The sequence below is a fragment of the Petaurus breviceps genome, unplaced genomic scaffold (assembly GCF_028583685.1).
Source record: "Petaurus breviceps papuanus isolate PSGF00001 unplaced genomic scaffold, PetGlider_PUasm1.0 187, whole genome shotgun sequence".
NCBI classification, from domain to species: domain Eukaryota; kingdom Metazoa; phylum Chordata; class Mammalia; order Diprotodontia; family Petauridae; genus Petaurus; species Petaurus breviceps.
The window spans coordinates 15810-77130 of NW_027185799.1; the positions used below are offsets into that span (position 1 = coordinate 15810).

General features: G+C 42.7%; 3 protein-coding genes and 1 long non-coding RNA gene across 7 annotated transcripts in view; 3 read left to right on the top strand and 1 right to left on the bottom strand.

Annotated features, from left to right (window-relative positions):
* LOC138163073 (cathelicidin antimicrobial peptide-like) overlaps nt 1–2123 on the top strand; it is a 3554-nt gene extending 1431 nt beyond the window's left edge. The window contains exons 2-4 of the mRNA XM_069090557.1: nt 349–456; nt 712–783; nt 1908–2123. Of these exons, the coding sequence (XP_068946658.1) occupies nt 349–456; nt 712–783; nt 1908–2033 (306 nt within the window). The 3' untranslated portion in view covers nt 2034–2123. The remainder of the gene's footprint in view (nt 1–348; nt 457–711; nt 784–1907) is intronic.
* Nucleotides 2124–12787: 10664 nt separating this feature from the next.
* LOC138163139 (cathelicidin antimicrobial peptide-like) lies at nt 12788–17123 on the top strand. Of its 3 annotated transcripts, none has more exons than XM_069090579.1 (5): nt 12788–12980; nt 13665–13772; nt 15344–15451; nt 15706–15777; nt 16898–17123. In XM_069090579.1, exons 1-5 carry the CDS (start codon nt 12951–12953, stop codon nt 17021–17023), a joined length of 444 nt encoding a protein of 147 aa, XP_068946680.1. In that variant the 5' UTR covers nt 12788–12950; the 3' UTR covers nt 17024–17123. The 3 variants fall into 3 exon arrangements, with proteins under 3 accessions (XP_068946680.1, XP_068946679.1, XP_068946678.1); XM_069090578.1 differs by having other exon boundaries at nt 12790–12980; nt 13564–13772; XM_069090577.1 differs by lacking the exon at nt 12788–12980 and having other exon boundaries at nt 13476–13772.
* A 12326-nt stretch (nt 17124–29449) lies between these two features.
* On the top strand, nt 29450–59276 carry LOC138163140 (protegrin-2-like). 2 transcript variants are annotated; one of them, XM_069090580.1, is made up of 5 exons: nt 29450–29577; nt 55900–56316; nt 57074–57184; nt 57445–57516; nt 58778–59276. In XM_069090580.1, exons 2-5 carry the CDS (start codon nt 56128–56130, stop codon nt 58898–58900), a joined length of 495 nt encoding a protein of 164 aa, XP_068946681.1. In that variant the 5' UTR covers nt 29450–29577; nt 55900–56127; the 3' UTR covers nt 58901–59276. The 2 variants fall into 2 exon arrangements, with proteins under 2 accessions (XP_068946681.1, XP_068946682.1); XM_069090581.1 differs by lacking the exon at nt 29450–29577 and having other exon boundaries at nt 55801–56316.
* LOC138163142 (uncharacterized) lies at nt 29912–34355 on the bottom strand. Its single transcript, XR_011168804.1, has 4 exons — nt 33718–34355; nt 33514–33545; nt 33147–33210; nt 29912–30688 (listed from the first exon to the last, which is right to left on the bottom strand). It is a non-coding gene; the product is annotated as an uncharacterized lncRNA (long non-coding RNA).
* Nucleotides 59277–61321: the final 2045 nt, after the last annotated feature.

The following is a 61321-nucleotide window of genomic DNA, read 5'->3' on the forward strand; positions in this document are numbered from 1 at the left end:
TTTAAACTTGTATTGTTTTTTCTTTTCTGAGGGTTTTTATCTCCCCACTACCCTGTGGTGTTCCCTGAGGACAGGGAATGTGGGAGCTGAGCACAGGAGGACCCCAGATGTCATTTAGTAGACACTGAATGAATGACTGTTCTGGATGCCTCCAGTTCTGACACTGCTGCCAGTGTGAACTTGGGCAAGTCACTTAACTTTCTTAGTTCTTAATTTCCTCATCTACACATCACTGGGGTCAGACTACATGATGTCTAAGGTCCCTTCCAACACTAAATAGCTTGCCCCTGGCCCCAGAGGGCTCAGATGTGGCCTAGGTCTAAAAGGTTGTCCTGCCTTTGTCCCCAGAACAATGATCCTGCTACTCCTCGACCTCTGAGCTTCACTATCAGAGAGACTGTGTGCCCCAATACTGAAAATCGCAATCCAGAAGAATGTGACTTCAAGGAAAATGGGGTGAGTGTCCTGGGCTGGGGAGGGAGTCTGACTGAATGAGTCTCTTTCTGGGGATATTCCCACCTTGGGGCAGGGAGGGTGCTGAGCTCTGCTTTCCTGCTGCCCTGAGGAAAGTGACTTGTCCAAGATGAGAAGCAGAAAAATCCTTCCAGTGGGCTGCCCTGGGACAAAGCTTGAGCTTGCTGTCAGTCCTGGCAAGTCAGGGACAGAGGTTACAGACTAGCATTCCTGAACTCTCTCTGCAATCCTTCACAGCTGGTGAAAGAATGCAATGGAGCCATTGCCCTGGATTCTCCTAAGCCCTCTGATGATATTTCCTGTGATGAGGTAAGTGATGAATCCTCATTGGGTTCCTGGAGAAGAGCCCAAACTTCCAGACTCAATTAGGGATCCCTTGGAGGCTGCTGGGATTGATCTATAGCTAGAGGAGCTTGGGATCAACTTTGACCTTTCTGCCCTCTTTCCACCCTTAGCCTCAGCCTGGCCTCCCTTTTCTTCCTCCAGGTTCCAGGAGGTAATATAGGTCCAGTAGCAGGAGCATTTCTCTCCCCCATCCCCCATCCACCTCACCCAACTCCAGTTCTGGAGCTAGAGAGGTCTCCAACTTCAGAGTCTGAGGGAAAGAGGGGGAAGTAAAGAAGGCCAATGGGACAGGAAGGGCTTAGACCTCTGTTTCCAGAGAATCAACTAGAGGTTTTTGAACTTGAGAGAGCCCTGGAAATTATCTACTTCAACTCTTCCTCCCCCATTTTACAGAGAAGGAAACTGAGGTTCAGAAATGTGAAGTGACCGCCCCCCCAAAGTCATAGTGCTAACTAATGTCTGAACTGAAACAGGTGTTCTGACTCCAGCTATCTTGCTAACACCAAGAACTCTGCTCTGTCCCATGTGATGAGCTGGGGTAGCAGAACTAGAGTGGTGTGGACTAGGATTACCACCTCTGTCCCTGCCAGCCTCTCTGAGGAAGGGGCTCTGAGTTCAGATGTGGTCATGCCAGGGGCATGGCCAATGTGACCTGGTCCCAAGCTGTTCCTGGAAGGTAGGAGCTTTGAAGGGCTGGGCTGAGGATTTCTTGTTCTCTACATCTTCTGGGCACAGAAACAGGAGGAGGGTGTCCTAGGAATACTTTTTATCCTTTTCAAAATGAACATGAAGAAGCCCCTGAGGCTTTAGCTTTCTGAACTGGGGCAGTCCTGGCTTCAGAGCTGCAAGGCTGAAGATTTGGGGGTGAGTCCTGGGTCTGTCACCTGCCAGCTGGGTCAGGACCTGTCTCAGGTTTCCTCCTTTCTAATGGGGAGGTTGCAGCAGGAGACAGTGGAGGGCCCTCCAAGCTCTGACTATCATGAAGCTCTAAGTCACTCCATTCCTACAGTGGGCAGGTTTTTCTTCCCTCTTCAGCTTGACCCTCAGAGGCCCTGGACTAAGAAGTTCTGTTTATCTTCCCTCTGCAGCCTGAAAAGAACAAGAAACGTAGATTTGCCCGTGGTTTGCGGAAGAAATTGAAGAAACTGGGTAAAAGCATTAAGAAAAGACTCAAGAACTTTCAAATTGGATTTTCTGTCCCATTTGCTGGTTAGACTCCTTTGTGAGATTGAGTCTCAGTTTCTGTTTAAGGCCATGCACTCTACCTTGGTCTCCTTAGATGAATAAACTCTGGTTTTACTCTCTCTGCCTCCATGTTTTCTCACACTTCCACCTCTATTCTGTTCATTTCTGGCTGAACATTTAAGTACTTATGCACTCAGACTGCACAAAAAAGATGAACCTCCCCTCACTCCCCCTCCCACAATGTCTCCCCTGTAGGAGCTTATAATCTAGGAGGGGTGGGAGAGGGATCAGGAAAGGAAGCACACAATGTAACATGTGGCAGTGGGTGGGAACCAGGCAATGTCTAGACAAAGTGGTCTAGGAAATCTGTGAGAGAGATCACTTCATGGTTCGGCCTGTGGGGGGCAAGAGACCTGTGAAGGCTTCATGGAAGAAGTGTCTGAGCTGGTCCTTGGAGGAATGGAAGGCTTTCATGGGCAGAGAGGAGAAGGGATATATTCCAGGCACAGGGAACTCTTTGGGCAGCTCAGGATAAGGCTATGGAACAGCAAGAAATCTAGTTGGCCAGCAAAATCCTTAGAGCATTATGGGGTGTGGCTTGTAAGGTGGTACAGGAAGACTGGGACCAAGAGGGTCATAGATATGAGGCCTTCCCCATAAGTTTATAATTTATCCTATAGACAATAGGGTGTTCTTGAAGATTTCTTGTTTGTTTGAAGCAGGGAAGTGACAAGATCATATGTTTTCACTGGGAAAATAATTTCAATATGAAGTTGTATCTAGAATGGAGTAGAGAAGAAAGTGATTACATGCAGGGGGACCAGTCACGAGATTACTACAGTAGGTGAAAGGTGATGTGGCCTTGCTGTAGGCTGGTAGTTTTAGGAATGGAAAAGAGGGGTTGGATGGGAAAGGTGAATTGTACGGGATAGGAGGGAGAATTGGCTAGATTTGGCAAGTGACTGGATGAAGCTCATGGTGGAGAAGGCAGAGTGAAAGTTTTTTTTTGTTTGTTTGTTTATTTTGTTTTCTGGAGGGCAATTGGGGTTAAGTGACTTGCCCAAAGTCCCATGGCTAGTAAGTGTGTCAAGTGTCTGAGGCCAGATTTGAACTCAGGTCCTCCTGCTGCCAGGGTGGTGCTGTATTCACTGTGCCACCTAGCTACCCCAGGCAGAGTGAAAGTTGACTCCGTTACCCTGGGAATTAGCTGCCTACTTAGACCCAGTGCTCTTTAGAGAACTCAATCCAGTGATTTTTGTGAGCAAGCCATCTGTAGTGTATGTGGGGAGAGAAGAAAGGAAGACTTGTACCTCTGAATAGGAATGAATTTTACTAGGAAGAAGTGGAATCAGACCCAGATATCTTATCCCTGTCACCCAAACCAATATCACACTAAGACCCAAAGCCTTGCAGACTGTCAGAGATCAACACACAGGCTGGGGGGCAAACCACTCACTTGCTCTAATCTTTGCTCATCACCAGTTCTCTGAATTAGAAACTCCCTCTCCCTACTCTAGACTTAAAAATAGGCACAGTCAGCAGAACACACAAGTTTTCACACATTCCTTCACTCTCATTTCTGTAGAGTCAATTCAAATTCCACAGAGTCTCAAAATCTACTGCTTTTTTTGTAGTAGCATCAAGGGAATGAATGTCTGTGAATGTATGGCCAGTTGTAGCCTGGCAAAAGAACCCAGACAGAGCTGTAACTAAGATAGGGTGGTGGGGTTTTGTCCTGATGATGGACTTCCAGAGGCATGATTAATCTCTGTGGTGATCCTCCAGCTTGTCCCCCCTCCCTCATCTGGGCCCAGGCTGCCACCCATCCCCCCCAAGGTCTACTGTTCCTAGACCCTTCTCGCTGGGCTCATACTCTCAGGGTAGCCCTGTCCACAAGCTATCGCCATCCCCACCCCATTGCCACATCCTGCTAGGGATTTGTGATCTGGGTACCATCATCTATTCTTTCAGAACATGGGGCACAGCTGCACCTGGGATAGACTATTTTTCGATCTTAATTCCACCCACTCCCAACTGAATTTACCTTGGGCTTGAGATTCTTACTTTTCATTTAGATTTTGTCCCAGTCTCTTAGGCATAGTGATTTTGCCTTTCAATCAGGCAGTAGACAGATTCTATCACACTCATTCAAAATGACTGGAAAATATCCCTTCTTTCTGGAATTTCTTGCATGCTGTATTAACTTATGTGATTATTATATTTAAGAGAGTAGAAGCATCTCTGTGTTTTTCTTATTCTTGCTTCAGATTCCTTGATTTTGTCTTCTTTTCCAGCACCTAGAACAGTACTTTGCACATTGTTCTTATAGATTTGACTCAGTTCTCTGTATATTTTAGAAAAGAGACCTTTATCAGAGACACTGGTTGTAAAATTTCTTTCCCAATTTTCCACTTCCCTCCTAATCTTGGTTACATTGGCTTTATTTGTATAAAACTTTTCAATTTAATGTAATCAAAACTATCCATTTTGTCTTTTGTAACGCTCTCTAACTTTTGTTTGGTCATAAAATCTTCCCTTCTCCATAAATCTGACTGGTAAACTATTCCTTGCTTTCTCAGATACTTTGCACATTGTTGGTGCTTAATAAATATTTGTTGAATTGAATAACCACTTGTTAAAAATATTATGGGGGATCATGACCCTGAATTAATTGAGAGATTGAACCATATGGCCCCTAAAATCACTTCCAGTTCTGAAATTCTATAAATAATCTTGCTCTCTAGCCCACATGCAGCCTTCCTAGGCCATTGGAGCCAACACTATTCTCTCCATCTTCATCAATGGCCATTGCCCTACTTGTCTTTTATATTTGGTAAAAATAGCTCTTTGTGGCACTTTAAAGTTTACTAATCTCCTAGTTTGCATTATCTCAATTGGTCATCATAACAACCCTGTGCTAGAGTTATCTAGCACAGACAGTGTTATTCCGTTATAGACTCGAGGCACCCGAATCTCAGAATCAGCAAGGGATTTACCCAAAGTCAAACATCCAGTAAATACCAGAACCAAGACCTCAACTCTCATCTTCTCACTCTAGACCAACACTCATCGCATTATACTCATCTACCTTTGGTGCTGTTCACATGCCTGTGTGGCCAGAGAGAAATACTTCCAAAATAACTCTTACATGTGATACCTCAAAGTCCTTTGGAGAATTTCTAAGCCTGACCTTTCCCCCATAAAAGTTGAGAACTTTTTTAGATCAACTCAGACCATACTTCTTTTCTCCTCTGAAAATTCAGGTTTCTTTCACCCCCAGAAACTAACTTACTTCTCTGTCTGAAAGAAAATCTGTTAGCCTATAATCCTGAAACAGAGTATCAGAGCAAAGGCTGAGAGGGACCCTGAAAGATATCAAAGGGAAGAAAAGAAGGGGAGAAAAAAGGCAGAAAAGTTGAGAGGGGATATCCTGGCCCCAGTGTGACAGGGGGAGTCTGAGATCCTTCCAGTCTTATTTTCCTATCCTCCTTTTCCCATTTTCTGTTCTCTAGATAAACTGGACTGTTTACTACTCTCCCATTCCCCCTTTGCAACCCCCCTCCATGTATTTGCATAGGCTGTGCCCTATGCCTGCAATAGAACTTCTCTCCATCACACATTGACATCTATTGATATCCTTCCCCTCCTGCAAGATCCAATGGTCATGTTTTCACGGAGTTTTCTCTGATCCTTCCACCTAGAACTGATTCGTTCTTCCTCAAATCTTTGTATGCTCTCCTTGTGTATTCTATTTGTGTGAAAAATGTAGCTTATATAACCCTCTGATCAAAGATGATTTGTATTAGGCTTTCCTCATTGGTGGAGATTGCTTACTTAATACTCTCTGCCTGTGAAATGGGGAAGAGAGATCCTGATTTTCTGGCTTCCATCATTTAGAGAGAAAAAAAAATACGCTTCCCTATTCTCTCCAAGGACAGGGCCCTTTAGATAGAGAAAAAGACTGATGTTAACTAATGAGGTGATTTTTATGCAAATGGACAGAACTTTATACTTTTTTGTCTATATATACCACTCTACCTGGTTTGTAAAACCACCAAAAATATTCTCCTTTTGAACAAGTCCAACCATATCAGGGTCTATGAGGTTTTCTGGGAGTTCTAGAGTCTCTGTTATGGGGGCTTTCTGAACCCTTTTCGTGATGCTTATTCATCTTTTGTGTCCATCTGTCACCAAACTCACATGTGGTTCCAAAAAGCTGTAGCAAGGGCAGAGACCATACCCTAATAAAACTATCTGGGCAGCTGACTAAATCAAATCCATTGGTAGGTTAAGGGGAGTTCTACCCCAAGCATGTGAAGACTTCCCCCAGTGGGATGGGTCGATGAAACCAATTTGTTCTAAAGGCCATGAAGGTAGCTGAAGCCAGTGCTCTGGAACTCTTAGAGCTTGATCAGACAGATGCCAAGTTCATCCATTGCATCTCAGGCCATTACCAGTCATCTTGACTTTTGCCTTGCCATTTGATTAATCTAATGACTAATCTAAGAGGTACTAAGATATCAGTAACTCTCATTCAAAATAACTACAAAATGTATAAAATTTGGGGTATTCAACCTATGACCATATTCAGTACTTAGATATAATTGCAGAACACTTTTTAAAGAAATAAAAAAGGGGCAGGTAGGTGGCACAGTGAATAGAGCACCGGCCCTGGAGTCAGAAGGACCTGAGTTCAAATCCTACTTCAGACACTTGACACACACTTACTAGCCATGTGACCTTGGGCAAGTCACTTGACCCCAATTGCCCTGCCCTTTCCCCTCCAAAAAGCAAAAAAGAAATAAAAAACACCTTTAGTAGGTGGAAGAAGATACAGTGCTCATGGCTGGGACATGCCAATATAATAAAAATGACAATACTATCAAAGTTAATTTATAGTTTTAATGCTATACCAATCAGACAAAGAAAGGGATAATTAATAGAAGTTGCCATCTCTCTGAGTAGGCCATTCCATTTGGGAACAGCGCTACTCCTTAGCAAGTTTATCTTGATTATCAAACCTAAATTTGCTTCTTTGCAACTTCCACCCATTACTTCTTGAGTCAGGGACTGCTTTTTGCCTTATTTTGTATCCCCATCTCTTAGCTCAGTGCCTGGAACATACTAGGTACTTAAAAATGTGTACTCAGCTCCAAGAGAGTTGCAAAAGACTCATGGAAAATGCTACCCACATTCAGAGAAAAAACTGATGGGGTTCTTAATGCAGATTAAAATTTTTATTTTTACTTTATTTATTTTCATGATTTTTTTTCCTTGAAAAGTGTAATTTTTCTTTTGCAAACTGTTTCATTTTTCATAACATGACTAATATGGATATAAGTGTTACATGAATCCACATATATAAACCGTATCAAATAAATGTAGTTTGCATTCTGGGGCAGCTAGGTGGTGCAGTGGATAGGGAGCCAGGCCTGGAGTCAGGAGAACCTGATTTCAAATCAGGCCTCAGACACTTACTAGCTGTTTGACCTTGGGCAAGTCACTTAACCCTGTTTATCTCAGTTTCCTCACCTGTAAAATGAGCTAGAGAAGGAAAAAGCAAACCACCCCAGTATCTTTGCCAAGAATAGCCCAAATGGGGTGGTGAAGAGTCAGACAGTAATGAAATGACTAAACAACAAATCTGCATTCTAGCCAAACTGAATTACTTAGCCAGTTCCCCAAACTGAATTCTATCTTCCACCTCTTTGGCACTGCAAAGGCCACCCCCCCATTGCTGTAACGCCCTCTCTCTTCAGCTCTTACTCTCAGAGTCCTTATCTTCCTTCAAAACTCAATTGATCTACCACCTGTTCTGCAAGCCTTTCTCTGATCCCCTGTTAATGCTCCCATTTTCTCTTCAGAGCTCCTTGTGTTTCATGTTGGGAATGTCTGATTGAATACATTGTTGTTGTAACATTATCTGGTAACACTTTTGCCCTGGCCCTACTTTGAGGGTCAGATCTCTTAGGTTTCATCCCCTCCTGTTGTCTAGTACCCTGAACAGTCCCCCTTCTGCACCATCTTTTCTGGTCCCCCTAATTATTAGGGACTAGCACCCCAGTTCCATTTAACCACTCCACCTCCACTATAGCTGTTACACAGAGATATTTACTTCAAAGACATAGCAAAAAGAAACATGTAAGTGTTCCACTCAATACTTGGGTATCATAACCCCTAGATATATGCCCACCTCTGTTTTCGGAGAGGGAAATGAAGTACACAGTTGAACTTAATTCCTATGTAACATTAATCCCACCAAGTTCAAGTCTTAAGCATTGCTGGGATAGAGTTCCTAGATCACTGCTCCTTGGGGTTTCTCTGCTCATTTGGCAGCAATATCCAGCCTGGATTTCCTGATGCCCCTGTCTTGCCCAGTATTCAAGTTGGGGAGTTCATTCCTTACACCTAGAATAAAGGCAAAAGCCAAAGCCTTTGGACCATTTCTAGTGGCCACATGACCCAAGGGGAAATAGACAAGGAAATAGGGCAACAAAGAAAAAGTTCCAACTATGCTCAGTTTGGAAATTTTTAAAACCCAGAAAAGTTCCCACTAAATAGTCAATAGAGAAAGTCTTCTCCCCACCTGTTGCTAAGCCAATGTAAAATGTCCATAAGTAAGTCAATTCTCCTGTCTTTCAGAAGAGTCTTCCACATGGGAGATAATGCCATCTTAGATGGTCTCAGTGTGTGTCAAATCCCCATCAAATTGTGTCCCTACAGAGGATGCCAATTCAGGATCATTTTCCAGTTGGTTTCTGATGCTACAGAATGGTTTGACTGGGAGTATGACAAAAGATAAGGGGACCATGTGTAGAATTTAGGGAATAAAGAAATGGTAGTGAAGACCATACCACAGCAGTGCCTCGTCCCTTGAAGCTTGTGGACCTCAGATTAGGAGAAATAGGCAGTACTAGATGGGGGGTTAGCTTTCAGGTGGTCCCTGGAGGGTTGCAGGAGTGGATAACAATGTAGCACAGAAGGGGATGTTCAGAGGATGATGGACAGGCTGGGTGGAGTGCTGGGTGTTCTCTAGAGGAGCTCCCTGGAGGTCTTTAAGAAAAGGCTGGATGACCCTTGTAGGGAGTGATTTAAAAGGAATTCCTGTTCAGGTACTGATTGGATGAATTGAGCTCTGACCCCTTGCAATTCTGAGATCATATGATTACATGAATTCAATTTAAGAAACTTTTATGGAAAACAAATTCTGGGCAAACCACCTTGCTAGTCATTGTGGATAGAAAGCAAAGATGAAACAGTCGACAAACTATTCAGAAACTCCTTTGAGGAATCTATGCTTTCCTAAAACACTACAACATATGCAGAAATAAATATGGGTAATTGAGGAGCTCTTATTGACAACTACTGTTTGTGGTCTCTAGCTTAGTAGATAAAAAGTACTTCCACTACCTGTCTTGTCAATTGGATTAAACTGAGAAGACTCTAGACATGCATATTCACTCACTCTTCTTCCGTAATGAACATAGCTTTTATGAGTTTTCAAATGAAATGCTTATATATTTTATTTTTATATCATCTATATTTCACAATGCATCCCTTTATTTCCCCCCTTCCAGAGAGCCAACCTTTATAAAATAAAAATATAAAAGGGGAAAAAAAAACTTCAGCAAAACACCCATTATTGAAAAAAACAACAACCTGATATTATATGCAGCATGTCACAGCCATTGTCCTTCACCTCTGCAAAGAAGTGAGAGGGGAGAGCAGGAAGAGGCACCTATAATCTTGTCTTCTTTGTTAGATGCATTCCATCCCTGAGTAGAAGCCTGTTATTTCTTTATTTTCAGCTGTGGCCTTAAATCCAGATTACACTCTCAGATACCATCTTCTGAATAAGCTGAATGGGAGAAAACAGACTGTGACTTTTCCAAGTTCACAAATCTAGCAAATCTGGGGTTTCAAAATGGATGCAGGAAAGAGTGGAGCTCAGCTGCTCCTAAATTCCAAGCATAGACAGTATGCCACAGGGTATTAGAATAAGCCATTGAGCAAAGTAAAGAGGGATTGATGGTATCTAGGGTGACATCACAATAGATTGTTTTTCTCTTCCAGATTTCCATTTAAACTGAGATCAGCAACCCCTATGAAATGCTTTAATCACCCTCCCAAGCCTTCAAACCCCCTTGCAAGCACCTCAAGGAACAGGATTTTGGTTTGACCAATAGGCCACTGGTGAAATGGGCAGAGATCTTGAAATGAGTTTGCACAACTGCCCACTTCTTTCTTTTTCCGCAACCATGGATGCAACCTGAGTTCAACCAGGCTGGAGAGTCATAGATTCAGAATCATAGACTTAAGAGAGACCACAGAGATAAATCCTCTAGTCCAGTTCCCATATTTGATTTATTTTGGTACTTGGGGGCAGTCATGACTTTATCCATATATTTCTTCCTCTGATGCACATCTCTTCTACATTAATTCATTCACTTGCTTAATAAGCAAAAGCAGAATAATAATACTTGATCCATCTGCCTCAGAGGGTTATTGAGAGATAGCACTTGGTAAGTCTTAGAATACTATATAAATACTATATAGAATATACTATATAGAATACTATATAAATGTTATGAGATGCTATTATCCTGATTTTTAAAGCCTGAACAATTTGTTGACGTGGGTTGATCTAGAACTTAGCTCTGCTCTCTTCTGGGGGCATGGTCAGGCTTAGAAATTCCCCAAAGTAGTTTGGGGATCATATTAAGTGTCCTGTTGGAAATATTTATCTCGCCACATAGGCAGGTGGACAGGCTGCCAGGTGGACAGGTAGACGACGCCAAAAGGGTAGGCATGTGTAATGCAATGAGTGTTGGTCTTGGAGTCAGAAGATGAGAGTTGAGGTTTTGGCTATGGTATTTGCAAGATGTTTGACTTTGGGCAAGTCCCTTGCTGATTCCGAATCCCAGTTGCCTCATGTCTATAATGGAATAGTATTGTCTGTGCTAGCTACCACCCAGGTTTATTGTGAAGATCAAATGTGATAATGCATGTTAAGAGATTAGTAAACTTGTAAGTGCTATAAAAAGCTATTGGTACTGAAGATAAGGATAAGCAGGGCAAGTGTTCACATGGTGGTCAGAAGAAACAATACAAGGATACTCTCAAGGTCTCTCTCTTTTTTTTTTTTGCTTTTTGGAGGGCAATTGGGGTTAAGTGACTTGCCCAAGGTCACACGGCTAGTTTTTTTTTTTTTTTCTAAGTGTCTGAGACCAGATTTGAACTCAGGTTCTCCTGACTCCAGGGCCGGTGCTCTATTCACTGCACCACTTAGCTTCCCTTCAAGGTCTCTTAAGACCTTTGGGATTGATTGTGTGATTTGGGAGTCACTGGCACAGAACAGATTAGGATGGCATGCCCATGTCAGAGAAAGTACTGTGCTCTATGAACAAAGCAGAATTAAAATAGCCGAGAAGTGCAAGATGGGCAAATTTAGAGAATCCACCCAAAATGTTAACCCAGACAATGTATGCCCAACCTGCAGTAGAACATTCAGAGCTTATCTTGGTCTGATAAGCCACAGTTGGACACAGTGAAACTGAACTCTAGCATAGTCATGTCATTTTGGTCCTCCTGGAGAGTGAAGGACAGTAACTTAACTTCTGGGTCTTTACTGCTACTAAAAATGGTGCTAGAAATAGTTTTGAATAGAAAGACTCTTTCCCCTAGGCCTTTAACCTCCATCAGGTACACTAGCCTTGTTTACCTGTCTTCCTTGCACATAGTAGGTGAATAAGTGCTTGTTCCCTTCCCTTCTTAACTGCGAGTTGTTGGACTAACAAGGCAGAATGAGGCATATGTTTTGAGATACAGTCAATACCTGCTTGCATTTTTTTGTTGTTGTTACAAAGGTGAGTGGGTGGGTAGAGCTCTGGGAGTCTTTGCAAAGTAATGTAGTCTTCATTTCAGACAAACTGCACTACTTCCTGTTCTTCCATTCTATCCTGCCCTTTCCTACAGGGGTAGCTATTATGATCTCAGACAAAGTTATGACTAAAATAGATTTAATTAAAAGAGATAAACAGGGTAACTTTTCACATTTGCATAACCCTTTATTGCTTTATTATTATTTACAAAGCACATGACATACAGTATCTAATTTGATCCTCACCACAGTCCTGTGAAATAAAAAGTACTATAGACAATGAAGCAATATCAATACTGAATGGTTGTACACCAAATATTGCCCCATGTCTCTGTATTGGCCATCTCCCATAGCTGCAGGGGAGCCACTCCCCCATCTCTACCTTTTGACATCTTTGCCTGTCTTCAACTGGATTGTTAACATCAGCCTCCTCATGGGGATTCCTCTCTTCAGTGTCTCTCTTCTTAAATCACCGTAAAGGTGCCACATTGATATTCCCAAAGCCTAAGTCTGACCAGGTCACTGCCCTGCCTTCCCATTGCCTTTAGGATGAAATCCAAGCACTTCTGTTGGACATTTAAAGGCTTCCCCCTTCTTTCTGCACTGATTTCACTTCACTGCCCTTCACATGGTGTGGGTTTCTGCCATACTGGATTACTTGCTGTTCTCTATCTGACAGATCATCTCCCACCTCTGAGCCTTTGCACAGGTACTCCACCATATTTGCAATGTTCTCTCTCCTCATAGACACCTTTCATAATCCTTATCTCACTCCCTGTAAGCTACCACCTCCTACATCAGACCCTTGCTGATTCCTCTCCTCCTGTGCCCTTCCCACCCACTGATTTGCTGACTGTCTATCCCCTGCTTAGCTTGTTTTTCAACCTGATTCCATCTTCAACCTCCTTGGATCTGCCCAGGCCAGAAATTCCCAGGCCACCAATGCTGTCTCTCCAGCTCTTTCTCTCAGAATCTTTACCCTCTTTCAGACTCTGCTTAGAGTCACCTCTTTTGGCTGAAGAAAGGTGATTGTCTGGTCTGTGGTATTCTGTTAGCTGGACAGCCTATGGGGCTCACCTGTCAGCATGCAGATTTGGTGAGTTGAGAGGGGATGGAGGCAGGGGCCAACCTGTGAAGGTTTTCCTAGGGAGAATTGGGAATCATACAGGGAGCCTGAAATCTCTGGTTGACTCTTGGACCCTCTGGTTTTAGATAATTGGGTCCTGAGAATTTTGGAAATGATCAGAGGAGAATACAGAGGTCAGTTGAAGCAACCCTAACTCTATTGCAAAATTCCTTGAGTAAATAGAAAGGCAACAAGTGTGTTAGCTGACTGGAAAACCCACCCATCTGTAGGCCCTCTAGGATTTTGTAAGACAGAGAAAGATGGGGAAAATATTTATTTTCTAACTGCCTGGTCTTTCTGCTCTTCTGTTCTACCTGTTCCCCATACTTCCCCTTTTCCCCACACTTTCCTTTGGTTAACTCTGTGGCAGCATGAGGAAATTGAAGGAGGGACTCCCAGCCCTGGGGAACAAGAGGTGACCAATGACAAAAGAAGGGGGGGAAACCACAGACCTCAGGGAACTTTTGGAGCCCAGTAACAAGAGGTGTGCATTGCCCTTGTGTAAGGATGAGGAGGAGCCAGTGAATAAAGGATAGCTCCTTTCTGCCTACAGCATTGAGGGCCAAGAGGATGAGGATGCAGGGCTCAACCATACAGGCACCCCTACTGGTGCTGGGGCTGCTCAGCCAGATGACTCCCCTTGCTTATGCCCAGGACCAGAGATACCAGGATTTGGTGAATGGATTCATCAAGGAATACAACATGAATTCAGGATCAGAAAACCTCTTTCGTCTCTCAATCTTGAATCTACAGTCTAGGGAAGTGAGTAACTCGCATTGGGATGGTGGGGGAGGGCTCCATCTGCCAAGATTCCCTAACATGACCCCTTCACTCCAGAAAACCATGTAGTCCTTATAGGCAGGCATTGGAATTTTGTGGAAAGAAATACAGCTACCTGGCAGAGTGCATAGAGCACTGGCCCTGAAAGTCAGGGAGACCTGAGTTCAAATACTCTCTCAGACACTTACTGCGTGGCTGGGGAAATCATTTAATCTGTTTGCCTCAGTTTCCTCAACTGTGAAGTAGGTATAACAATAGCACCTACCTCCTAGAGTTGTTGTGAGGATCAGATGAGATAATAATTCTAAGCACTTGGTACATTGCCTGGCATGTAGTAGCCAGGCATAAATATATATATATATATATATGTATATATATATATATATATACATGTATACACACATATATATGTCTAAATTTCTCTATTATTATTGGAGCTAGAAGACCTGAGTTCTCATTCTCGGTCTGACACATTTTTCTGACTCTGAGCAAGGTATGTTCCCTCTCTGAATTTCAGTTTTCCCATCTGTATGAGGGCCTGGCCTCTCTCCCTGTAGCCCTCTGAGGATGCTCCTTCCTTGAATTCCCTTCCCCTTGCCCCTGATTTGCCAATCCTGCCCACACCTCAGAGCAGAGCTCAAACTCCCCATCAGCACAGCCAGGCCAGAGGGATCTCTCCTCCCTCCCCTTACCCTACAGCACTGATGGGATCACAGGCTGTCAAGCTGGAAGGGACCTTACATGTCCCTGAGTTTAACCCCCTCCATTTACAAAGTAGGAAATCCTGGTCCAGAGAAACGAAGGGTAAACAGCAGTAAGTAACAGAACTGCGATTGGGTGAATGAAGAAATGGATGAGTGAATGACTGAAAAGGCGTTTCTGAACCCAGTGCTTTCCCTCTTTTAATGATTTCCTATTTACCCTGCACATAGCTTGCTCTGAGTAGATGTGTTTGCATGCTGTCTCCCTCTGATTAGATTGTAAGCTCCTTGAGGGCAGGGGCTGTCTTCTGCCTCTTTTTGGATCTCCAGTGGTTAGCACAGTGCCTGGCACATAGTAGGTGCTTAATACATGTTTACTGATTGATTGAATCCCTTGCTATGTCCCAGGAACAAGGCTAAGCACTCAGCACACAAATACAGTCCAGGGGTTCAGGCTCCACATCCAGGATTCTTGTCACTGCTGGAACTCTCATGTGGCTCTGAACAGGTTTAAACTTGTATTGTTTTTTCTTTTCTGAGGGTTTTTATCTCCCCACTACCCTGAGGTATTCCCTGAGGACAGGGAATGTGGCAACTGAGCACAGGGGACCCCAGACATCATTCAGCAGACACTGAATGAATGACTGTTCTGGATGCCCTAGTTCTGACACTGCTGCCAGTGTGACCTTGGGCAAGTCATCTAACTTTCCTAGATCTTTGTTTCTTCATCTAGACATCAATGGGGTCAGACTACATGAAATCTAAGGTCCCTTACACTAAATAGCTACCTCCTGACCCCAGAGGGCTCAGATGTGGCCTAGGTCTAAAAGGTTGTCCTGCCTTTGTCCCCAGAACAATGATCCTGCTACTCCTCGACCTCTGAGCTTCACTATCAGAGAGACTATGTGCCCCAATACTGAAAATCGCAATCCAGAAGAATGTGACTTCAAGGAAAATGGGGTGAGTGTCCTGGAATGGGGAGAGAGTCTGACTGAATGAGACTCTTTCTGGGGATATTCCCACCTTGGGGCAGGGAGGGTGCTGAGCTCTGCTTTCCTGCTCTCCTGAGGAAAGTGACTTGTCCAAGATGAGAGCAGAAAAACCCTCACAGTGGGCTGCCTTAGGACAAAGCTTGAGCTTGCTGTCAGTTCTGGCAAGTCAGGGATAGAGTTTACAGACTAGCAGTTCTGAGCCCTCTCTGCAACCCTTCACAGCTGGTGAAAGAATGCATTGGAGCCATTGCCCTGGATTCTTCTGGGCCCTCTGTTGATATTTCCTGTGATGGGGTAAGTGATGAGTCCTTATTGGGTTCCTGGAGAAGAGCCCAAATTTCCAGACTCAATTAGGGATCCCTTGGAGGCTACTGGGATTGATCTGTAGCTAGAGGGGCTTGGGATCAGTTTTGACCTTTCTTCCCTCTTTCCACCCTTAGCCTCAGCCTGGCCTCCCTTTTCTTCCTCCAGGTTCCAGGAGGTAATATAGGTCCAGTAGCAGGAGCATTTCTCTCCCCCATCCCCCATCCACTTTACCCAACTCCAGTTCTGCAGCTAGAGAGGTCTCTAACTTCAGAGTCCTAGGGAATGCAGGGGAAGTAAAAAATGTCAATTGGACAAGAAGGGCCTAGACCTGGTTCTACAGAATCAATCAGAGGATTCTCAGCTGGAGGGAGCCCTAGAAAGTATCTATTCCAACTCCCCCCACCAATTTACAGAGAAAGAAACTGAGGCTCAGAGATGTGAAGTGACCTTATCCAAAGTCACAGAGCTAACTAATATTTAAGCTGAAACAGGTGTTTTGACTCAGACCAAGTATTCTATTAACCCCAAGAGCTCAATGATTAGATGGGGTAGGGGAGCTGGCGCAGGGTGGGGAGGAATGGCCTGAGGGCATAGCCAGCCACCCTGCCAGCCTCTCTGAGGAAGGGGCTCTGAGTTCAGATGTGGTCATGCCAGAGGCATAGCCAATGTGACCTGGTCCCAGGCTGTTCCTGGAGGGTAGGAGCTTCGAAGGGCTGGGCTGAGGATTTCTTGTTCTCTACTATCTTCTGGGCACAGAATCAGGAGGAGGGTGTCCTGGGAAGACTTCTTATCTTTTTCAAAATAAACATGAAGAAGCCGCTGAGGCTTTAGCTTTCTGGGCTGGGGCAGCACTGGCTTCAGAGCTGCAAGGCTGAAGATTTAGGGGTGAGTCCTGGGTCTGTCATCTACCAGCTGGGTCAGGACCTGTCTCAGGTTTCCTCCTTTTAATGGGGAGGTTGCAGCAGGTGACAGTGGAGGGCCCTCCAAGCTCTGAGTATCATGAAGCTCTAAGTCACTCCATTCCTAGAGTGGGCAGGTTTTTCTTCCCTCTTCAACTTGACCTCCAGAGGCCCTGGACTAAGAAGTTCTGTTTGTCTTCCCTCTGCAGCCTGAAAAGATCAAGAGAACCGGAATTTTCAGAAAGATTGGGGATGTATTCAGGAATCTGCGCGACAGAATTAAGAACAAATTTGAAAATGCACTTAAAAATGTAATTAACAAATTGTTCCCATAGGAAGTGAAACTCCTATGTGAGATTGAGTGTCAGTTTCTGTTTAAGGGCTTTATGTTATGCCTTGGTCTCCTCATTAATAAATTCCAGTTTTGTTCTTCTTGCCTCCATGTTTTCTTATTTAGGAGCTTATAATATAATCTTAGCCCGCACTTAAAAAGATGAAAAAAAAGAAAGCACCAACAGAGTCTCAGATGAAGGAGTTTCTAATCTAGGAGGGATGGGAGTGGGAGCAGGAAAGGAAGCACACAATGTAACATGTGGCGGTGGGTGGGAACCAGGCAATGTCTAGACAAAGTAGTCTAGGTAATCTGAGAGAGAGATCACTTCATGGTTCGGCCTGTGGGGGGGCAAGAGACCTGTGAAGGCTTCATGGAAGAAGTGTCTGAGCTGGGCCTTGGAGGAAGGGAAATTTTTCATGGGCAGAGAGGAGAAGGGATACATTCCAGGCACAGGGAACTCTTTGGGCAGCTCAAGATAAGACTATGGTAGAGTGGCTAGGTGGTGCAGTGAATAGAGCACTGGCCCTGGAGTCAGGAGAACCTGAGTTCAAACCCAGCCTCAGACACGTAACACAAAAACTAGCTGTGTGACCTTGGGCAAGTCACTTAACCCAATTGCCCTTCAAAAAGCAAAAAAAAAAAAAAGAGAGAGAAGGCTATGGAACGGGACGAAATCTAGTTTGCCAATAAAATGCTTAGTGCATTAAGGGGTGCGGTTTGTAACATGGAATAGGTAGACTGGGGCCAAGAGGGTCTTAATTATCAGGTGTTCCCCAGGCATTTGTAATTTATCCTATAGACAATAGGGAATCCCTGAAGGTTTTTTTGTTTGTTTCTATTTGTTTTAAGCAAGGAAGTGACAAGATCATATATTTTCATTAGGAAGATAATTTCATTAGGAAGCTGTTTGGACAGTGGAGTGGAGAAGGTTATATTAGACAGAGGGGGATTAGTCACTATTGCAGTAGGTGAAAGTTGATGAGGGCTTGCTCAAGGCTGATGGTTATAGTAATGGAAAAGAGGGGTTGGATGGGAAAGGTGAAGTGGACATGATGAGAGAGAGAATTGACCAGATTTGGCAACTGACTGAATGAAGCTCATGGTGGAGAAGGCAGAGTGAGAGTTGACTTCATCACCCTGGGAATGAGCTACCTACTTAGACCCAGTGCACTTTAGAGAACCCAGTCCAGTGATTCTTGTGAGCAAGCCATCTGTAGTGTGTGTGGGGAGAGGTGAAAGGGAGATTTGACCCTTTGAATAAGAAAGAATTTTACTAGCAAGAAATGAAATCAGATCCTGATCTCTTTTCCCTGTTCCCCCAAACCAGTGTCACATTTGGGCCCAGAACCTCTCAGACTGTCAGAGCTACACACACAGGCTAGGTGGCAAACCACTCACTTGCCCTAGTCTTTGCCCGTTGCCAATTCTCTGAATTAGAGACTCCCTCTCCCTGCTCTAGACTTAAAGTCAGCAGTACTCCCATGTTCTTACCATTCCCTCATTGTCACCTCTATAGAGAGTCAACTTAAATTTCAGTGTCAAAATCTACCGCTGGTTCTTCAGTAGCACCAAAGGAATGAATGTCTGTGAATGTATGACCAGTTGTAGCCTGGCAAAAGAACCCATCAGACCTATAACTAGGATAGAGTGGTGGGGGTTTTGTTTAGGGAATGGACTTTTGGAGGTATGATTGATTAGTCCCTGTGGCAGTCCTCCAGATTGTCCCTCTTCCCTCATCTGGTCCTAGACTGCTGCCAACCCTTCCCAGGGTCTCACTAAGACCCTTTGTCTTCAACTTCTACTCCCAGACCTCCCTTGTCTACAAACTATCTTCATCTCCACACCATTGCCCCATTCTCCTAGGAACTGGTCTGGCTACCATCATTTATTCTTTCAGAGCATGGAGCATAACCTTATTTGGGATAGACTGTCTTTTAATTTCAATTCCACCCATCCCCAACTGAATTTGCTATGAGTTTAAGGTTCCTACTTTTGATTTAGATCCAGCCCCTATGCCTCTGAGGCATAGTGATTTTGCTTTTCTACTAGGCAATCCCCAGATTCTATCACAATTTCAAAATGACTAGAAGATATGGATGGCCATGAAGGTGGCTGAAGCGGATGCTGTGGAACTCTTAGAATGTGGTCAAATGTCAAGTTCATTCAAAGCATCTTGGGCCATTGCCAGTCATCTTAACTTTGGTCTTGGACTAATCTAATGACTAATCTAAGAGGCACTAAAATATCAGGAAGTCTCATTCCAAGTAACTATCAAATGTATAAAATTTGGGGACAGTCAACTTATCACCATGAGCAATACTTAGATATAATTACAAAGAACTCTTTAAAGGAATAAAAAACAACTTTAACAGCCACAAGAAGATTCAGTGCTCATGGCTGGGCTGTGCCAAAATAATGAAAATGATAATACTACCAAATTAACTTATAGTTTTAATGTATACCAATCAGATGAAAGTGATACTGTACAGAACTCACGATCTCTGTGAGCAGGCCATTCCATTTGGGGACAACTCTACTCCTTAGCAAGATTTTCCTTATTATTAAAAATAAATTTGCCTTTTTTGCAACTTCCCCCATTACTTTTACTTCTGTCTTCTGGGGCTGAATGGAACAGATCTAATCCCTGTCCTACAGGACAGCCCTCAATCCCTGCAGAGCTGTCATGCCCATCTCTTTCCCTGGGCATTCTCTCTGGCTGTCCCCCATACCTGGAATGCTCTCCTGCCTTCATTCTGACTGCTGACCTCTCCGGCTCCTTTTAAGTCCCCATTAAAATGTCATCTTTTCCAGGAAGGCTTCCCCAAACTGTCTTAATTCTAGTGCCTTCCTTCTGTTACTTATTTCTTATTTGTTCTACATGTAGCTTATGTTGTGTATATTTGTTTGCATGTTGTCTCTTCTGTTAGACCTGAGTCAGGGACTCAAGTGTGGAGTTTTTGTTGCCTCTTTTTGTATCTCCAGTGCTTATCACAGTGCCTGGCACAAAGTAGTCACTTAATAAATGTGTACTGAGCTCCATGACAGTTGTGAAAGACTCATGGTGAAAAGCGCTAGCCACATGCAGAGAAAGAACTGATGGAATCTTAATGCAGATGGAAGCGCACTATTTTGACTCTTTTTTTTTTCATTCTTGTGGTTTTTTCCATTTTGTTCTGATTCTTCTTTCAGAATATGACTAATGTGAAAATATGTTTAATGTGTTTGTAGATGTATAGCCTATATCAGATTCCTTGCCATCTCAAAGAGAATGGAGGGGAGAGAGGGAAGGAAAAAAAAATTGGAACTCAAAATCTTATAAAAGTGAATGTTGAAAACTATCTGTACATGTAAGTGGAAAAAGATAAAATACTATTAAGTGGGGGAAAAAGAAAAAAGTTTATTGATTGATCTATTTCTATAATTTTCAATTTTAAAGAATTCCCAAGGGCACTAAAGCGACTTGTCCAGGGTCACACAGCCAGTCTGTTTCAAAGGCAAGACTTGAAACCAGGTCTTCTTGCCTCCCAGGCTAGATTGATAGCATTTAATATTTTTCTCATAAACCCTAAATTAAATTTACATGTCTTGCATTCTGGTGCAGCTAGGTGGTATAGTGGATAGGGAGACCTGCAGTCAGGAGAACCTGATTTCAAATCAGGCCTCAGATACTTACTGGCTGTGTGACCCTGGTCAAGTCACTTGACCCTATTTGTCTCAGTTTCCTCATCTGTAAAATGAGCTGGAGAAGGAAATGGCAAACCAGCCCACTATCTGTGGCAAGAAAATCCAAATGGGGTCACAAACAAACAGACATGACTGAATTGACTAAATAAGTCTGCATTCTAGCCAAACTTAGCTACTCACCCAGTTCTCTAAACTGAATTCTACCTTCCATCCTCTTCGAATTACATGTGTGCCTGAAATATGATCCCTCTTCAGCTCTTCCTCTCAGAATTCTTATCTTCCCTCAAAGCTCAGTTTAGCTCCAACTTCTTCTGGAAGCCTTTCCCTGCCATTAATACTCCCACTGTCTCTTCAGATCTCCTGGTGTTTCATGCTGGGAATGTCTGATTGAATACATTGTTGTTGTAAGGATTGCCCTGGTCTTACTCTCAGGGATGGATCTGTTACATGGCATCCCCTCCCCTTCTCCAGTGCCCTGAAGTCTCTCTTTTGGGCCATGTTCTGTGGTCTGCACTGATTAGGTCACCCCAGATAAGCATGGGACCAGGGACTGGCACCCCAGTCCATATAACTACTTTACATCCCCATTAGCTATTACACAGGGATATTTACTTCAAAGATATAACAAAAACAAATGCTCAGAGTTCACTTGAAACTTTGGAGTCATAACTCCTAGGCATAGACCACCTCTGTCTGCAGAGGGAAATGAAGCTCACAGTTGAGCTTAGTTCCTATGTAACAGTCATCCTAAAAAGTTCACGTCTAAAGTCCTGCTGGGATAGAGTTCTCACACCATTGCTCCTCAAGGTTTTATCTTCTGAGTTGGCTGCAATACCCAGTCTGGATTCCCTGATGCTCATGTCTTGCCAGCATTCAATTTGGGGGATTCACTCCTTGCATCAAGAATGAAAAGGGATAAAGGGAAAAGCCAAAGCCTCTGCACCATTTCTAAGGGTGCATGACATAAATAGGTGGGGGAAAGGAGGTAGGCCATAGTCTCAGAGGGGAACACAGAAAAGGCCCCAATTGTGCTCAGTTTGGCAATTTGAAAAACCCAAAAAAGTTCCCATTAAATAGTCAATGGAGAAAATCATCTTCTCCCTCTTGATAGGCCAGTGTAGAATGCCCATGCATGAGCCAGTTCTCCTGTCTTCCATAAGAGTCTTCCACATAGGAGATCCATCTTAGATGGTCTCTATGTGTGTCAAATCCCCATTAAATAGTGTCTCCACAGGCAATGCCAGTTCAGGAGCATTTTCAGGGTGGTTTCTGAGCCAAGATTTTCTAGAATGGTTTGACTCAGGGTGTGACAAAAGACAAGGGGGCTGTGTGTTTAATTTAAGGCATAAAGAGATGGTGAGACCATACCACAGGAGTGCCTGGCCCCTTGCAGTTTGTGGACTTTAGATTGTAACTCCCATGTAGTTAGCTTTCAGGTGGTCCCTGGAGGATTGTAGGAATAGATGACAATGTAGTGCAGAAGGAGATGTACAGAGGATGATGGCCAGGCTGGGTGGAATGCTGGGTGCTCTCTAGAGGTGCTTCCTGGAGGTCTTTAAGCAAAGGCTGGCTGGCCCTTGTAGGGGGTGATTTAAAAGGAATTCCTGTTCAGGTATTGGTTAGATGAATTAGCCTCTTAGTTCCCTTCCAAATATGAGATCACATGGTCACATGAATTCAGTTTAACCAACATTTATGAGAAAAGTATTCTGGACAAACCACTGTGTTAGTTTTTGGGGGAAGAAAGCAAAAATGAAACAGTCAGCAAACTATTCATGAACTCCCTTGAGGAATTTATGTTCTCCTAGGAAAAGAGAACCTGTAACTAAACAATTACAGGTAACAGATGTTTTCCTATATCTAACTACTCTTTATGATCTCTAGCTTGGTGAATAAACAGTCTCTCTCCTACCTGGCTTGTCAATTGGATTAAATTGACAAGACTCCAGACATATACATTCTCTTATTCCTCTTCTTCCCTTATGGAACATAGCTTTTATGAGTTTTAAAATGTAATATTGATATGTTTTAATTTTTTGCTTTTTTGGAGGGCAATTGGGATTAAGTGACTTGCCCCAGGTCACACGGCTAGCTTTGTGTTAAGTGTCTGAGGTCAAATTTGAACTCAGGTCCTCCTGACTCTAGGGCCAGTGCTCTATTCGCTATACCACCTAGCTGCCCCAATATGGTTTTATTTTTATATCATCTATATTTCACAAAGCATGCCTCTATTCCCCTCTTCTAGAGAGTCAATATTTATAACATAAAAATTAAAAAGGGGAAAAACTTCAACAAAACTAACCCCCTTACTGAAAAAAAATCTGATATTATTATGTAGCGAGTCACAGTCATTGTCCTTCACCTCTGCAAAGAAGTGAGGGGGAGTGGGGGAATAGACACCTATAATCTTGTCAGTCTTTGTTAGATACATTCCTTCCCTGGGTACAATTCTCTTATTTCTATATTTTCAGCTGTGGTCCTGAAATTCAGATTCCATTCTCAAACATCATCTTTTGAATAAGCTGAATTGAATGGAATTTAATTGAGTCCTGTGAGGTAGGTAATGGGAGTCTGATTCTCCCCATTTTACAGAGAAGAAAACAGAGGTGAAACTTGGGACTTTTCCAAGTTCACAAATCTAGCAAGTATGGGGTATTAGGATGGATGAAGGAAAGCGTGGAGGCCAAGCTGCTCTTTATTTCCAAGCCCAGACAGTACGCTACAGCCCCTGGTGGTAGTAGAATAGGGCATTGAGCAAGGTACAGAAAGAGGGATGAATGGTATCAAAGATGACATAACAACATATTGCTTTTCTGTTGCAGATTTCCATTGCCACTGAGATCCCCAGTGAAATACTTTAGCCACCCTCCCAAACCCTCAAACCCCCGTGTAGGTACCTCAAGCAACATGACTTTGACTTGACCAACAGGTCACTGGTGAAATGGGCCGAAATCTTGAAATGAGTTTGCACAACTGCTCACTTCTTCCTTTTTCTATATCCAGGGATGTGACCTGAGTTCAGCCAGGCTGGAGAGTCATAGATTCAGAGTCATAGACTTGGAAGGGACCACAGAGATAAATCCTCTAGCCTAGTTCCTGCAATTAAATTATTTTGGTACTTGAGGGCTTCTATGACTTAATCCATATATTTCATCCTCTGATGCAGATCTATTCTACATTCATTTATTCACCCAATTAAGAAACAGAAGCAGAATAATAATACTTGTTCTAACTGCCTCAGAGGGTTATTGAGAGACAGCACTTAGTAAGTCTTAAAATACTATATAAATGTGTTATCATCCTGACATTTAAAGCCTGAACAATTTGGCAACATGAATTGATGTAGAATTGAGTTCTGCCCCCTTACAGGGGCAAGATCAGGCTCAGAAGTTCACAAAAGTGGGGTGGCTAGGTGGAGCAGTGAATAGAGCACAGGCCCTGGAGTCAGGAAGACCTGAGTTCAAATCCAGCCTCAGACACTTAACACAAAAACTAGCCATGTGACCTTGGGCAAGTTACTTACCCCCAAATTGCCCTCCAAAAAAAAAAGGCAAAAAAAAGTTCACAAAAGCAGTTTGGGGATCATACTAAGAGTTCTCTTGGAAATATACATCTCTGGCCACATAGGCATGTGGACAATGCGAAAAGAGTAGGCAGGCGTGATGCAATGAGTGTTGGTCTGGAGTCAGGAGATGACTGGTATTTACAGGACGATTGACTTTGGGCAAGTTCCTTACTGATTCTGAATCTCAGGTGCCTCATGTCTATATTGGAATAATACTGTCTGTGCTAGCTACCTCCCAGGATTGTTGTGAAGATCAAGAGGGAAATTGCATGTTAAGAGATTAGTAAACTTTAAAGTGCTATAAAACCTATGATTATTGAAGATAAGGACAAGCAGGACAAAGGTTCACATGGTGGTTAGAAGAAGCGACGCAAGGACACTCTCAAGAACTTTGGAATTGACTGTGTGATGCGGGAGTCACTGGCACTGGACCTGTTGGCATGGTGTGCCTCATTCGAGAAGGTGCTGTGCTCTACGAGCAAAGCAGAATTGAAACAGCTCAGAAGAAGCGAAAGATATGGAAATTTAGAGAATCCTCTCCAAATATTCACATGGATTATGTGTGCCCGACCTGTGGTAGGACATTCCCAGCTTGTGGTGGTCTGATGAGCCATAGTTGGATACACTGAAACTAGACTGTAGCATAGTGATGTCATTGTGGTCCTCTCGGAGAGTGAAGGACAACAATCAGACACTTGCTTACCTTCTGGGTCTTCACTGCTACTAAAAATGGTGCAATAAATAGTTTCTTCCTCACACATAGCAGGTGTTTAATAAATGCTTATTCCTTTCCCTTCTTAACTTAGAGCTTTTGAACTAATGAAGCAGAAAGAGGCATATGCTTTTAGACACAGCCAATTGTTGATTTATTTTACTTGCTTGTACTTTTTTGTCACAAAGGAGAGTGGGTGGGGGGAGTCTTTGAGAAGTGATGTAATCTTCATTTCAGACAAACTACACTACTCCCTCTTCTTCCATCCCATCCTGCCCTCTCCTACAAGAGTAGCTATCATGATCTCAAATTATGATTAAAATAGCTTTAATTAAAAGAGATAAACAGGGTAACTATTTTTTCACATTTGCATAAGCCTTTATTGCTTTATTATTATTTTCAAAGCACATGGAATACCGTATCTAATTTGATCCTCACAGCAGTCCTGTGAAATAAAAGGTACTACAGACAATGAAGCAATATCAGTACTGAATGGTATAGGCCATCTCCCATAGCTGTAGGGGAGCCACTCCCCCATCTCTACCTTTTGACATCTTTGCCTGTCTTCAACTGTATTATTAACATCAGCCTCCTCATGGGGATTCCTCTCTTCAGTGTCTCTCTTCTTCAGTCTGTGCTCCATAAAGCAGTCACACTGATCTTCCTAAAGCATAAGTCTGACCATATTGCCCTTAGGATGATATCCAAGCACTTCTGTTGGACATTTAAAGGCTTCCACAGTCTGGCTACCCCTTCTTTCTGCACTGATTTCACTTCACTGCCCTTCAGATGGTCTGGGTTTCTACCACACTGGATTACTTTTTGTTCTCTATCTGACAGATCATCTCCCACCTCTGTGCCTTTGCACAGGTGCTGCTCTATATTTGCAAGGTTCTCTCTCCTCACAGCCACCTTTCAGAATCCTTGCCTCACTCCCTGTAAGCTACCCTCTCCTACATCAGACCCTTGCTGATTCTTCTCCTCCTGTGCCCTCCCCACCCTCTGACTAGTTGACTATCTGTCTATCCCCTGTTTGGCCTGTTCTTCAGCCTAACTCCATCTTCCACCTCCTTGGATCTGCACAGGCCAGGAATCCCCAGGCCCCCAATGTTCTCTCCAGATCTTCCTCTCAGAATCCTTACCCTCTTTCAGGCTCTGGTTAGAGTCACCTCTTCTGACTGAAGAAAGTCTATTGTCTGGCCTGTGATATTCTATGAGATGGACAACCTATGGGGCTGATCTGTCAGCATGCAGATTTGGTGAGTTGAATGGGATGGAGCTAGGGGCCTACCTGGGAAGGCTTTACTAAGGGGAATTAGGGAACCAGAAATCTCTGTTGACCCTTGGACCCTCTGCTTTTAGATAATTGAGGCCTGAGCATTTTTGGGAATAATCAGAGAATACAAAGGTCAATTTAAGCAACCTAACTCTATTGCGAAGTTCCTTAAGCAATTGCAATTGGAAAGGCAACCCAATGTGCCAGCTGACTGGACCAACCACCCAACTGCAGACTCTCAGGACTTTGTAAGACAGAGAAATGGGAAAAATATTTATTTTTTCATATCTCCTTACCTGCCTAGTCTTCCTACTTTCCTTCTCTGCCTTTCCCCCATACTTCCTGTCTTCCCCCACCCAAGTTCTTAACACCAGGGCTGCAGGAGGCGATTGAAGGAGGGAACAAGAGGTGACCAATGACAAAAGAATAGGGGAAACCATAGAGCTCAGTAAACTTTTGCTACCCACTGGCTGGAGGTATCCATTACCTTTTTGTAAAGCTGGGGAGGAGCCAGTTAATAAAGGATCATTCCTTTCTGCCCATGGCATTGCTGGTCAACAGGAGGCTCAACCATGCAGGTACTCCTATGGGTGCTGGGGCTGGTGATGATGCCACTCACTCATGCCCAGGACCAGAGATACCAGGATTTGGTGAACAGATTCATTCAGGAATACAACATAAAGTCAGGATCAGAAAACCTCTTTCGTCTTTTAATCCTGGATCTGCAAACTTGGGAAGTGAGTACCACTGGGGTGATGAGGGAGGGCTCCATGCACCAAGATTCCCTAATATGACCTCTTCTCCCCAGAAAACCTTGGTCTCCTTACAGGGAGACATTGTGACAGCTAGGTGGCAGAGTGGAGAGAGCACTGGCCCTGAAGGTCAGGGAAACCTGAGTTCCAATCCTTTCAGACACTTACAAACTGTATGTCTGGGCAAGTCTTTTAACCTCTGTTTGCCTCAGTTTCCTCAACTGTGAAGCAGATATAACAACAGCACTTACCTTTTAGAGGTGTTGTGAGGATCAGATGAGATAATAATTGTAAAGCACTTGGTACATTGTCTTATGTATAAGTATATATATAGAGAGACATATATATGTATGTATATATTTGTATACATGCACACATATAGACACATATATATGTCTAAATTTTGCTATTATTATTGGAGTCAGGAGACCTGAGTTCTCATTCTCGGTCTGACACATTTTTCTGACTCTGAGCAAGGTATGTTCCGTCTCTGAGTTTCAGTTTTCCCATCTGTATGAGGGCCTGGCCTCTCTCACTGTAGCCCTCTGAGGACTCCCCTGCCTTGAATTCCCTTCCCCTTGCCCCTGATTTGCCAATCCTGCCCTCACCTCAGAGCAGAGCTCAAACTCCCCATCAGCACAGCCAGGCCAGAGGGATCTCTCCTCCCTCCCCTTACCCTACAGCACTGATGGGATCACAGGCTGTCAAGCTGGAAGGGACCTTACACATCCTTACACAACCCCCTCCATTTACAAAGTAGGAAATCCTGGTCCAGAGAAACGAAGGGTAAACAGCAGTAAGTAACAGAACTGGGATTGGGTGAATGAACAAATGGATGAGTGAATGACTGAAAAGGCATTTCTGAACCCAATGCTTTCCCTCTTTTAATACTTTCCTATTTACCCTGCACATAGCTTGCTCTGAGTAGATGTGTTTGCATGCTGTCTCCCTCTGATAAGATTGCAAGCTCCTTGAGGGCAGGGGCTGTCTTCTGCCTGTTTTTGGATCTCCATTGGTTAGCACAGGGCCTGGCACACAGTAGGTGCTTAATACATGTTTAGTGATTGATTGAATCCTTTGCTATGTCCCAGGAACAAGGCTAAGCACTCAGCACACAAACGCAGTCCAGGGGTTAAGCTTCACATCCAGGATTCTTGTCACTGCTGGACCTCTCATGAGCCCTGAACAGGTTTAAACTTGTATTTTTTTTTCTTTCTGAGGGTTTTTATCTCCCCACTACCCTGAGGTGTTTCCTGAGGACAGGGAATGTGGCAGCTGAGCACAGGGGGACCCCAGACGTTATTCAGTAGACACTGTTTGGATGAATGATTGTTCTGGATGCCTTGAGTTCTGACACTGCTGCCAGTGTGACCTTGGCCATGTCACCTAGCTTTCCTAGTTCTTAATTTCCTCTTCTAATCATTGATGGGGTCAGACTAGATGGTGTCTAAGGTCCTGTAATAGTAAGGGAATTTGAAAATCTCCCCTTCCCTTAATGGGCTTCACTTCAAGCCCAACAAGAGAAGCTTGCTTAGGGGAGGCTCATATTTCAGGAAGGCACATACCTTTTGTTATTTTGTAATTAGGTAGTGGGTCACAAAAGTGGTGATGTTCTCTGACCCTGGAGAAAGCTATACATACTCCCTGAGGTGAAGTTTTGCTTTGGGGATCATTTATGGGAAGAGTTGTATGATTTGGTCAGATGAGACTCTGGGCAGCCATTGAGCCCCTGGCTTTGAAAACCCAGATGTTGGTGCTTCTCTCTCTTGGTAGCTAGCACTGTATGTATGCAATTGCCAGATATCTAGAAGCCATGTAGGTCTGTTGAATTGAGTTATTTTTTCTGTGTTTTTTGTTTGCTTATAATTTCTGTTTGTATTTTCTGAAGTTCAGGGTGCTGACTTTTCCTCCTGAACTAAGTGAATGATATAATGATAGTTTGGCTAAAGTAAGATTGTAAACCCTTTTTGAGTTGCTTTCCTTTGAAAAAGCAGATCAAAGAACCTGTACTAGAAGCCATCCTGGGTATGCTAGGGTGCTTGCTGTTAAGAGGCCCCTTCCAACACTAAATAGCTAGCTCCTGGTCCCAGAGGGCTCAGATGTGGGCTAGGTCTGAAAGGCTGTCCTGCCTTCGTCCCCAGAACAATGATCCTGCTACTCCTTGACTTCTGAGCTTCACCATCAGTTTCCTTATACTGAAAATTCCAATTCAGATGAATATGACTTCAAGGAAAATGGGGTGAGTGTCCTGGGCTGGGGAGGGAGTCTGACTCAATGGGTCTCTTTGTGGGGATATTCCTCCCTTGGGGCAGGGAGGGTGCTGAGCTCTGCTTTCCTGTTGCCCTGAGGAAAGTGACTTGTCCAAGATGAGAAGCAGAAAAACCCTCCCAGTGGGCTGGTTTGGGTCAAAGCTTGAGCTTGCTGTCAGTGCTAGCATGTCAGGGGTGGAGGTTACAGACTAGCAGTCCTGAACTCTGTCTGCAACCCTTCACAGCTGGTGAAAGAATGCAATGGAGCCATTACCCTGGATTCTCCCAACCTCTCTGGTAATATTTCCTGTGATGAGGTAAGTGATGGATCCTCCCTGGGGGGCCTGAGAGGAGAGCCCAAATTTTCAGACTCCTCTAGGGGTCTATAGTGGAGACTGCTGGGATTGATATGTAGCTAGAGGGTCTTGGGATCAACTTTGACCTTTCCGCCCTCTTTCCAACCTTAGCCTCAGCCTAGCCTCCCCTTTCTTCTTCCAGATTCCAGGAGGGGTTGTAGATACAGAGGCAGGAGCATTTCTCTCCCACATTCACCTCACTCATCCCCAGCTCTGGAATTAGAGAGGTATCTGACTTCAGAGTCCAAAGGGAAGAGGGGAAATAAAGAAAGCCAATGAGACAGAAAGGATCTAAAGTTCTGTTTCCAAAGAATCAGTTTCAGGATTTTGAACTGCAGGGAGCCCAAGAAATTATCTGGTCCAACTCCCCCTTACCCAATTTACAGAGAAGGAAACTGAGGTTCAGAGATGTGAAATGATCTTACCCAAAAGTCATAGAGTTAACGAATGTCTGAGCTCAAACAGGTCTTCTGACTCAGTCCAACTATCTTGCTAATTCCAAGAGCTCAGTGATGAGATGGAGTAGGGGACCAAGTGTGGGGTGGGCTGGGGGCACAACCTCTGTCCCTGCCAGCCTCTCTGAGGAAGGGGTTCTGAGTTCAGATGTGGTCATGTCACAGGCATAGCCAATGTGACCTGGTCCCAGGCTGTTCCTGGAGGGTAGAAGCTTCAAAGGGCAGGGCAAGGATTTCTTGTTCTCTATATCTTCTGGGCACAGAAACAGGAGAAGGGTGTCCTGGGAAGACTTTTTATCCTTTTCAAAGTGAACATGAAGAAGCCCCTGAGGCTTTAGCTTTTTGTGCTGGGGCAGCACTGGCTTCAGAGCTGCAAGGCTGAAGATTTAGGGATGAGTCCTGGGTCTGTCACCTGCCAGCTGGGTCAGGATCTGTCTCAGGTTTCCTCCTTTCTAATGGGGAGGTTGCAGCAGGTGACAGTGGAGGGCCCTCCAAGCTCTGAGTTTCATGAAGCTCTAAGTCACTCCATTGCTAGAGTGGGCAGGTTTTTCTTCCCTCTTCAGCTTGACCCCCAGAGGCCCTGGACTAAGAAGTTCTGTTTATCTTTCCTCTGCAGCCTGAAAAGATCAAGAGAATTGGACTTTTCAGTTTTATTTGGGGCCTATTGAGGAGACTGGGTGAAAAAGTTAAGAACAGAATTATTACTACAATTAAGAACTTAATTAACAATTTTCTCCCATAGGAGGTGAGAATCCTGTGTGAGATTGAGTCTCAATTTCTGTTTAAGGCCATGCACTCTGCCTTGGTCTCCTTAGATGAATAAACTCTGGTTTTACTCTCTCTGCCTCCATGTTTTCTCACACTTCCACCTCCATTCAGTTCATTTCTGGCTGAACATTTAAGTACTTATGCACTCTTAGACTGCACATAAAAAGATGAATGCCTCCTCAACCCCCCACAATGTCTCCCCTGTAGGAGTTTATAATCTAGGAGGGGTGGGAGTGGGAGCAGGAATGGAAGCACATAATGTAACATGTGGCATTGGGTGGGGACCAGGCAACATCTAGACAAAGTGGTCTAGGAAATCTGAGAGAGAGAGAGATCACTTCATGGTTAGGCCTGTGGGGGGCAAGAGATCTGTGAAGGCTTCATGGAAGAAGTGGGGTCTGAGCTGTGCCTTGGAGGAAGGGAAGGCTGTCATGGGCAGAGATGAGAAGGAATACATTCCAGGTACAGGGAACTCTCTTTGGGCAGCTGAAGATAAGACTATGGAACAGCAAGAAATCTAGTTGGCCAGCAAAATCCTTAGAGCATTATGGGGTGTGGCTTGTAAGGTGGTACAGGTAGGATGAGGCCAAGAGGGTCTTAAATATCAGGTCTTTCCCAGGAGTTTGTAATTTATTCTATAGACAATAAAGAGGCCCTGAGAGTTTTTTTTGTTGTTGTTGTTTGTCTGTTTGGATCAGGGGAGTAACAAGATCATATGTTTTCATTAGGAAGATAATTTCATTAGAAAATTGTGTGGACAATGGAGTGGGGAAGGTTAGGATTAGATGGAGGGGGACCAGTCAGTAAGCTATTGCAGTAGGTGAAAGGTGATGAGAGCTTGCTCTAGGCTGCCAGTTATAGGAATGGGAAAGAGGGGTTGGATGGGAAGGGAGAGCAGGACAGGATAGGAGGCAGAAGTGACCAGATTTGGAAATTGACTGGATGAGGTTCATGGTGGAGAAGGCAGGATGAAAGCTGACTCCATTACCCTGTGATTGTGCTGCCTACTTCGACCCAGTGCTCTTTAGAGAACTCAATCCAGTGATTCTTGTGAGCAAGCCATCTGTAGAGTATGTGGGGAGAGAAGAAAGGAAGACTTGCTCCTCTGAATGGGAATGAATTTTACTAGGAAGAAGTGGAATCATACCCAGATGTCTTATCCCTGTCCCCCCAAACCAATATCACACTAGGACCTCTCAGAGCCTCTCAGACTGTCAGAGATCCACACACAGACTAGGGTGGTAAACCCCTGACTTGCCCTAATATTTACTCATCACCGATTCTCTGAATTAGAGACTCCTTCTCCCTGATCTAGACTTAAAAATAGGCACAGAGACAACAGAACTCCCACGTTTTCACACTCCCCTCTATAGAGAGTCAACTCAAATGGCAGAGTCTCAAAATCTACAGCAGGTTCTTGAGCAGCATCAAGAGAATGAATGTCTGTGAATGTGTGGCCAGTTGTAGCCTGGCAAAATAGTCCAGACAGAGCTGTAAATAGGATAGAGTGGTGGGGTTTTGTCCAGGGAATGGACTTTTAGAGGCATGATTAGTCCCTGTGGCAGTCCTCCAGCTTGTCCCCCCTCCCTCATCTGGGCTGGGGCTGCCACTGATCCTCACCAGGGTCTCACTGTTCTAAGACCCTTCTCCCTGGGCTTATATTCCCAGAGCACTCTGTGTACAAGCTATCCTAACCCCCACTTCATTGCCACATCCTACTAGGGATTGGTGGTCTGGCTAACATCATCTCATTTTTCAGAGCTTAGGGCACAACTGAACCTAGGATAGACTATCTTTCAATCTCAGTTCATCTCACCCCCAACTGAATTTGCCTTGGGCTTAAGATTCCTACTTTTGGGGGCAGCCAGGTGGCACAGTGAGTAAGAGCACCGGCCCCAGAGTTGGGAGACCTGGGATTGATTCCAGCCTCAGATACTTAACACCCACACAAAATAACTGGCCATGTAACCTTGAGCAAGTTACTTAACCCCAATTGCTTTAAAAAAAAAAAAAGATTCCTACTTTTGATTTAGATCCTGTCCCAGCCACTGAGGCATACTGATTTTGTCTTTCAACTAGGCAATCCCCAGATTCTATCACACACATTCAAAATGACTGGAAGATATTCCTTCTTTCTGGAATTTCTCACACTCTGGCATAACCTATGTTTCATAAAGTAGCTGTAGGCGGTAGGGTGACATGGTGGAAAGAGGATTCATATCCAGACTCAGACACTTGATACTACTTGTATGACCCTTGGCAAGTCACTTAACTTTGATTGCCTTGCAAAAAAAAAAAATTACGTACTAGAAGCATCTGTGTCTTCTTCTTCTTTCTTCAAATTCCTTGATTTTGTCTTCTTTTCCAGCACCTAGAATGGTACTTTGCATATTAGAGATACTTAATAAATATTGGTTGAATTGAATAACCACTTGTCAAACATATTATGGGGGATAACTCTGAATTAAATGAAAGACTGAATTATATGGCCTCTAAAGTCCCTTCCTGTTCTGACATTCTATAAATCATCTTACCCTCTAGCCTCCATGCAGCCTTCCTGGGCCATTGGAGCCAACCCTGTTCTCTCCTTCCTCACTGCCTTTGCCCTACTTGTCTTTATATTTAGTAATAATCACTTTTTTTTAAGCACTTTAAAGTTTACTGATCTCCTTACCTGCATTATCTCATTTGATCTTCACAACAACTCTGGGAGATAAGATAGTACAGATAGTATTATCAATTATACACATCAAGCATCTGAGCCTCAGCATCAGCAAGGAACTTGCCCAAAGTCACACATCCAGTAAATACCAGAGCCAAGACCTCAACTCTCATCTCCTGACTCCAGACCAACATTCATTGCATTACACTCATTTACCTTAGATGCTATCCAAATGCCTGTGTGACCAGAGATCAAAATTTCCAACAGAATTCTTAAGTGGTATGCCTCAGACTCCTTTGGGGAACTTCTAAGCCTGACCTCTCCACATAAGAGGGCAGAACTAAGTTCTAAGTAAACCCAGATCACACATCTTTTCTCCTCCCCCAAATCCCCCAGTAACTATTTCTCTGTCTGAAAGAAAGTGATCTGCTAGTGTCTAACCCTCTAATACAGTATCAGAGCAAAGAATGAATGGGACCCTGCAAGATCTCAAAGGGAAGAAAAGAAGGGGAGAGAAAGTGTGGAAAAGCTGAGAGGGGATATCCTGGCCCCAGCCTGACAGAGGGGGAGCCTGAGATCCTTCCAGCCTTATTTCCCCATCCTTCTCTTCCCATTTTCTATTCTCTAGACAAATTGGACTATTGATTGTTCTCCCATTCCAACCTTTGCTCTCTCCCCTCATATATTTGATAGGCCATGCCCTGTGCCTGCAATAGAACTTTCAGTTCCCTCTATTGATGTCTTTCCTTTTCTTCAAGATCCAAGGGTCTTGTCTTCATGAAGTCTCCTCTGATCTTTCTAGCTAGAACTGGTCTCTTCCTTCTCAAATCTTAGTATGCTCTAATTGGCCTCTCCTTGGGTAAATGTAGTTTATGTAACCCTCGGATTAAAGATTATTTACATAAGACTTTCCTCATTGGTAGAGATTGATTACTTGTTATTGCTGTACCTGTGAGATAGGTGGAGTTGGCAAGAGTTTGAGAGAAGGAAATCCTGGTCTTCTGGCTTTTGCAATCTAGAGAGAAAACTAACAACACCCAAACAAACATGATTCTGTATTCTCTCCAAGGAGAGGTCCCTTTAGGGACAGAGAAAGACCAGACTCTCTCTTCTCTCAAGCTCTCTGTGAACTCTGCCCCTCACCCAGGCATAGAACATTGAGTAGTCAATCAATCTCCACCAATGAGGGGATTCTTAAGCAATTGGAGGCCTTTGTCTATAAATACAGCTGCCCTTGGTTTATATAACTGCTGAAACATTGTTCCTTTGAGTATGTATAACCATATCACTCCTCTGCTGAAAACACTTCCAGGGCTTCCCTGATGGTTAGAATAAAATGTAGCCCCCTCAGCTAGCATTTTAGAACCTCATAATATGACTCCAGCACATACATGTTCTGTCTCCAGTAGAGACTAGAATCTGTTTTGGTTTATATATGATAAAGCACTAGGGGTCTGGGTATATTGTCAAAAAAGTTGCTTTATTCAAAAATCAACACAAAGATAATATGGTGGGGGGAGGCTAGGTAGTACAGTGAATAGAGCACTGGTCCTGGAGTTCAAATGTTGTCTCAGACACTTGACACAATTACTAGCCGTGTGACTTTGGGCAAGTCACTTAACCCCAAACTGATCTCCAAAAAAAGCAAAAAAAAATATATGTATGTGTATATATATATATATATATGTATGTATATATATGTATATATATATGGTGGGTAGAAGTAGAGGCAGCCATGACTGTGGCCTGAACAAACCTAGCTATTCAGTCAGGTCTGAGAAGGCCAGGAGGAACAGGTGGGGCTGCCCTCTCCTGCCAACTCCTGAGAACTGGTGAATTTTTAGTGTGAGCCTTTATACCTTATATGTGGGCAAATGCTGTCTAGATTTAAGAATGTGATGGAGAAAATGTTAATGCAGATTAAATTTAAACACTGGCTGTGCCTCTGTTTGGAGAACTGGTTGTTAAAAATTTATTGGCACACCCCTAGGGAGTCCCTATGTGCTTCTCAGAGAGCTTTCTCTCCTCCATATGGATGCTCACCCAGAGACCTATCTGTACTCCCTCAGTTTGAGGAAAGCAAGGGGCCTATAGAGAAAAGCCTTCACCAGCCTTTGCTGAAGTTGCAGGTTTTAAACTCAATTCAGTTCATCTTTTGACCCCTAGGTAGCCAGGGTCACTACTTGCTTCAGATAGGATGAGGTCCCCAGAGCAGACTCTCCTAAATGTGATGAAAAATGACAATCTCATGAAATTACAATTCCACCTCAGACCCTGGTTTTATAGAGGCAGGTACTGTCTGGGAAGGCCTCTTCTAGCCCTTCATCTTGGGGATGCTTACTAACCTTTTCCCCTCTTTAGTTTATGGCCAATCATTTTTCTTCTCTCTGTCCAAGGATCATTTCCTGAAATAGGTGTGTTGGAATTCCTGGGCTAAAAGGCAGTTGCACGGTTCACTGCAAAACATTGCATTGATAGCAGAATGGAAGGTTATAAAGTGGATTCAGAATGAGAGATACTTTTTTTTTATATAGCCAATACAAAAAAATTACTTTGCTTGACTATCCATATTTTTTCCCCGAGGGTTTTGTTTTTCTTTCTGTTTCAGTGGGAGGAGGGAGATGGGTGGGAGAAAAAAAATACTTAATTATAAAAAAGTAAAATGAAATGAAAGTTATATGTGTTTGTGTATGTATATATGTTTATGGGTATATATATGTATATGTATATATACAGATATGTCTGTGTGTGTGTGTATGAAAACAATACCGGATTTTAAGCAAGGCCTATCATGAACCTATCCATACTGTTGGTGCTCAGACCAGGGAGTCTCCCCCTTGTCCTCCTCTGCTTTGGCCATGGGATATCCAGATATATGGGGCAGCTAGGTTGCACAATAGAGTGTCATTCCTGAAGTCAGGGAGACTCATTTTCTTGAGTTTAAATCCAGGCTCAGATACTTACTAGCTGTGTGACCCTGGGCAATTCACTTAACCCTGTTTGCCTTAGTTTCTTCATCTGTAAAATGAAACAGAGGAGGAAATGGCAAACCAGTCCAGTGTCTTTGCCAAGAAATCCCCAGATGGGATCACAAAGAATCAGATACCACTAAACAACAACAATAACAAACATCCACATGTATATGGGCCTATCCAGGCATTGGTAGCTCTTGTTCTGACTGCCCCACATTCTTTTTTTTTTTTGTTTTGCTTTTTGGAGAGGGGAAGGTAAGACAATTGGGTAAAGTGACTGGCCCAAGGTCACATGGCTAGTAAGTGTTAAGTGTCTGAGGCCACATTTGAACTCAGGTCCTCCTGACTCCAGGGTTCATGCTCTATTGGATGCACCACAAAGACACCCCTGACTACCCCCCCTGAACTTTTAAAGCCTTTGTACCAGAGTTTGTTGGCTACCACAATTTCTCAGACTGAGATTAAAATCTGTTCTGTTCTAAGAAAAACAGAACATTCAGAGCCCCAGACTTCCAGTAAGAAATCTCTTTACTGTGGTAGAATATGATTCTTAAGCAGCAGAATAAGCTGTGCAAGTTGGGACAGCACCAGCTGCTCTTTGGAGAGGCCCCTCCTCTCTAGGTGGTCACTCACCTTGAGGTCCACTCCTATGTCCCAGATTATTCATTCACCTAGGGTAAGTGTTCCTCCACAGCTGCTTTTGGGTTAGTTCAATTCTAGCCTCCTCTACCTTCTTAAGCTTATTTATTGTTATTCCCTTTGCATACTATATATTCAGCCAGCAATTAGTTGTCCTACCCAAAGCACCTATCCCTTAAGCCTGGAACTCCCCTTTTCCACATCTTCACCAGTTGAAGAAACCCTTTTCTTTCCTCCTCTCTGAATTCAGGTGCTATAGAAATTCTATAGAAAAACAGCACTTCTGTGCCAGTTATAGGTAAACAAAAGAGGATACGCAATCTTATTGTTAGTGCTTATGCACATTAAGGAAGGAATTTAGTATAGGTAATTTATAGTAAAAAGACTTGTTACTGACATGGGAATTATACCTGAGTCAGCTGCCTATGTACAGTCAGACCAGGGACTCATCAAAGCTAAGATCAGAATCTGTTAAGAAAAACAAAAAGAACAGCAATGAGGAAAAAGATATGAGATACAATTGCAATGACTAGATCCTAAATATTTAAACAAGTAAAACAATGTCTTACCTGGCCATGCCCAGATGTCCTTATATGTAGGCATTCTTCATTCCCTACCACATGGGTCGGGGTAGCCCCCTTTATTGGCTGTGTAGCATCTTTAAAACTGGTGAGAATGACACATTTGTTCTTTCTTATCTACCTTTTCCTGTTCCCTCTGTCCAGAGGATCACATTTCACCTACAGCACTAGACTATGAATGGAAAGAGGAAAGACAGAGCATCAGCTCTGGAGTCAGGAGGACCTGAGTTCAAATATGGCCTCAGACACTTGACATTTCTTGTGTGACTCTTGGCAAGTCACTTAACCCTGATTGCCTTGCAAAAAATGATAATAATAATGTAGCAGAAGCATCTGTTTGGGATGAAAAACCTCATCCAAAATTTAATCACGAACATGGAGATCTCTTAGGATAAGAACAGGAATTTATTCTCTTCCTCCAGGAGAAGAGGGCTGTCTTCCCCATGACTGGTCATGAGGAAGAGGCACACAATGTGTGGTGAACAGAGTTTTTAAACCCTAACACAGCAGGGTCATAGTTCCCACATTGTCCCTTACTCCCACTGGCCGGGAGAAGGGACCCACAGAGGTGGGAAAGTGGAGAAAGGACTGAAGGTGGGGGTCAAAAGACTCCAGAAAGGGCTTGCTGCTGCTTGACAGTAGTAATGGAAGGGGAAGGGGAAGTTAACAATCCAAAACTGTCTGAGAAGTTTTCAGTCCCCCCAGATACATCAGTGTCCTTCTCTGATTCTTGCTTCAAATTCCTTGATTTTTTCTTCTTTTCCAGCACCTAGAACAGTACTTTGCATATTAAAGATACTTAATAAATGTTTGTTGAATTGAATAACCACTTGTCAAACATATTATGGGGGATAACTCTGAATTAAATGAAAGACTGAATTATATGGCCTCTAAAGTCCCTTCCTGTTCTGACATTCTATAAATCATCTTACCCTCTAGCCTCCATGCAGCCTTCCTGGGCCATTGGAGCCAACCCTGTTCTCTCCTTCCTCACTGCCTTTGCCCTACTTGTCTTTATATTTAGTAATAATCACTTTTTTTTAAAGCACTTTAAAGTTTACTGATCTCCTTACTTGCATTATCTCATTTGATCTTCACAACAATCCTAGGAGGTAGTGGGAGGGATGACTTGCAGTGAAGTTTCCCCATTCTGAACACCCTATATACATTCTTATTACTTCCTTATATTTTGTAACTAAGTTCAATATTGCTTACACACACACACACACACACACACACATATATGTAAGTCTTTGTGTATTTCAAGGTAATGTAAACGCTATTGAGTATTAATACAATTGATTGGATTCACTATTGAGACCAAATTAGAGGTGTTTTTAGTTTGGGGAAAGGAATGGTATTGTGAGAGGTAGCAAAGGTTAAGTTTCTATAGAACTGCAAGAATTGCTGAAACAAGACTACTGATAAAAAGTATCAGACAGCAGCCTTGGGAAGAAGTTTGAGTTCCCAGAGAACTCCTAGATAATACTAAAAATGAAATAATGTTGGCAGCAGCAGGTGGATTTGACCAGTCAGAAAGTAGACAGCAGCCTTGGGTCGCTCAGGCCCAGATAAGGACACATCTAGGTTGGACTGAAGGGGGTTCAGTATTCTGAGGTTGTTACTGCACTTGTGTAGTGGACCTCATATATTATGTATGTTATCTAACAAAATTAGAGTCTCATTAGTAATAATTAGGTTAATGTTTGGGAGGGGAGGGTAACCCTTGCTTATTTAACCCAGTTTCTGCTTCTGTACCTTGGCCTCCTCTCTCTCCCTGCTGTCCCAGAGACGGGACTGCCCACTTCTCACGAGATTCTAATAAAACTACCTTCACTTTGAGAGGTCTCTGAGTAGTCAATTTGGGTCAGGGTCTCAGTACCCCACACGGTAGCTAGGACAGACAGTATTATCAATTATACACATAAGGCATCTGAGCCTCAGCATCAGCAAGGGACTTGTCCAAAGTCACACATCCAGTAAATACCAGAGCCAAGACCTCAACTCTCATCTCTTGACTCCAGACCAACATTCATTGCATTACACTCATTTACCTTAGGTGCTATCCAAATGCCCAGAGATCAAAATTTCCAACAGAGCTCTTAAGTGGGATGCCTCAGACTCCTTTGGAAAACTTCTAAGCCTGACCTCTCCACATAAGAGGTCAGAACTAGGTTCTGGGTAAACCCAGACCATACATCTTTTCTCTTCCACCAAATCCCCCAGTAACTATTTCTCTGTCTGAAAGAAAATGATCTGCTAGTGTCTAACCCTCCAATACAATATCAGAGCAAAGACTGAGTGGGACCCTGCAAGATCTCAAAGGGAAGAAAAGAAGGGGAGAGAAAGTGTGGAGAAGCTGAGAGGGGATATCCTGGCCCCAGCCTGACAGAGGGGGAGCCTGAGATCCTTCCAGCCTTATTTTCCCATCCTTCTCTTCCCATTTTCTATTCTCTAGACAAATTGGACTATTGATTGTTCTCCCATTCCAACCTTTGCTCTCTCCCCTCATATATTTGATAGGCCATGCCCTGTGCCTGCAATAGAACTTTCAGTTCCCTCTATTGATGTCTTTCCTTTTCTTCAAGATCCAAGGGTCTTGTCTTCATGAAGTCTCCTCTGATCTTTCTAGCTAGAACTGGTCTCTTCCTTCTCAAATCTTAGTATGCTCTAATTGGCCTCTCCTTGGGTAAATGTAGTTTATGTAACCCTCGGATTAAAGATTATTTACATAAGACTTTCCTCATTGGTAGAGATTGATTACTTATTATTGCTGTGCCTGTGAGATGGGTGGAGTTGGCAAGAGTTTGAGAGAAGGAAATCCTGGTCTTCTGGCTTTTGCAATCTAGAGAGAAAACTAACAACACCCAAACAAACATGATTCTGTATTCTCTCCAAGGAGAGGTCCTTTTAGGGACAGAGAAAGACCAGACTCTCTCTTCTCTCAAGCTCTCTGTGAACTCTGCCCCTTGGTTTATATAACTGCTGAAACATTGTTCCTTTGAGTATGTATAACCATATCACTCCTCTGCTGAAAACACTTCCAGGGCTTCCCTGATGGTTAGAATAAAATGTAGCCCCCTCAGCTAGCATTTTAGAACCCTCATAATATGACTCCAGCACATACATGTTCTGTCTCCAGTAGAGACTAGAATCTGTTTTGGTTTATATATGATAAAGCACTAGGGGTCTGGGTATATTGTCAAAAAAGTTGCTTCATTCAAAAATCAACACAAAGATATATGGTGGGGGGAGGTGGAGGCAGCCATGACTGTGGCCTGAACAAACCTAGCTATTCAGTCAGGTCTGAGAAGGCCAGGAGGAACAGGTGGGGCTGCCCTCTCCTGCCAACTCCTGAGAACTGGTGAATTTTTAGTGTGAGCCTTTATACCTTATGTGTGGGCAAATGCTGTCTAGATTTAAGAATGTGATGGAGAAAATGTTAATGCAGATTAAATTTAAACACTGGCTGTGCCTCTGTTTGGAGAACTGGTTGTTAAAAATTTATTGGCACACCCCTAGGGAGTCCCTATGTGCTTCTCAGAGAGCTTTCTCTCCTCCATATGGATGCTCACCCAGAGACCTATCTGTACTCCCTCAGTTTGAGGAAAGCAAGGGACCTATAGAGAAAAGCCTTCACCAGCCTTTGCTGAAGTTGCAGGTTTTAAACTCAATTCAGTTCATCTTTTGACCCCTAGGTAGCCAGGGTCACTACTTGCTTCAGATAGGATGAGGTCCCCAGAGCAGACTCTCCTAAATGTGATGAAAAATGACAATCTCATGAAATTACAATTCTACCTCAGACACTGGTTTTATAGAGGCAGGTACTGTCTGGGAAGGCCTCTTCTAGCCCTTCATCTTGGGGATGCTTACAAACCTTTCCCCCTCTTTAGTTTATGGCCAAATCATTTTTCTTCTCTCTGTCCAAGGATCATTTCCTGAAATAGGTGTGTTGGAATTCCTGGGCTAAAGGGTAGCTGTGAGGTTCATTGCAAAACATTGCATTGATAGCAGAATAGAAATGATGGAGTTCAGGAAGTCCAGGAACCCCAATATTCAAAGTCCCTGGAAAGCAGTCTGGAATGAATTCACAGACTCAAGCATTCTCTAAGTAAAGATTTATTGTTACACTATTCAGTGGGCAAGAGTTCTTAGAGAACCTGCAACCTTAGAGGGGTTATATTATAGTTTATATGGGATAACTATAGTAAAATCTGTCCCAAATATGCTAATAGATGAGTAAGGGTGGGATTAGGGAGCAGTTAAGGAGTGGTCAGTTCTTAAAGGAACACACACTTTTAATATCTACTGTGCAGGCGTATTGCCCAGAATTCACCAGGAGATAGGCCAAAGTGGGGCTGCATGGAGGTGTGGTTTTAGGCTTGAAACATCACTAAGTCGGGGCGGCCAGGTAGCACAGCGAGTAAGAGCACCGGCTCCAGTGTTGAGAAGACCTGGAGATCAAATCCCGGGCTCAGACACTTAGCACCCACCCAGAAACACCTGGCCGTGTAGCCTTGAGCAAATTACTTAACCCCAATTGCTTAGGGGCAGCCAGGTGGCTCAGCGAGTAAGAGCACCGGCTCCAGTGTCGGGATGACCTGGATCAAATCTGGGCTCAGATACTCAGCACCACACCCAGAAATAACTGGCTGTGTAACCTTGAGCAAGTTACTTAACCCCAATTGCTTTAAAAAAAAAAAAAAAAAAGAAACATCACTAAGTCAGCTACTGATCAGGGCTGACCAAGCTGCCTCCCATCAATGTGATGTTTGACAAGATGGATGTTGGGAGTATACATATGTCCCAAGCTAATGAGGGATTCAGGATGTCTATAATGAGCTAGGGAGTTACTTACAGATAATCTAGTGAAGGATTCATAGGTGTAGCTTGTTATTGTACCGAAGGGAGATAAACATTTGTTTGGGGCTTGCTCTTGAATGGTTGCTAGGCAGAGTACTGGCAGGGGGAGAACCGGGCAGAAATAATGCTCTGAGGCTAGGGAGAGATGTGATTTACAAACTGGGGTTCAAGCACAGGCACCCAAGCACCCCATCAGAAGGTTATAAAGTAGATGCAGAATGAGACATAATATTTTTTTTTATATAACCAATACAAAAAAATTACTTTGTTTGACTGTCCATATATTTTCCCAAGGGCTTTGTCTTTCTTTCTATTTCAGTGGGAGAAGGGAGATGGGTGGGAGAAAAAAAATACTTTGGAAAAAAGTATTGGAAAAATTTAAAATAAAATGAAAGTTATATGTATTTATGTGTATGTATACATATATGTGTGTATACATGTGTGTGTTTTGTGTATATATATATATATATACATGTGTGTATGTGTATGAAAACAACACCAGATTGTGACCAAGGACTTCCATGGACCTATCCACACTATTGATGCTCAGACCAGGGAGTATCCCCCTTACCCTTCTCTGCTTTGGCCATGGGATAGCCGGATATATGGGGCAGCTAGATAGATAGGCAGCACAATAGAGTGTCATGCTTGAAGTCAGGGAGACTCATTTTCTTGAGTTTAAATCCAGGCTCAGATACTTACTAGCTGTGTAACCCTGGGCAAGTCACTTGACCCTGTTTGCTTTAGTTTCTTCATCTGTAAAATGAACCAGAGAAGGAAATGGAAAATCAGTCCAGTGTCTTTGCCAAGAAATCCCCAAATGGGGTCACAAAGAGTCAGACACCATTGAACAATAACAATAACAAACATTCACATGTGTATGGATCTATCCAGGCATTGGTAGCTCTTGTTCTTCTGACTACCCCACATTTTTTTTTCTTTGCTTTTTCGAGGGGAGAAGGCAGGGCAATTGGGTTAAGTGACTTGCTTTATTGGCTGTGTAGCATCTTTAAAACTGGTGAGAATGAGACATTTGTTCTTTCTTATCTACCTTTTCCTGTTCTCTCTGTCCAGAGGATCACACTTCATCCACAGCACCAGACCATGAATGGAAAGAGGAAGAATAGAGCATCAGCCCTGGAGTCAGGAGGACGGACCTGAGTTAAAATAGGGCCTCAGACACTTGACACTTACTAGCTGTGTGACCTTGGGCAAGTCACTTAACCCCAACTGCTCTCCAAAAACCAAAAAAATTTAATTCAATTTAATTTTAAAAAAAGAAAGAAAGACTACCTTCCCCTGCTTCTCTCTTTTACCCTAGCTCAGAAAAGTGGGCCTGGGGATGTTTCTGTTCTGTTTCATTTGTCCTCAGTTTTCAGGTACAGGCAGAAACTCCACTGGACTGGGAAGTTGAAGCCATAATAACCTTGGATCTTCAGCGGGGACTGCAGTTGGGATGTTGCAGACAACCATCCTAGAAGGGAAGCCTTGAGAAGTCAGGGCTTCTGGGACTTGAGCCCAAGAGGTGTTTTGGACTTGAAACTTAAGACTGTTCTCTAAAGGAACTGATTTAAGCTATGAATCTAAACCCTGTTCCCTCCCCAGAGAATGATGTGGTATAAGAAAAGAGGAAGATTACACCTACTATGTGTTGGGGGGCTAAGTTTATATTTTTATAATCATATCATTTGAAGTAAATGTTCCTTCATAAAAGCTAGTGTGTTAGTGGCTCCGTGATACCAGAAACCCCTCTACATTTAAGGAAACATCATTAATGGGGGCTCATTTGCAAAGAGCCTAGATAGTCCCCTCACTCTGAAGGGTACCAGAGAACCCTGGGGGAGGAATGCAATGTAACCTCCTTGGTCTTTAAGCAGTGGGAAGTGAGGGTAGCAGTGCTACATAAGTAATTAAAAATAAGAAATAGGTATCAGAAATGACTGACACTCACTACAATATCTTCCAAAAGATTGAGCCGCAGAAATTAATTGCCTTAAAATGGAGACTAAAAGAAATCAGGAAGCATTTTAATGAGCACATATATAACAATACTTTCCGAAAGATGATAGATGAAAAAAAAAAATAAAAGATGATAGATGGCTGCCAAAAGCAATACCAAGTTCGAATATAAACTCATTCATAAAATCTTATGAAGATTTCAGAGCAGAGAGAAACAGAAGACAAAACCAGTTTAAAGAAAGTGTAGCAAGAAATTCAAGTGAAGTCCTCCCAAGGGTATTCAAAGATGAAAATTTAAGGACTACAAACAGAAAAAAATGGGAAAAGATTTGCAAAAGCCATTTTAACAAACTTATTTTTTTCCTATCAAGGACAATGGAAACCCCTATCCACACATTTGGTCCCTGACATGACAGTCCCATTCATATATTCTTTTAAAGGAGGTAGAAATGGTACTAAAGAGAATAAAGACAGGAAAAGCAGCTAGACTGAACCAAGTACACACATATACCACACACACACAGTGGACCACATCTTTACCATCTCACAATTAACTAAAAAATGTAGAGGATGCAATTTCTCATTGTACTGATTGTTTATTAAATACCCCCCCCCCAATTTTCATTAAAACTGAATGTTACCTTTTAAGTCCTTTGCAGTAATGTTTCTCCCACCCCATTGAGATAATTCAGGATTACTTGAAAGGAAGTAACTTTGATCAGTCAGGTGAGGAATAAAGCAGGGGAATGTATGCTCTGCAAAGGCATTTGACACTCAGAGGCAGATCTAGCTCAAGAATCCAGATTGAGGAGGATCTCTGTGGATGGCAAGGTCTGTCTGATGCTCAGACATTGTGTTGAATATACCAGGACATTCTATATCTTCCTGGAAGACATCTGTGATCACTCAAAGGAGGTTGGCCTGTGTTTGTGACTGAAGAAAGTTTATTGCCCAGATATCAACACACATCCAACACCTATGGAGCTTGACCAAAAGTGTGTATATCTCATCCAGGCAGTAGGGATGGACAATGAATGAGGCTCAGAGGTGTAGGAGAAAAGGAGGCTGTATTACTTTTTTGAAATGGTAACACTTTCTGGAAATTATAAAATTCTTTTCCTAACCCCAAGGCCCATCTTTTCCATACTGACATTTTTAAAAATTTTTTTTAGTTTACATCATTCATTTTCGCAAGATTTTGAGTTATAAATTTTCTCCCCATTTTTCCACTACCTCCCACCCCAAAATAGTTACCCCAGTGAATATCCCCTCCCCCAATATGCTCTTTCCTATATCTTCCCCCATACCTCTCCAATTTTCCAGTAGGGCACGGTGGATCTCTATGCCCCAGTGCCTGTATAACTTATTTCCCAGTTACATGTAAAATAATAGTAATAATAGTACACACACACACACACACACACACACACACACATATGTTTAAACATTTAATTTTAAAACTTTTCATTCCAGATTCTTTCCCTTCCTCCCTTATCACCCACCCTTACTGGGAAGATAAGCAATTCAATATAGGTTGTACATGTGTAGCTAAGCCAAACATTTCCATAGTGCATATATTGTAAAAGACTGACTATATTTCCCTCCATCCTATCCCACCCCCACTTGTTCTAATCTCTGCTTTGATCCTGTCTCTTTTCAAAAGTGGGTGCTTCCAACTTCCCTCCCCCCGACCTTTCCCTCCGTTTCATCATCTTCCCTCTCATCCCCTTCCCCCCTACTCTCCTGTAGGGCCAGATACCCAATTTAGTGTGTATGTCATTCCCTCCCTAAGCCAAATTCAATGAGAATAAGGTTGGCTCACTCCCTTTTGCCTTCCTGTTCTTCCCCTCCATTGTAACAGTTTTCCTTTGCCTCTTTTATATGAAATAATTTACCCCATTCTGTCTCTCCCCATCTCCTCTCCTCTCTCACCTCTTAATTTCACCTTTTAAGTGTCATCCCTTCCTATTAATTTGGTCCTGTGCCCTCTGTCTATGTATACCTGTACACATATATACACACACTCACATATGTATTCATATGCACATATACCCTCTTATATAGACATATATATGTATGTATACATATATGTATTTCTATTCTCTTCAACTGTTTCTCATACTGAGAAAAGTTTTATAACTTACAATTATTGTTTTTCCATGTAGGAATATAAATAACTCAACTTTGATAAGTTCCTTATGATTTCTTTTCCCTGTTTACCTTCTCATGCTTCTCTTGCTTCTTGTATCTGAATGTCAATTTTTCTATTCAACTCTGGTTTTTCATCAAGAATGCTTGAAAGTCCTATATTCCATTGAATGACCGTATTTTCCCCTGAAACATGGTACTCAGTTTTGCTGGGTAGGTGACTCTTGGTTTTAATCCCAGCTCCTTTGACCTCTAGAATATCATATTCCAGGCCCTTCAATCCCTCTGTAGAAGCTGCCAGATCCTGTGTTATCCCGATTGTGTTTCCACAATATTCGAATTGTTTCTTCCTGACTGCTTGTAATATTTTCTCTTGCTACTTGTATCTGAATGTTAAATTTTCTATTCAACTCTGATTTTTTCATCAAGAATGCCTGAAAGTCCTATATTCCATTGAATGATCATATTTTCCCCTGAAACACGATACTCAGTTTTGCTGGGTAGGTGATCCTTGGTTTTAATCCCAGCTCCTTTGACCTCCAGAATATCATATTCCAAGTCCTTCGATCCTTCAGTGTAGAAGCTACCAGATCCTGTGTTATCCTGATTGTGTTTCCACAATTTTCAAATTGTTTCTTCCTGGCTGCTTATAATATTTTCTCCTTGATCTGGGAATTCTAGAACCTGGCTGTAATATTTCTAGGAGTTTTCTTTCTGAGATCTTTTTAAAGAGGTGATCAGTGGATTCTTTCAACCTCTATTTTGCCTTCTGGTTCTAAAACATCAGGGCAATTTTCCTTGAAAATTTCTGGAAGGATAATTTCTAGGTTCTTTTTTTTGATCATGGCTTTCAGGTAGTCCAATAATTTTTAAATTATCTCTCCTGGATCTATTTTCCAGGTCAGTGGTTTTTCTAATGAGATATTTCACATTTCCTTCTATTTTTTCATTTGTTTGGATCTGTTTAATAGTATCTTGATTTCTCATGAAGTCACTAGCTTCCATTTGCTCTAATCTAATTCTGAGGTAATGATCCTCTTCAGTGAGCTATTGAGATTCTTTTTTCATCTGACAAATTTGGCTTTTTAAGGGATTCTTCTCCTCAATGGCTTTTTGAGCCTCTTTTGCCATGTGAGTTAGTCTATTTTTAAGGTGTTATTTTCTTCAGTCAGGTTGTTGACTCTCATTTCATAATTTTCTTGCATCATACTCATTTCTCTTCCCAATTTTTCTTCCACTTCTCCTATTTGGTTTTCAAAATCCTTCTTAAGCTCCTCTATGGCCTGTAACCAACTCATATTTTTCTTGGAAGCTTTTGGTGCAGGAGTTCTGACTTTGCTGTCTTCCTCCTGTTCCATGCTTTGATCCTTTTTGTCTCCTAAATAGGAGTCTAATGTTGGATTGTTCTGCTTGCTTTTCTTCCTTTGCTTGCTCATGTTGTCACTCAATTACTTGACTTTTGAGCTTTTTGCCACAGTAGAACTCTGCTACCAGAGAGGGGAGCTTTGTCCCAGTTGCTAGGGTTTTCCCAGCTACTGGAGCTTCAAAGAGGCTGCCCTCTCTGGCAAACTGGTCATGCACCCCAGGACCTCCACCCTAGACCACAATCCAGATCCAAGCAGGTTAAAGCAAGAGCAATTATCCCTCAGACTGGTCACTTGGTCCCCCTACAATCTATAGACCAGGAGCTGAAGGAGCCATGTGGTGGCAGCTGCATGGCCACCATGCCTCAGCTGTTTCTCCCTCCAGGGGGTAAAGACCAGACCACATTCCTGAACTCCCGGATCCCAAAGTCCACACCATATTGATCTCTCACTTTGTCCTTAGCATCTATGAGCTGATAATTCTGGAAACCGCCACAGCTGCTGGTGATCCGAAGTCCCTCCAGCCAGTGGCTGGTTGTGGCTGCCCTGAGGCTAAAACATCTAGCTGATACAGGGCTGGGTTCGGCTCCTAGAGCACTGTGCTGGCCGCTTCCTGCTGGCCTGCTGGGCTGTCTTCAGGGGGAAGTTTGCTTCTCTGTGTCATTTTGTGGGTTCTGTATCTCCAAAGTTTGTTTAGAATCATTTTTTTACATGAATTGGAGGAGATGGAAGCTGGAGCTGTGAGGAAGTCCTGTTTCTACTCCGCCATCTTGACTCTGCCCCCCTACTGACATTTTGACATTCTTGCAATATGATAGCAAAATGTAGAATTCCACTGTATCCAAAGAATCAAAACTGATCATACACAGGGTAACGGAGAAGCACATGGTGGGCATGAGGAAGCAATGCCATATGCCCAAATGAGGAATTCCAAAGAAGAACAGGGACAAAAAGCTGCCAACACGGGCTGGTTAGTCACATGACAAGCGTGAGGCACAAGAAGAAATAGCCAGAAGGTGTCACTGGTATCTTTGCAAGGTCAGAAAAGACTAAAGAAGACTCCCTGCACATTCTGTATATCCCTTTGTGACAGACTTCTGGGATTACATACTTAAGATAAGCCAATACTGATAGGTCACAATCTGTACTTTTTGAGGGAATTCTCAAAGTAATGGGCTTCTAGATCTATTTTAAATATTTTGGTTTACTTCACCTGGCCTTTGATTCTTGCTTTAACTTGATCAGCACATCAGTCAAAAAAGATCTTGGGTTCAAGTTGGACTTCCTTTTCCTTACCTCCACATCAAGCCTCCTCCTAGCTCCTGATAGAGTATTTAGGGTATTTGGGGGGTGGAGTACCTGAAATAATTTTGGAGACAGAGACTTACCAACAGGGATGTAATATGATCATTGATGAAAATCTAACAGTTATATAGGATCGAAGGTCCTTCTGTATCTCTTTCTTAGTTGACCTCCACACTCATGTAGGTATCACCCCTTATTTCTACTTCTCATCAGACATAGTTTTCCTTCAAATCCAATCCTTAATCTAAATTCTTCAGTAGAGACATTTCATTAAACCTTTGTGGGTGGAAGAAAAAGACCAAAGGGGCTTGAGGAAACTGCCCTCAGAAAGGAAGCACTCCAGTATTTTAGGCTCAGACTGTGGCTAGGTTTATTGGTCCGCATTCACATGGTTCCTCCCCTACTTTTTTTAGAAATTATAGAGTACAAATCATTATTTTCTCCTTTTTTCATCACCAACCACCCCATGGCAGTTCCAGAGATGAGAGAGAGAATCTTTGTCTCTTTGGTGAATATATATTGTAGTCTATCTCCCACTCTTCCCTCCTGTATGTTTTACCATTCATTGACATAGTATACACATCACCCTCATAAATCCAGGAAATTGTTCCAACACAATTATTCCTTCCACATCACACCTCTCCCCATTGTGGTTTCTATATATCTGGGTTGGTGTAAGAAATGAAATGGGAATTTATTGGGAGTTTTGAGGAAGCCATAGACAACACATGGAGGCTAGCAGATGACACAGAAAAACGTTTAGAAACTCAGAAATGTATAAGATAGATGTATAATGCTGTATGATAATAACCCATATTTTACAATAAGGTACTGTAAACACCTCATAAAAGAAAAAGAAAAAATCAACCTTCTTTTGTAGTATGAAGGGAGGACTAAAAAATTTTACTCAGATTTTCCATATTGCAGAATCCATTGTGTTCCTAATTCCCATGTGGAAGGGATAACTGTATTTCCTCTTTGAAGGACAGACTGGTAAAAAAAAAAATCCTTCTTTGGGGGACCCATTGTGGGAACCTATAATCCCTCTCAGGAATCATACTCCTATCTACCTAAAGAGGATCTTTTTGAGTCTTGGTTAGGATGTGACAATAGTTTAAGACATCAGTGCCATGAAATCCATGAAGTCTTTCATAACCTCCCCATCCTGAAGCATTTTATTCCCATCTCTCCTTGGTCCCTAACACACACTACTTTTGTTATACTTATTAGTGTATATACAACTCAATTCAACAGACATTTATTAAATGTCCTACTATATTCAAGGTGCTAGAAGATGTGGGGGGAAACCAGGACAAAAATGCTACTGGGGGACAAAACACTTACCCAGATGGGAAATGTATATAAAATATTTATTTTGTATATAAAATAATATATTTCAGGTGGGAGAGATTCCTAATGTGTCTTTGTTGCTTAGTCATTTTCAGTCATGTCCAATTCTTTGTGACCTCTTTTTGGGGTTTTCTTGGCAAAGATACTGTATTGGTTTGCCATTTCCTTCTCTAGCTCATTTTATAGATGAAGAAACTGGGGCAAATAGGGTTAAGTGATTTACCCAGGGTCACACAGCTAGCTGATGTCTGAAGCTGGATTTGAAGTCAGGTTTTCCTAACTCCAGGCCCTGTGCTCCATCCGCTGGACCACCACCAAACTTGCCTGCCTATTATGTCTAAGTTGGCACAAATGGGAGGTGTGGCTAAGTACTACTCAGGATGCAATATCCACATGTGCCACCAGATGGCACTCCAAGCTTAGGCTGCTCCTGCTTTCTTCCGCTGCCCACCAGCAGACAGCTTCTAGCTTTTCCTTTTTCAGTGCTTTCCAGGGTTGCTAAGGGATAAATATTTCCAGTAATAATTCATAATGTTAGTTGGTTGTTTATCCATTTCTACAGGGTCTTTTTTTTTCTTAAAGCAATTGGGGTTAAGTAACTCGCCCAAGGTTACACGACTAGTTATTTTGTGTGGATGTTAAGTATCTGAGGCCGGAACTGATCCATCCCAGGTTCTCTCGACTCTGGGGCCGGCACTCTTACTCACTGCGCCACCTAGCCACCCCCATTTCTACAGGATCTTAAGCCTTTTCCCAACTTCCTGTGATCCTGAAAGATTTATTTACTCACATCTAAATAAAATGTAATCTTCACTACAATAAAAATAACATCTATAATGTGAGCTTTAGAATTCTACAGAATGCTGGCTAGGCTTCCAGCACTCCTGCTATGGTCTGGAGATTCAAGTTCTCTTCATACAGTCTTCTGCACCTGATTTTCCATAAGGCACACCCAGGAAATCTTTTTAAGTGTCCCCAAATGGTCCAAGTCACAAGGAAAGGAGAAATCATCTCCCTGCCCTCAACTCTCAGGCAAAGCACTCTCAACTGCTAGCCATCTCTAGGTGAGTCTGTCATCACATCTCTCAGTCAGCTGACCCAGGCCATATGGCCAGTGTCTTTCTCTGCCTCTCCTTTAGAGATATCACAGTCAAACCCTTGGAGTCATAGTTAACAGGTGCAAATGCCCAAAGGGCAACTGATTTTTGATGTCTTCAAAAGCTTTTAGCCTTTTCCCAGGGTTCTTTTTCTCCAGGTTTGGTTGTAGGGTCCATTAGGGGATGGTGGCCCACAAAATATGTGCTCCTAAGTTAAGAAATGAAGTGATCAAATGGGGAAAAAAACCTTATAGCCATTTTTTTTTCTGGTAAGGGTTTGGTATTCAAGCTTTACAAACAACTAACATATCAAAATTATCATCGAATCCATGGGAGCTGATGCAAGTACCAAGAAAACAGACATAGAGAAGAGAAGGTCCAGGGTAGGATCCTGGGGTATACTCATTTGTAAGGAGCAGAATACAGATGATCAACATACAAAAGAGACTACGAAAGATAATACAACAGGCAGGAGGAGAACCACAACAGAGCAGTATCACAAAATGCCAGGGAAGATAGAACATCCAAAATACAGTATGACCCACAGTCATATCAGCCATGCCTTGTATTCATGCCCTAAGCTCAAGCCTCCTGAAGAGCCAGAGTAAGCTTCAAAATTCTGTCTTTTCAAAATCTCTCAGTGGCCTGGCATCATTTGTGATCTCTATTATTATACTTACTGTAATTTCTTGAGGCTTCTGAGCTCCATAGTTCTCATCTCTGTGGTTGCTGCAATCAAGATGCATTCAGGGCAATCCGGCCTCAGACACTTAACACAAAACTAGCTGTGTGACCTTTGGCAAGTCAATTAACCCCAATTGCCCTACCTTCCCCCCTCCAAAAAGCAAAAAGAAAAATCTAAAAAAAAAAAGATGCATTCAGTGCAGAGGACAAGTAATAGGTACTTAATTGTAAGGGCTAATCCTATTGGAACTATATTTCCTAACAAGAGAGAGTCTGGAAAAGTCTCAAGTAGGAGTTGACAACTGAGATATTCTTTGAAGGATCCTACAAGAAGAAAGTGAAGAAGGAGTATATTCTAGACATCAGTAACCCCTTATGCAAAGACACTAAATTAACAGATGGAATGCTGTGTGTGGAGAACAGCTAACAGGCCAGTTTGATTTGTGAAAGGGAGAAATATGAAATAAGACTGGAAAAGTAGGTGGGAGCTAAAATATGGAGAGGTGTAAATGTCAGGCTGATGAGTTCATATTTTATCCCATAGGTAAGGTAGTAGGGACTGGAGAAGGATATGACAAACCGCTCTAGTGTCTTTGCTAAGAAAACCCCAAATGGGGTCATGAAGAGTTGAGCATGCCTGGAATGACTGAACAACAGACAATAACAAGGTAATTGGGGGCCAATGAAAATTCATTACTAGGGGTATGGCAGGTGGTAGGTTGTGAAATGATCAGATTTGCATTAGGAGAATACTATTTTGGTAGATATATGAAGGATAATTTGGAAAGGGAAGAAACTGGAGGCAGGAAAACCAATTAGGAGGTCATTTTAATAGTCTATGCAAAAAAAAATGATGACAGACTGAACTAAGTTAGAGGTTGGATGAGTTGGAGAGAAGAGATGTGGTGAGAAAGGTGTTCTGTAGGTAGAACTAAAAAGTTTTGACAACTGATTGGTATGTGAATTAAGGGAGAAAGAAAAGTCAAGGATCTTTTAATTAGTCAATCAATCCATCAACAAGCATCTATTACATATCTACAACATGCCAGGAATGGTTCTAGGCAATGGGGAAACAAATATCTGGGAGTCTGCATTCTACTAAGGTGATAGGACACATTTACAGAGAAGTACATTATAGAGTAAATCAAATGACTACATTGTGACTTGTGGGGAGACACTAATAACTGAGGGAATCAGGAAAGTCTCTTGATGGACTTGGGACTTGAGTTGAGCCTTGAGGGAAACAAGGAGCTCCAAGAGGCAGGGATGAGGGGAAGGATTATAGACCTTGGGGATAATCTGTGCCCAGAGGTAGGAGGCTGGAATGTCATGTGGGGAGAGCAATTAGTAGGCCAGTTTGACTAGAGATCAGAAATACTTGAAGAAATGTAAAATGTGATCAGTCTGGAAAGATAAATTGGAACCAGAAAGTAAAAAGTCTTTTGGACCAAAGAAAAGAATTTGTATTTTATCCTAGTGGCAATAGGGAGCTGCTGAAGCTTCTTGAACTGAGGAATAACAGATTTGTGCTTTACAAAGGCAATTTGACAATAGGTGGAATACATAATAGGTGAGGGAGGGGAGAGACTGGTGGTGGGAAAACTAATTAAGGTGCTGTTGAAATATTCCAGGGAAGGGGCGGCTAGGTGATACAGCGAATAGAGCATTGGCCCTGGAGTCAGGAGGACCTGGGTTCGGATCCGGCCTCAGACACTTAACACAAAAGCTAACCGTGTGACCCTGGGCAAGTCACTTAATCCCAATTGCCCTCCAAAAAGCAAAAAGAAACATTCTGGGGATGGCTAGGTGGCGCAGTGAGTAGAGTGCTGGCCCTGGAGTCAGGAGGACCTGACTAACTAACAGATTTACCAAGATGATCATTGAATCCATGGAAGTTGATGGTGACTACAATAATGGTGTGAATAAGAGGTCCTAAGATATAGGGAAATACCTTACAGAAGAGAAGGCCCAGGACAGAATCCTGGGGTATGCTTATATCTAGGGGCCAGGATATGTATGATGAACCTACAAAGGAGAGGAAGAAAAATAATGTGATAGGTGAGAAGAGATCCACAGAGCAGTATCACAAAACACCAGAGAGGACAGAGTGTCCTAGAGAGGGGCATCAACTGTGTCAAATATTGCAAAACATTCAAGAAAAATAAAGCCTAGGAAAAGGCCATTGAATTTATCAATAAAGTGATCTTTGGCAATTTTGAAGAGAGTTTTGCAGTTGAGTGGTAACAGGGAAATAAGATTAGAAGGGATAGTGGAGGTGATCCAGAGAGAGAAATAATGACCTCTGAGTGGAAATTGAAGTATATTTCTTTATTTTTCTTGCTTTTTTGTGACATGGCTAATATGGAATATGTTTTGCATGATTTCACATGTATAATGGATATCATATTGCTTGCCTTCTAAATGGTTGGGGAAGAGGTGGGAGGGAGGGAGACAATTTGGAACTGAAAGGTTTTTATTTTTTAATCTTAAAAATAAATAATAGTTTTTTAAATGAAGTTAAAGTGAGAAAGTAAAAGTAACAAGTTGACAGTTTTTTTTTTCTACGTGTTTAGCTGTGAAGAGAGATATAAGATTATAGCTTGAAGGGCTGGTAAGGCCAAGTAAAAATTCTTACAAGATTGGGGGAGGTCTGAGTATTTTACAGGCAGGAGGGAAAGAGTCATTTGATAAGACGCAATTGAAAAGTAGGAAGAGAGAATGATTGAAAGGGAAAGCTCCAAGAGGGGATGGGAGAAGATAGAACTAAGGGTGTTAACAGAGGGATGGGCCTTGGCAAAGAAAAGAGCCACCATGTCCTCAAGGACTAGAGCAAAGAAAAAGGGGAAGATGATGAGAAAGTGATTTAAAGTGTGGAACCCGGGAGAGGAAGCTTGTTAAGTGACTTGCCTGAGGTCATACAGACAGTATGTTTAAGTGGTGGGATTTGAATCCAAGCTTGCTGGACTCCAAGGCCTGCTTATCCACTATGCCAGGCTTCCTCTAGTCTTGCCCGCAGAAAGTACATTTGTTGAATTGAATCTAGTCTTATTTCACTATTGGCCAAAAACTCCTTGAGCACAAGGACTGTGTGTATTTTCATCTTTGTATAACCAGTGGTGAACACAAGGTCCTAAATATCATAGATGCTTACTAAATATTGAATTGGATGTGGTGGAAGGAGGGGAAGAGAGGGACTTTCTGAGCTAGATTTGAGCAATCCTGAATCTAGTGCAAAGTAATTGGGCAACTGGAAGGCAAACCCATCCAGGATACCACCTGACTCTAGGACTCTGTAAGACAGAGAAAAGAAGGGGAAATCCTTCATTTCTTTACATTTCTTCACATCCCTTCACCAGCTTAGACTCTCAGCCTTCCTCCTCATTCTGTTTACCTTATTTCCTCTCTTTCCCCAATGCCTCCTTTCTACTAACTCCAGGGCTCCATGAAGCAACTGAGGAAGAAATACCTCCTTACCTTGGAGGGAAACTCAGACCTTTTGGACAAGTGTTGAAGGATGACAAAAGAAAGGGGAAACCACAGACCTCAGAAAGCTGTTGGGGCCCAATTGCTTTATGTGCTCCTTGCCCATGTAAGGCCAGGAAGGAGGCAATGAATAAAGGATGGCTCCTTCCGGATCACAGCATTGAGAACCAAGAGGATAAGGATGGGAAGGGGCTGGATCATGTGTCTGCCACCACTGCTGCTACTGTTGTTTACCCTGATGACTCCATTTGCTGCTGGCCAGGCCCTGAGCTACCAGAATTTGGTGAAGCGATTCATCACCAACTACAACAAGATGTCAATCTCAGGCAATCTCTTCCGACTCCTGGCTCTGAATCTGCAGCCTGGGGCAGTGAGTATGGGGAAAGGACTCCAGCCTGTCAAGCTGTCCCAATAGGAACATTTCATTCCAAATAATCTAATCTCCTATTTTGGAGAGAATTGGGGAATCAGGAGACCTGGGCAAGAGATCCAGGTCTGACACTAGTTTCTGGGATCTAAGCAAATTTGTTTCCTTCTCTAAGCCTCAGTTTCTCATCTCTAAAAATGGCTAAGCATTCTTGAACAGCTCAACTAACATTGTCTTTGAGAGGAAAACACCTTGGGAATGAGTAAGCATTTTAGAGGTTTGAAGTTTCCCTCATATTCAGCAGGTTTATTCTTGCTTCCACGCTTCTCTCAAGTTTTTCCCTTACCTAGAATGCTTTACCAACCCTGACCATCCAACCATACTTATATATCAGAGTATAACCCAAGCTCTCCCTACTCACACTAGGTCATAGTAATATCTCCCTCTCCTGATACCCTACAGCAGCAGCTCTCAAGCTTTTTGGTCCCAAATCCTTTTATCCTCTTAAAAATGACTGAGAACTCCTCCAAAGAGCTTTTATGTAGGTTTTCTGTTGATATTTGTCATATTAAACATCAAAACATCATAGTATTATTATGAAAACAGTTTTGGCTTCTTAGACCCCTGAAAGGGTCATATTAGACCATGTCTAATGTGACTTCCAGCACTAAATGCTATGATATGCCTGCAGCTTCCTGCTGGCCCTGAATAAACTCAAATGAGGCCTTAATCTGAAAGCCTATTCTGTTTTCCTCCCCAGAACAATGATCCTGCTATTCCCCTTCCCCTGAACTTTACCATGATGGAGACTGTCTGCCCTAATACCAAACAACAACATAATCCAGATGAATGTAAATTTAAGGAGAATGGGGTGAGTGCATCATGGGCTAGGGAGGAAGACTGTCAGGGCAATCTCTTTCTGGGGATTTTCCCCAGGAAGATGAGCTTTGCTTTCCTATTGCCCTGAGGAAAGTAACTTCCTCAAGATTAGAAGCAGAGGAAAGTACCCCTACTGGGCTGGTTTGGGGCAGGCCTGTGGGACCAGGCTTGAACCTCTGCTCTCCTTGGCATGTCAGTGGTAGATGTCACAGGCTCCCAGTTCTGAGCCCAGTCTTTCCAACACCTTAACAGCTGGTCAAACAATGCTCCGGAACCATCTCCTTGGATGCTACTCGACCCTCCATCAACATTTTTTGTGGTGGGGTAAGTGATGTCTTCTCAGTGGAATTCCGGGGGAAGAGACCAAAGCTCCAGGCTAGATCTGTAGATAGAAAAGTTTGGGGTCAACTCTGACCATTCTGCCCTCTTTTGAACCTTGGCGTCTGCCTAGCCTCCCTTTCTTCTTCCAGGCACAGTAGGAGATACAGCTGCAGAAGTGGAACATTTCTGTTCCCCATCCAGCACACCCAACTCCAGTTCTGGAGCTAGAGGGGTCTCTGGCCTCAGAGTCCTAAGAAAAGGGGAGGAGAGGAGGCAGGGGGACAGGAAGGGCCTAGATTTGTTCTTCCAGAGAACTAATCACAGATTTAGATCTAAAAGGAACCTTAGAACCCATCTGGTTCAAACCCTCCTTCCCCCTGAATCCCAATTTATAGAGAGAAAACAGATGTGAAGTGACCTTGCCCAAGGTCATATAGCTAGTGAATGGCAGAGCTGAAACAGGAGGTGATATTCTAGCAAAACTTTTTATTTAGTGAGTGTTTTTAAAAAATGAATAATGAAGAAGAAAGCCATGAGGCATTATCCTCCTGTACTAGCTTGATCCCTGGATTCTGGAGTCCCGAAATCTGGTGATTTGAGGTTAAATGCTGGGTCTGTCACTTACTAGATGTGTAATGATCTGAGCCTTAGTTTCCTCCTGTCTAAAATAAGATTGGATTGCTTGATTTCTGAGGTCTTTCACAACTCTAACTGCTATGACCCTAAAGGGCAATCATCTCTAAACCCTTAAAGGCAATGTCTTTAAATCCACCCCATCATTTAAAGAAAAATTTCTTGTGAGCACACTATGATTGTGAAGACATTTTCCTAACAATGCCTGCTCAGCTGCTGGACTTAGGATTGGGCTATTCCTGCCCTGAAGAGCTTCTGGGTAGCTCGGATGGGATAAAATTAGAAGCTTTCACAACTGCAAAAGGGGTTGGAATGCGAGATTCTTGAATTGTAATAGGTGAAGGATAGTTGTGATTACAGTTGTAGACAAATCCCATGATTGTCTCTCTTGGGGGAGGTTGGGGTGTGCCCCATTTCCCCCTCCTCCAATTGGTAAAGCATGCACGCCTTTGGGGCAAGTCATGGACCTCTTGGGGGTCACATCATACACACTCTTCCCCTGGCGCCCCACTTGGAGGACCACTACAACAGAGGACAGGATTCCTGGTGTGCAGTTTTCTCCTATCTTTTTAGTCTGATCCCCAGAGGCTATAGCCTAAGGAGTCCTGTTTACTCTTTTTTTTTTCTGCAGCCTGAAGCATTGAGTGCTGGTTTTTTGGATCGCATTATTTGGAGTTTTGCAAATCTCATTTATCTAAAATATAGAATCCTGCAGGAAGGATATAGGAAACTCCGGGACATTTTTTCTGGATGAGGTGACAATAAGGAATAGGATCCTGGGGTGCATCCGCACCTTAACTTCTGCTTCTGGCACCAAATTCTGCCCTGGTCCCCTCGGATTAATAAACTTTGTGTGAAATAAATGGTCAGTTTTATTCTCTCCAACTCCCTTCTCAACTCTAGTTCAATCCAGGTCAATCATTTCTTAAGTGCCTCCCATGAGCTCAATACTGGGGATACACAGGGAAAATAACATGGGACCTGACTTCAAAAGAGCTGCCATCTAGGAAGGGCTGGGGGCTTGGAAATGTACCAGTTTTCTTTTTTTTTCCTTTTAAAATTTCTTTCTTTATTTTTAGTTTTCAACGTTCACTTTTTACAAGATTTTAAGTTCTAAATTCCCCCCTCCCCAAGACAGTGTGCAATCTGATATAGGCTATACATGTACAATCATATTAAATACATTTCCATATTAGCCATGTTGTGAAAGAAGGATCAGAACAAAAGGGGAAAAGCACAAGAAATAAAAAAACAAAAACAAAAAAGAGAGAAAATAATAGCATGCTTTAATCTGCATTCAGACTCCATAGTTCTTTCTCTGGATGTGGATAGCATTTTCCTTGATGACGCTTTTGGAACTGACTTAGGTCATTGTATTGCTGGGAAGAGTTAAGTCTACCAAAGTTGGTCACCGCACAATGTTGCTGTTACTGTGTATTATGCTCTGGTTCTACTCACTTCACTCAGCAGCAGCTCATGTAAGTTTTCCCAGGTTTTTATGAAATTTGCTTGCTTATAATTTCTTATGGAACAACAGTATTCCATTCCATTCATATGCTACAACTTGTTCAGTCATTTCCCAATTGATGGGCATCCCCTCAATGTCCAACTCTTTGCCACCACAAAAAGAACTGCTATAAAGATTTTTGTACATGTAGATCCTTTTCCCTTTTTTATGATCTCTTTGGGATATAGACCTAGTAGCGGTTTTGCTGGATCAAAGGGTATGCACAGTTTTATAGTCCTTTGGGCATAGTTCCAAATTACTCTCCAGAATGGTTGGATCAGTTTACAACTCCATCAACAATGCATTAGTGTAAAACGCACTAATTTTTAAAATGCTTTGGGGACAAGGAGAAAGCTAGACAAAATGGTCTAGGACATTTGAAGAGGGAGGTGATTACTTTTAGCTTAGGAGTTGAGGGAGCTATGGATCAGAGAAGAAATGGGAGATTACCACCTAATACAAGAAAGAATTTTATTAGTGTAAAGACAGGAATTTTTTTTCCTCTCCCCAATGGCTCTAGAGGCAGAAAAGAGCAGGGTAAGCCTGGAGCAGCCCCTCTGAGTGCTGTGTCTTCATCTGTCATTAGTTAGAGCACTAAGAGTTTAGTCTACCCTCTCCTAGCTCCCATTCAGTTCCTCTCAGGTATCAATGGACTTGCCTGGGTCCTACAGCTCTCAGGTTCTCATCCGAAGTTTCTGATTCACTAGTGTAGGATGGACAGTTATGAAAATTATCAACAATAATCCATACATTTATCAAAATAGCTCATGACCCCAAGTCCATTGAGAATCTCATCTCCTCAACATTGTGTGATCAAAACAGTTACACACTCACATCATAGTTGTGAGTTCAAGTCCTAAATGGAATCAAAAGTAAAAGTAACAACATTATAACTCCTGACAGATCAAAGCAACCACTTCTAGTAAGGTCTGAAATTTCAATTTCCCAGGATTCTCCCCCTCCTCTTCTATGACATGCTCTCACAGGAGATGAGGAGATAATGTCTCCAGAGACTATGGCATAAAAATCCTCCCAAGCTCTCCCTCCCCCCTCCCATCAAAATCATATAGTAGATATCTATACTCTGACACATCCCACCTCCTGCAGGAATTGCATTTGTTTCCTGGACAATCAGTAGGCAAACATTCTCATATCCCCATGATTCAGCAGGATGAACACTAAAGGATGTCTCAAGTGACTGACATCATTTAGTGCCATTGGACCCAGCGTCCCCATTCAATCACACCTAGTTCTATCTTCACCTCCCTGGAGTCCATCCGTCTGAGATGGAGCAAGTGAATGTCCTTTCCCGGCTCCTCTTTACGAGCCACAAGTATGCAAGCTTGGGAACTCCTCCCATCTGGGATGCAGCAGGTGTGATAAAAGAGTTTATATTTTTCTTTGCATTATAATTCCATGTTATTAAAGCTATGTGATCACATACTGAGTGCCAAGAGATCTGAGAAAGTAAAATATCTTATGGGATGGGAGCAATGATTCAAAATTTAACTAATAGATTTCTTTTTATTTTAAGATCTTGTTTAACATTTCATTTTAGAGACTAGACTTGGATGGAGGAATAAGAGGAAAACACCATATGAGGTCATTGTATACAAATCTTTCAGAGGAATGACTAAAGTGTGCCACCTGGTGGCTAAATTAGATACT

Coding starts and splice junctions, on each gene's coding strand:
- LOC138163139 (XM_069090578.1), top strand. CDS start 13,581: ATGAGGATGCAGGGCTCAACCATACAGGCACCCCTACTGGTGCTGGGG. Junction 13,773..15,343: donor TGAATCTACAGTCTAGGGAA/GTGAGTAACTCG, acceptor CTTTGTCCCCAG/AACAATGATCCTGCTACTCC. Junction 15,778..16,897: donor TTGATATTTCCTGTGATGGG/GTAAGTGATGAG, acceptor TTCCCTCTGCAG/CCTGAAAAGATCAAGAGAAC.
- LOC138163140 (XM_069090580.1), top strand. CDS start 56,128: ATGGGAAGGGGCTGGATCATGTGTCTGCCACCACTGCTGCTACTGTTG. Junction 56,317..57,073: donor TGAATCTGCAGCCTGGGGCA/GTGAGTATGGGG, acceptor TTTCCTCCCCAG/AACAATGATCCTGCTATTCC. Junction 57,185..57,444: donor GTAAATTTAAGGAGAATGGG/GTGAGTGCATCA, acceptor ACACCTTAACAG/CTGGTCAAACAATGCTCCGG.